The sequence below is a fragment of the Lagopus muta genome, chromosome 2, assembly GCF_023343835.1.
Source record: "Lagopus muta isolate bLagMut1 chromosome 2, bLagMut1 primary, whole genome shotgun sequence".
Taxonomy (NCBI): domain Eukaryota; kingdom Metazoa; phylum Chordata; class Aves; order Galliformes; family Phasianidae; genus Lagopus; species Lagopus muta.
The window spans coordinates 70,334,324-70,389,541 of NC_064434.1; the positions used below are offsets into that span (position 1 = coordinate 70,334,324).

The 55,218-nt window shown below is 47.2% G+C and overlaps 1 protein-coding gene and 1 long non-coding RNA gene across 4 annotated transcripts; both read left to right on the forward strand.

The window, feature by feature from the left end:
• Positions 1-347: 347 nt before the first annotated feature.
• On the forward strand, positions 348-28,775 carry ABCB10 (ATP binding cassette subfamily B member 10). 2 transcript variants are annotated; one of them, XM_048936369.1, is made up of 13 exons: positions 348-455; positions 11,743-11,943; positions 12,283-12,485; positions 14,255-14,389; positions 16,032-16,178; positions 16,897-17,032; positions 19,589-19,684; positions 23,936-24,145; positions 24,442-24,521; positions 25,301-25,481; positions 25,706-25,749; positions 26,248-26,282; positions 26,640-28,771. In XM_048936369.1, exons 2-13 carry the CDS (start codon positions 11,781-11,783, stop codon positions 26,929-26,931), a joined length of 1,722 nt encoding a protein of 573 aa, XP_048792326.1. In that variant the 5' UTR covers positions 348-455; positions 11,743-11,780; the 3' UTR covers positions 26,932-28,771. The 2 variants fall into 2 exon arrangements, with proteins under 2 accessions (XP_048792326.1, XP_048792325.1); XM_048936368.1 differs by lacking the exon at positions 348-455 and adding an exon at positions 982-1,333 and having other exon boundaries at positions 26,640-28,775.
• Positions 28,776-31,162: 2,387 nt separating this feature from the next.
• On the forward strand, positions 31,163-40,310 carry LOC125689488 (uncharacterized). Of its 2 annotated transcripts, XR_007375304.1 has the most exons (5): positions 31,163-31,490; positions 32,771-34,680; positions 34,865-36,764; positions 38,549-39,964; positions 40,149-40,310. It is a non-coding gene; the product is annotated as an uncharacterized LOC125689488 (long non-coding RNA). The 2 variants fall into 2 exon arrangements; XR_007375305.1 differs by lacking the exons at positions 38,549-39,964; positions 40,149-40,310 and adding an exon at positions 36,949-38,046.
• Positions 40,311-55,218: the final 14,908 nt, after the last annotated feature.

Here is a 55,218-nt window from a genome sequence, read left to right on the forward strand (position 1 = left end):
GGAAGAATTAGAAAGGCCTGGTTCCACTCCAAACTGGTGATTAGGGGAGTTAGGTCAATATTTCCCGCTCATGGAAGGCAGCGGGGCTCTGTACAGCAGCAGAATCACAGAATTGCTCAGGTTGTTAAAGATGTTCATGAAACATGGAAGATCATCACTACACAGGCCCCAGGCCGCCCCGGGGGCAGGCAGCACAGCACAGGACTGGGGAGCAGGGCAGAATTGCGGCCCGCCTCGGAGAGGTCGGCCGCTGCCCCGCCCCGTCCCGCCCGCCTCTCCTCTCCTCGGGATCGATTAGTCGTGCCTTTCTGTGCGAGGAGACCGCGAGCGCCAGAAACGTCACCCGGGCGCCTGTTGAGAAAAAGCGGCGTGAAAAAGCGCCTCGCGCTCCGCGCCGCGCAGGCTCCGGGCCGGGCCCGGACGGGAGCTCTCCCGGGGTCCATCTCCCCTGAGCGGTGCGTGCTGATCGGCGGTACCACGCGGTGCGGCGGCTATAAGCAAAAACAGTAATAAAATAATGATATTGAAGGCTTCGTTGTATGGATCCCGTAGCTTCTAGTACGGGCATGGGACGCCTGTCCATAGGGATGTTCTAGCGAAGAGGGGCAGCCCTCCTGCCCCGGGCCGCCGTGCCCGAGGAGGGTCCTGGGCAAGCGGAGCAGAACCACTTTCCTTATCCTCTGGCCGCTCTCTCAGGCGGGACTCCGCCGCAGGGCAAGGCAAGGCAAGGCAGGCTCGGCCGCCATTTCACCCGGCCCCAGCTCCCTCCCAGAGCCGGGCGGCGGCAGAAGCTGCTGGCGAAAGGAGGACGCGCCCGCAGCCTTATCGGTGCGCCGCACGCCGTCCGCTGCCCGGGCGGCCGCGGGGCCCCGGGTGTCGGTTCATGGGCGGCGGCAGCGGCAGCTCTGAGGCGCCTCCTCCTGCCGCACAGCCGCGCGGCGCGGACCGGCCGCAGCCGCAGCTCCGCTGCCGCTTGGGCTTCGCCGCGCCGGCCGCATGGCGGGCTACGCGCCGCGCCTGCCCTGGCTGCTGCCGCTGCTGCACCGTGCGGTGCCGCCCCCCTGGGCGCGGGCCGCCTGCGGGCCCGCCGGGCTCCGCTCCTCGCCGCGTTCTTCGGCCGGCAGGTGCGGTGCGCTGCCCCGACTGCCGCCGCCGCACTGCCGCCTCCTCCTCCCGTCCGGGGCGGCGGGCAGCGCCCCGCGCGCCTTGAGCGTCGCCGCCGGCCCCGAGCCGACACCGCCGCCGGCGCCACGGGGAGCCGCCGCCGGGCCGCCGCGCTTCGAGGCCAGGAGGCTGCTGGCCCTGGCGCGTCCCGAGCGCTGGAGACTGACAGGTACCGGCCGCGGCCCTCCCGCCCCGCGCCACGGGGCTTCGGCGGAGCGGGGAGGGGGCGGCGGGGCGCGTTGCTGAGCGCAGTCCGGAGCGGGGGCAGCTCCGTGTCCGCGAGCAGCCCGAGATCGGGTGCAGCGACCCGCCCGGAGCGCCGTGGGGAGGCCTTGCTGGGAGCGCCGGGTGCGTGTGAAAAGCTACGGACGGACTGCCACCCCGCCCTGAGCTTCTGCCTTGTTCTGGAGGGAGGGAAGGCAGAAGTTGGGGAAGTTAGGGAACTCGGCTGGTGCTGGTTCCCGCCTTTGTGCGTGTGCTGGGCTGGCTACTAAAGCAGCTTGCAGTAAACTCGGGTCTGAGACTGCACGGAATTAGGCAGAAAATGGGAGTCATGAGGGTCGTGTTTGTGTTTGTTTGTTTATTCAATCTCGTACATCAGAGTTGTGCCAACCGAGATTTGTTGCCAAAAACTTTAAAGGAAAAAAAAAGCTTCTTAAACGATTTATTTATGTTTAGTTTCCTTAGGATGAAGTAAAGCACCGTGGTCTCTAATACACGCCACTGACAGAGGGCTAGCTGATACAAAGTAGTCTTGATATCGCTTCTCCTGAGGGTAATAGGATTAGTTGCTGCCTAGAAAGGAACATGTCAAATCGTTGTTTGTTTGCTTGCTTTTTCTAAAACCACCTGAACTGGCAGGCAGCAGGTGTGCTCCTGTCAGCCTCGGGCCTGTAGGACTTGGCACAAACTTCATTTGTGGGTAGATCCTGTCCCTGACTGCAACCCTCCTTGGGGTGAGGGAGGGGAGGTGGGGTGGGCAGGCTTGGGTGAGGAGGAGGTGGTGTTGAGAAATACAGAATACTTCTGTGCAAGTTCTTATTCACAGTTGGATGATCCCAGGACTTTATGCATTATCATCACGTGACCGAAATAGTTTGGATCCAAATTAAGTTCTGTTATAAAAGTATTTCTGTGCCATGAACTCCTGCTTTATGCAGCTGTTTGGTGCTTGCAGAGTAAAAGCAGGGGAAGATGAATGGGAAAGGCAGAGGAGAGGGGATAAAGTTGTTGTAACGTTGAATAGAGCTTCAGTCTTACTTGGATTGCTTTCTGCATGGTGTCGTGGGTTAAATTTGAAAGCCCCTTGGCTTCCAAGTTTCTATTGAAATTCCTGAAATTGCAGTTGTTTTAAAGAAGGATTTGGTGATCTGGAGGCTGCTATCTAACTGAGATCTTAATTTACATTTAAGTATGGTAGTTTGCAATTATATTATAAAATAGTCCTAAGTACCCTTCACCTTCTGATGTTTTTAAGTAAATTGACTACGCAGTCACTAAAAATCAGCTATGTGCAATTTTCTCTTTAAAGATAACAAACTGGTATGTTTGTTTGTGTTTGGTTTTTGTTCTTAATTTTTTTTTTTTAATTAACTTGATTGCAAATCATGAGAATGGAGAAAAAGCATGCAAATGTAATGATTACTTCTTAACATTGGTCTTAGTTCTGGGAGACAAGTGAATTTATGCAAAATTTTTCATCCTCACTGACGCTCTGCTTAAGGCAAAACTTATATTAAGTTGTAATTAAATGAGAGGATGGAAAAGCTAACAAGGAAGAGACCTTCGGTTATTATAGAGTGCAGGAATAAAAAATACAGGTAGACATGCCCTTGTAGGTGATTGTAAGGAAATCACCCTGACCTTGTATCTGAATATGTTTAAATGCTTTCTGTTGTTTCTTTTGCATCTGAAAATCTAGCCCTTACAAACTCAGCATCTGTATGACCTCCGTTCTGGAGGAAAGAGGAAGGTTCAAAGTATCACTGTATGACACAATGAACTTAGAGGGAACCATTTGATTTCATCTTCAAGCACATGTAACCAGTAAACACAGTGGGTTCTCTGAAGAGGCTTACTGGTGAGGTTTTGTTCTGCAAGCTAGCTTAGCTTTCCCAGATCTTTGGGGTTTTATATGGGTTTTATAGCTGGCAACATAGGTGTATGGCAGTACCCTATGGAGTGATGTACCTTTTTTGTTATGCCGTGTAGCGGGGGGTTGTGATGTTTTGAGAATTGTAATTGTGTACTGAAATTCACAATCACTGATGATGGAGTAGTTGATGTCAGGGGAGGCTGAAGAAGCTGAGGATAGATAATGGTTTGTGGGTTTGAATGGCTTGTGCAAGTCATCATTCATAGAACAGAATATCCTGAGCTGGAAGAAGCCCACAAGGAACATAGAGCCCAGATCCTGGCTGCTCACAGCACCACCCCAAATCAAACCCTATGTCTGAGAGCGATGTCCAAAAACAGCTTGTGTAGTGTGCTCTTTCATCTTCAGTTACTCCTAGAGCCAGGTACAGCTTCAACAGGACATGTGTGTTTCATAGTACTTAGTGCTAAAAAGATGAGTAAATGTTACAATGGGAATTCACTCTGGTAGTAACCACGTTCTTGTGCAGTGGAACTGTGAGGATTTAAATTCTGTAATACCTCTGAGATTTTAACAAGGTGGGAGAGAATCAGTTTAGGAATTCTTTGACTGATGTTGTACAGCCAAGTCAGGTAAACTGGAGTCTTCAATTAAATTTAATTCCCAAGGAATAGGATATAGCCACCATTGAAGTTATTAGATCCCACTATGTGTGGGAGGCCGCAAAAATGCCTTTTCAAAATGATCCTTTTTATTTCTTCCCGCTTCCTTGTTTCTCTCTGTGAGAATCCGTCCATTGCGCTTCATCCAAACCACACTCCAAGTAAACAATGGTTCTATTCAATTGCAGGGTAAGCAAAAGCAGCTTTGAAACGTTTAATCCGACAGCAAAGTGTGTCCTTTTCCTGTACAACTCTTACTGCAGGCTGAGTAGAGTAGAGAAAGAAATATTGGTTTGTACTCAGGTCTTCTCTAAGGATATGCAAGAAATGTTATTCCATCAGTTTTAGTTTAGAACTTGGGGCAACCTTTGCAACAGCATTTTTCCTGTGTTTAGGATTGCCATGAAATTACAAGAATGCTGCCTTGTTCGTCATGCCGTTTTTCTGTACTTTGAAGTCGTGCCAGGTGATGCACTTTCTTGAATCAGAAATCTTTGGGTTGCTGAAGATTTTTCTTTTATAATTTTTAACAAGGAATAATTCTATATAAAAAACAATTCTTATAGAAAGCCAATTTAAGGAAGAAAATCAGGATCAAAGTGTTGTACCCAAGACTAACTGAAGTTTTTGGGTGTGCTCATTGTAAAGCAGTTCAGAAACCATCTTAATAATTTACTAGTTCCTTTGGTTGGAGTAGTGAAGAACTTTTTTCTTTGTCCTTTTTTTTTTTTTTTTTAATGCATAGGGTACACACAGAAATGTAGAATGCATCAGTTTTAAGCGTTACTACTGGAAGATCATGCTTTTGGTTCTTTATACTTGTACAAGCTGACATTTTTTATGTCAGGTACTTGAATGGGAGTGAGTATTTTTGATAACATCAGTTATTCTAGGAGATGAAACCAGGCAAATAATGTTTATTTAGCTTGTAGTAATGCTTACCTGGCTTAATTTTGAAACCTGCTCTTCCAGGCTTTGCTGTTTGAATTGTAACACCAGTAGGCAATCCACATGCTTTTAAATAAATAGTTTTCCCTCTCCATTTAAAAATTAACTAAAAAGCAGATGTGGCTGAAAAAGATCAGTTTTCATACACTCACTAAAACCTTGACACTGAGTCAAATTAATTCTAAAATGTGCATAATGGGAGGGAAGCTGATGGAAGCCAAGGACTGCAGGCACCAGGATGCCCTTCTCTTCAGAACTTGGATTGAGCCCCACTCTCACAAATCGTGTTGTTTCTGTGCTGTCACTCAGTAGCTGGGGTGTTTCTGAGCAACATTTATGTGGACTTGAGAAGTGAACCTGTGTCCACTCTTTTCTGTTACTGCAACTCAGCTGTCACCTTAACTTGATCTTTCTGAAGACAATGCTGGTGGTTTTAAAACTGTATCTACTGTGTGTATGACATGTACATGGTTAACTTGGTGGTTGTTTTTCCATGTGCATTGAGCCTGCTGTTGAAAGAAATCAAACAGGTAAAATACCCCCCTCTCACAGAATCACAGGGATAGAAGGGACCTGAAGAGATCATCGAGTCTAACCCTCCTGCTAAAGCAGGCTGAACAGACCCAGTTCACTCAGCCTTTCCTCGTAGGGGAGATGCTCCAGGCCCTTTATCATCTTTGTGGCCCTGTGCTGGGCTCCTTCTAGGAGATCCCTGTCTTTTTGGAACCGGGGAGCCCAGAACTGGACACAGTGCTCTGGATGTGGCCTTAGGAGGGCAGAGCAGAGGGGGAGGATCACCTCCCTTGACCTACTGTCCGTGCTCTTCATAATGCACCCCAAAATCCCATTTGCCTTCTGGGCCACCAGGACACACTGCTGGCTCATGGCCAATCTGTTGTCCAACCTGTTGTCTCCGACCAACTTTTCTTCTAATTTTGTTGTTAAGCAGCCTTGTAGCTTTATCACTAAGTAAATAAGTGGTTGGGGGCTGGTTGGTTGCACTTCATATTTTAAACTGGTGGTGAACTGTCAGAGAAGTTATTTTGTTAAGATGTTGCAGTAACAGCAACTGTTGACCACTGTGATCACCAGGTGGCCTAGAATTTGATTTCCCTGGAGAATGTTTTCACTGCCACATCTGTTTAAGTAAATAATGACTATCGAAGGAAAATTGCTATAGTGGTCTGACATAAAGACTGAGTCGGTGATTAGGAGCAAGTTGAATGCTTGCATTTTATGTATTGGGGGAAAAAAAAAAAGAAAGGTACTGTACTTCTGCAGCAAACCTGGAGTTATTTGATTATTTTTCAACATTTGATGTTTGGTGTTGGCTGATTTTTATGTCTGAGGGAAATCAATATCATGAGAAAATATAGTGGAAACTTGAAATACTTCGTCATTGGAAGGAAGTCTGGTGTTCAAAAATTGATGAAACACTCTGAGTCCGTGATTGGTGGTTTATGCTATTTATTTACCATGCAGTGGTAAACGCACAGAATTTAGTAATGCTTTCTGCCTTTTTGGTATAAGGTCTGTATCTCTGCTTATCCATAACTATAGACTGGTCGACTGTCCTGAATAATCCAGGGAAAAAATTTTGAGGATTCAGGCCTGGGTATATGAGACATCTTTTCATAGTGAGTCTGGATAGAAGAACAAACTTTTCCTATCCCCACCCCACCCCCAGGCAAACTGCAATTTATGTTTGGTTGGTGAGTTCCAAAGGTTTTCCCACAATGGCAGAAAAATGTGAAAGAGAATGTTTTCTAAGAGTTCTTAAACAGGCTGGCTTGTGACAGGCTCTTTGAGCTCAGAAGAGGACCATCGTGCAGTCCTATTTGTGTTGATAATAACCAACTGTGAAACAGAGATTCTGTAATTCTTGAGAGAAAGCAAATGTACCTCCTTGCAGTCAGATTGAGCCCAGCTTCCATTGTTGCTGCCAGGCAGATGTTTTGCACAGCCCTGCACAGGCGTTCAATCAGTCTGTGTGCCTTGCTGCCTCTACCTCCTTTCCTCCCATGCAAAGCAGCGGTCTCCCTTGCTCCTCCTTTGTACAGACTTCCTCAAACCACTCTGTGTGGAAGGTCGCTTCCCTCTGTAAATATCTCCTCTGGAAAACCTTCTGCAGCCCACCCTGCAGTGGCTTCTTCTTGTCCTGGTTGCTGCATAGTGAAGGACTCCTGGTAGGTCAGTCTTTGGCCATAGGAGCCTCAGTGAGGAGCTACTGAGGATAACTTCTGTGAATCCTGAACACCTCATGGCTCAAAAAGCAGCCATTCTTCAAGATTGTAAACTTCCCTAAGTTACATCATGGAAATGTTCTGAGCACGAGGGATGCCACCAGCTGATGCCCTGGGGTTCAGTCTGGTGCTGCTGTCTCACCGTGCCTCCAGATCTTGGGCTCCCATCTTGTTCTTGAGATGCTACCTCAAAGGTTTCACCTCTCTCTTGTTTAATTCTGTCCCACTGCAATTTTCTCTGATGACTTCTCCAAACTGTTGTATGACCCTGGTCAGTCAAATGAGTATGCCAGCTTTGTCTTGAGCTGTCTTTGAGATATTTAAAGTTGTGCGATGCTATTGTTGTTGTACCAAAGGAAAAAAACAAAACAGCTTTTTGTCATTTGGAAACCTGAATTGCTCTTTTGTGCCTTGAAAATAAAAATACAAAAGAAACAAAAAACCACACAGATGCAATAACAGCATGAAACTATCTATAGAATCTTCCTATTAAAAAAAAGAAAAAAAAGAAAAAAAAAAGCAAACTCTAAAAGCCATGTTAATCACAAAGGGTAGTAATGTGTAAGATTCAGTATACTGACTGTCCCTGCAAGTTAACACACCTCCACAAGAAGAGCTAGCAGCTTTCCAGAATGCCCCAGGGATGCAGCTTGCGGCAGTGCTGTCAGGAACACGCTTGTTTTTGTGAGAATAGTATTACACTCCTAAAAATAATCTAAGGAGATGTCCTCTAAAAGTTGTTCTTGCACATGTAATGATGCATTGCATGATAATACATGATACGTGATGATAGACACAGCCCTGATGTCATGTATGAATTTAACGTAAAAAGAAAAATGCTCCAGTCATACATAAACCTAGAACTAGGCACAAAATCTTTCAGTGCACACCAGAAGAAAATTCCATCTTGAAATAGTTCTTTGCAGAACAGCCTCTTGGTGGTGTTGATAACAGCCATTCAGCATTCCTGTATAATTCACAACAAACTCCTTGTGGGCCAGGACTTGCCAAACAGAAATGGACTTCACTTAAGCAACAAACATGGAATTTATCAGCATGCCTTTGTCCTATAAAATAATAATTGTGTGGCCTTATCCCCATGCATGTGCATTGCAGTAGACTGTCACTCCAAATGACCCTGTGGAAGTTTCTTAAAAAGTAAGCGTGTATTTTACTTAAGCTGCTCAGATAATTGATAAAGGACAAGTGTTCTCAGCTAGTTATAGAAGGCTGCTTCTCACAAACCCAGAGCTCTGATCTGCCAGCCCCAGTGTTCAGATGAAAGCAGGAAGATGTGAGAAAGATCCTGGGAGGTAACACCTATAGCCTTTCTGAATGGGAAGTGCTAGGTACTGCGTTCAGTTGCCGTATGCTGCCAATCATCATCGTTACCTCATTTTTCTGTCCTTCGTCTCTGATCAATTTGAATGGTCTTAATTCATCTGAGGTCAAATCTTCATGTATTTGCGCTAAAATTTCTTGTAAGCCTTGAGGGGGAAGGGCTAGTTTTTTATACACTTCTGCATAGTGCATGGGGAGAGCAAAATTAGAAATTTCCATAGTGCTCATGGTGGTGTTCTTGCCCATGCAAGAACTGTTATTGTAACCCTTTAGAGTCACCTCATTCCTGTTCTCAAGAGAAGCCTCTGATAACTCTGCCTGGTTATTTCTTGTCAGCATGTCCTGTAGCACTTGCTAGCCAATCCTCTATGCCAAGAGTGAGTCTGCTATGAAATGTAGTTGCAGACCCACAGTTAGAAAGCAAGCCCACCCTAGCTTTACTAGAGAGCATGCTGATCTCTATAGCTATTGAAGCAGTGGTCTGGGCTTCTGTGTAGGCAGACAAGCAGAACATTTGCTGAGGATTTCTAGCAGGGCTCTCTGCTGCTGCTGGAGTGGGGTTGCCTCGTCTTTGCTTATGTGGTCTGTCTGGTGTAGCCCTGGTTTTGTAATATCCATTGATTTGCTTTGTGTTTTCATCTCATAGCCTGCAAGACTGGTTTACTCTAATATATGATATACTCTAATATATACTCTAATATACTCTCTATATATCTTCCAAAATGCACTCTTTTACTTGACGTAATCTGGGTAACAGAGCAGGCTGTGTCAAATGAATACTATTTAATAAAGTTTACCCTGACCTTTTTTTTCGTCAGTGACAACACTCAGTGGCACCAAAGTGTTTTCCTATCTGCTTGCTGAGCACCTTGTGCTGCTCCTTTTAGCCACTTATCACAGTGACAGCTCTTCTTTGTGCGTGGAGATAGGAGTGGTTGCTGAGTCCTCTTTCTTTAATTAATCAACAGCAGCTCAGCAGCTTGACATCTGTGCTATTTTGTAGTTGTTCTGCTGTTAGAATCAAAGTGAGAGTTTCAGTTGTGGAGCCTCCTTTTGCTTGTGATTTGTGATTAAATTACTGTAGGCGTGTATACTGCTTAACGGGGAAAATTAGCAGTCTGATGGATATGAGCCTTTTCAGAACTGCATTGTTTGTGTGTATTATTATCAACCCACTGACTAATATCTAAGTAGCTTAGTAGCCTGAAGTTTGCATTACATACTGGCATTGATTTTTAGTCCAGCTAAGGCTGTTGGAGGTAATTACAGTGAAATCTATACTAGTTTAAATGAGGAAGAGAGACTGGTAAATCCAGGACAGGAATGCTGTACCACTGGACAGAGAGACGGGACTTTTAGCTGTACACTTCCCTTACTTTGCTGAATGTTTGCATTATATAGTTGTCCAGTTCCATCCATAACTGAGAAGGAGACAGGACTAATGGATGCCAAGCTGCAACACTGTGCTGTGCCCACAAAAGCAATGCTTTTGACTATCTCCTGCTGTCTCACAGACCAGCTTTTCCTGATAGGAGATGACCTAGATTTTCCCTGCTGCTTCACGGCCTGAATACACCTCTGCAGCCAGCCTGTTAATGAGGTCACTTGCTTGTATGAAGTTGTAGCTACTAAATAATATGCTTATTAAATTTGGTTGTGCCATGGGTTACCTAGGTTTGCAGTAGGAAATCTTGTGCTTTCTACTCTGTAAATTTTCTGTAGCTTCAAATGAAAGCGCTGAGTCCTTTAATGTTCTTGGTAGCCTGAGTGTAAAACAGCTGAATGACCACATGCAGCTTGTGAATAAGGACTCCGTATAGTGGGTTGGACACGGTGGCCAAGCTCATCTGGGCAATGTGCAGAACCCTACCAGGATGTCAGTTAGCGTGTGGAGAAGCATTTGCTTCAGGTGGTGCTGGGTATGCATTTCTTCACACCTGGAATTCTTCACTATAAATGCACAGCTGTATTTTTGCTTCAAGTAAAACTGAAGCAAAGCTTTCCATATATGTGTGTGGAGATGATAAAGGACATTGCATCATCTGTGGCAGATGTTGGGTGTACTGCTCTACAGCACTGCACAGCTGCTCTCACATCATAATAAAAGTGATACAAGAAGCTCAGGATAATCGAAGGAAAACTCAGATGACTCCAGGATTTGCAATAAAGATCCTTTTTGCCTTGGAAGACATTATCTGCGAGTAGTTTTATGGTAACTGTATGAATGGTTGCTTTCAGTGTGGAGCTGTCTGCTTGAAAATTATGCTGTATAAATGGCATTGTTTGTTGTGGTTCAGTGGTTTTCATATCAGGTTTGTTCAGTTTTTGAACAAGAGGATATTTTTCGAGCTCTCAGCCCTTCAGGCTTGGCTTGCCTTCTCAGGATCAAGTTGCATCCTTGGCTCAGGAAATTTCTTTGCAGGGGAAAGTTCATAAGGCCTGGTCTTGGTCCAGTGCTGTGTGAAACAGCTTCCAACAGAGCTACCAAAGTGATCTTGCAACAGGAATCCAAGCATTGATGATAATCATTGCTCCTCAGCAAGCAGACTTCTATTTGTACTTATGCTGTTTTACTTTCAGACCAGCAATAGTGAAGAGTTAAACAAAACTAACATATATAATTTTTGCCCATCAAGAGTAAATCATATATATATTATCTTTTTCTTGCAGGTAGAATTGCTTGTTTTAGATGGTTCTCAAATCAGATCTTTAATACAGTCCATTACTATTTCAGAAACCGACAGTTTGAAGTGTTAGTATGGTAACAAGCATGAATAATGAAAAACAAACCAAACTAGAGTGAGGGATTGTCAAGCTCCATCCCCCCTGCTACAGGCAGGGCTACCAATCTCCATATCTAATACTAGACCAGGCTGCCCAGGGCCCCATCCAACCTGGGCATCCTTGAACACCTCCAGGGACGGGGCATCCACAACCTCTCTGGGCAGCCTGTTCCAGCACCTCACCACTCTCTCTGTAAAGAACTTCCCCCCGACATCCAACTTAAATCTTCCCTCCTTCAATTTAAAACCATTTCCCCTTGTCCTGATATTATCTACCCTTTCAAAGAGTTGACTCCTCTCCTGTAATTTCAATGGATACCTTGCCTAAATTAATTTATACAGGGACTTAAAATATCTCATTCAGCACATGACATAAAAGAATGTTATTTAGTGCTCATGCTCACAAGCTTAATGGAAATTTTAAGTGAAATATTATTTCATATATACTATTAATGATCTTGCAAATTCAGACTTTGTTTCCTTGCCTTCTCCTTGTTAATTTGCAGCTGCCGTTGGCTTTCTGACAGTTTCCAGCGTTATTACCATGTCAGCCCCTTTCTTTCTGGGGAAAGTGATTGATGTCATTTACACAAATCCCAGCAACGACTTCATTGACAGCCTATCCAGCCTGTGTGCCTTGCTGAGTGGAATCTTTCTATGCGGTGCTGCTGCTAATGCTACTCGTGTCTACCTCATGCAGACTGCAGGTAAAAACAAAAAAGTGGACCTGAGAGTCACCTTTTTTTTTTTCACGGTCAGGATATCTGGTAATCTGAAATAAAGTCTTGGCATTGACTAAGAAAACCTCTAGGAATCAGTAGCTTTCCTTTCCAGATCAAGGGTAAATTAATAATGCAAAGATAAGCATGCTGAATAATTGTTCATTTTTATTTACTGTTGTGTGATATTTCAGAGCTTATGTTCCTGTGACATAGTAAAACTCTGTAATGTGACTCGTTATGTGCTGTTGAGTGCCGTGATGTTTTGCACTGTAGATGTGAGTAAAGTATTGTAAGCCATGCTTGACTGCCTTCTGTTTCTGACAGGGCAAAGAATTGTGAAACGTTTGAGGACAACCATGTTCTCCTCTATTCTGAAGCAAGAAACTGCTTTCTTTGACAAGACCAGAACGGGAGAGCTGATAAACCGCTTATCTTCAGATACAGCACTCTTGGGCCGTTCCTTGACTGAAAACCTTTCTGATGGGCTCCGAGCAGGAGCTCAGGCATCTGTGGGGGTTGGAATGATGGTATGGCAGTCTGTTTCTTGCTTGTTGCTTCCTGTAGCTTCATATTTTTTTCATTTCAGAGAATGTAGTTCAGACCAGAAAGTATGTGTCCTTTTGGATTCAAGTGTATTTTACTGGTTATTAACAGCTACAGAATCCTTTATGCTCTGGTTGCAAATAGATGATGTGTCTGTGGACACTTGATGTTTATTTATTATTTATGTTTATTTTTTATTTATTTATTTATTATATTTATTACAAGCCATAATAAGGAGAATTAAGATTTGAGAGAAACTGCTCTTGTTTCCCTGGTTTATCAAATGAAATATAGTAGGCAAATAATTTAACTCTATTCTTACTGAATGTAATAAAACTGGTGATAGTGTCCCATTGATTGTTGGTAGAATAAGATGTGGTGGGCCTGATGTAAAAGTCATTAAAGTTCTTTGACTCAGGACAAAGCCTAGGTGAGCAAAGACAGCAAACACTGAACTTTGAGTTGCTGCTCAAGATTTTTACAGGTGTTAGTATTTTTGTTCATAAAGACTACAGAAACACAGAATAGAGTCCTAGAACCATCTAGCTTGGAAAAGACCTTCAAGAGCACTAAGTCCAACTATCAACCTTGTAATTATTAAACTGTGCCACTTAGTGCTGTTTTGGGTAGGAATATGTGAGTGAAGGCTTTGGTGCAGTGCATCAGTTAATATTTCCCATTGGTGAGTTAATTTACAAAAAGTCTGACTTCCCTTGGTGGTTTTCATGAATTTTGTTACACTTATTCAAGAGAAGATTCACTGGTGGCAATTACCTTAAATGAAAGATAAAAGTATGGTAAATTCAAGGATTGAGGGGAAAAAAAAATCTTCCAAGACTGATTTTATTAGAAACTGGTAACAGTTCCCACTATGAAGCTTTCAAGTTTTAATACTTAGTCACTGATAACAATTACAGCTTTCTGTCTGTCTTAGCCAAGAGCCTAAGGTTTATTCTGCAGCAGATTAATTGGAATAACCTTATGTAAGACATCTTGCCCAAAAATGCTGCCATTATGCAGTTTTAAAAGGTGGACTATCAAAAGACTCTATAGAGACTATTGCAGAATAATTATAAAATGTGTCAATTAAATCCGTTTTTAATTTTTTTTGAGATTTTTCTGTTTTAACTACAGAAATCAAAATGAAGTGAAAACATGTGAGATCTAATTTTAAGAAGTAGTATAATAATAATTACCTATGAGTATTAATGATGATGCTATTATGAGTGATACATTTTTCAACACTATGTTGTTGTAGGCTGTGACCGTTCTTGAGTGCCAAAGAGTGCAGGTGATTCCATCTGCTCCTCAGATACCCAGAAATACCGTATGATATTTCTCTACTCAAAGTTTCTGTATCACACTATTTATTCAACAGCTGTGACAGCACTTTAGATATTGTGATAGCATATGTCCTTCAGCATCCCCAGGTAGGCCTGTTGACTGCCAGCTTAAAACACATGGCTAAGTTCACGCAGCAAACCAGTGAGAAAGCTGGAAATGAAATGCAGACTTCTCGACTTATAGTCCTTTGTTGTAACCATGGAACACATTCCCCAAATGCTGTCTAGAAGAAATAAAACATGAGAAATGAAAGCATGGCAGCCCTAAATTGCAATCTTACTAATTTCAGAAAACTCTGGCAAGGGAAGTTACAATTCAGTATTGCAGTTTTTTTGCAATATTTGCAGTTGTTATTTGCAGTTATTTTTCATCTGAACATAAACCCCTGACACATCCCTTTTTCTTCTAGTTTTTTGTGTCTCCTGGCCTTGCTGCTTTTGTTCTGAGCGTTGTGCCACCCTTGGCTATCGTGGCTGTGATTTATGGAAGATACTTGCGAAAACTTACTAAAATGACCCAAGATTCTCTTGCAGAAGCAACACAGGTAATCTTGCAGCAGACCCTTCTAATTAACTTCAAAGTTACTCTGATGTATTTAGATTACTATTTCTGAAGTTACAGATCTTCTGAAGATAACAGTACTGTTCATTGCCCTAAGCCACACTATGCCTTCAGTGTCGCACCTGGACGCTACAAAAGATAAGCTTTGGTAACACTTATCCATACAATTCAAAAACAACAGTGCTTTGGAAAAGATTGTCAATACAACGTGTCCTGGATGTACCAGGCCTTGAGAATTAGGAAATGTGCATTGTGGAAAGGATGATGGTAGGCTACAGCTATGAAAGGGTATTAAAGAAAAAAAAATCTATGAAAAAAGCAATCTGTGTAATTTAGTACCTGGGCTTGAAAAACACTTTTCTCAGACCGTGATTATGAATTTTAAGCCATTAGAAGATTAGAAGCACCTAGATATGTCTTCTTTTTTTCTTTTTTTTTTTTTTTTAAGAAAACTTACCAAGTTGACCTCTGAAAGGAATCATTGACTTGTTTTCATCTTAATGTTTGAGGCTAGACTTTTTTCTACATAAGTTTCTGGGCATCTCAGTATGTACTTAGATCTTTGAGAGGAAAATAGAAGTAATTTTTGTTTCCAAGGAGGATGTTGTAAAAAAGACTTAGTTGTGTTTGCTGAGTGCAATGAAATATTGAAAAGTGCTGGGAGATAAATAGTGATAAGACAATCATTTCCTCTCAGACTAAGGGAAATGTCATTAAAATGCATAGAAATATAATTAGGAAAGGTTAGCTAAGATAGGCATTGCTATCAGCTGTCATAAACTTGGAATATCCTATGTAGGAATTCTGTAAATTGTCCATGCCCAGGAAGGATTAGACATCTTCTATGTAACTCTCTCATCCTGTATCCAAAGGAAGCTCGTAGTGTGAAAACGAGGTGTGGGAGTTCACTCAGACAAGTAATTTTAGTGTTTCACTCATATTTCCAGATCGAATGCAGTATGGAAAAGACGATTATTGTGTTTTTATCTCCTACTTCTTCACCCAAAAGGGGTCTTGTTTTTTTGTAAGGATATCACAATGTCTGCTAACAGCTTAGTCTGACTGATTAGAGTTTAGATCATTTTACAATTGTTATTTTGCTGTTCAGAAGTTAAAATAAAATACTGAGCTAGAATGGGACACTGGCAGTTGGTCTAAATTAATTCCTGGTGCTGCTTTGTTTAAAGGAGTGGAATTGTTTCACAAAATAACTGCAATATTTCTGTCACATGATACTATAGAGAGCAATATTCTTTATTTTTCCCTTCCCTATGGTGCTATTGCAAGTTACTGTGAATAGTAATTTTCAGATGTTCATTGTTCACATTAAGTCAAGATTTTTTGAAACCCTATTTTTATCCTGTTAATTCTCTGTTTGCACTGAAGTCAAGGTAGTCCTGAAGTTCTGTTTTAAAACTGCCTGGGCATGCAAAATAAAATTAGCATAATAAAATTTAAAAAAAAAAAAAGTCAGGAGGAAGGCATGAAAAATTTTCAGTGGTATTCAAAGGAATGTACTTGGAGATGAGCATGGTAATATTGGTTTGACTTTCAAATGGTCCGTAATAGGAGCATTCAAAATGGTGTGACTGTGTGCATTTGTTTTCTTCTTTGCTTTAATCTAGTTAGCTGAAGAGCGTATCGGAAACATAAGAACAGTTCGAGCTTTTGGGCAAGAAATGGCTGAAATGGAGAAATACACAAATAAAGTTGATTATGTGCTACAGTTGGCTAAAAAAGAGGCGCTAGCTCGGGCAGGCTTCTTTGGAGCAGTAAGTATGCTTTGATGAAAGGAAACCAACGTGCTATTCCAAGTGTCAATTATTTTAAAATTCATGAGGATACTTGCAGATTTGCAAATAAATGAATTGAGGGTAAATTGAACCAACATTAAACTGTGGGAAGATTGGACTTTAATCAGTCTAAATTTCTGTGAAACTGCACCTCAAGATGAATTGGTATGATAAAGTCTGTTTAAGCCTCTCTTTCTGTCTCACACCTTCCTTTGTACTATCCATCTAAGCCCATCCCTCCTGTTCAGGGAACTAAACTAGTGGAAATCTTCCCCACATTTGGTGTTTTACATGCTTGGCTTCCTGATGCGACGAGCAGCCATGCAAAGGAAGTATGCACTGGAGTGGGATTGTGTTTGTCCATAACAATTTGCACTGAATTTGTTTACCAGCTAAAACTGCAACCTAACCACAGCCTATCAACCCTTCTTGAATTATGCCTATGTTTGTCATTCCATTTTAGGGAATGAGGATTAAAAAAGGGGGGGGGGAAATTACTTGCTCTTCGTACGCTTATTGGATGGCACAGTGAAGGGTCACTGGATGTCTGTACGGCTATTGGCTTAGCTTGGTTTTGCTCAGATTTAACTCAGTCCTCTAAAGTGGTGGATAACTCTTTCAGTGGAAGGAAAATTCTGAAACAATATTTCCTGTCTGTGACAAGTCTGATTTTCCTTCATTTCTTTTTTTTTCTTAGACTGGCCTTTCTGGAAACTTAATTGTCCTCTCAGTCTTATACAAAGGAGGATTACTGATGGGCAGTGCTTATATGACAGTTGGTGAACTCTCTTCATTCCTAATGTATGCCTTCTGGGTTGGAATAAGCATAGGAGGTATGGAATAAGGAATTAGATTTTATTCACTTGGAAGCATTACAGTCAGTATAGAAGTGTGAAGGAAGAAGTTCTTAGAAGATCCAGCTTTCTTAAAAAAGTCTCCAAATGGTCTTCATAAGAAATCATACTTTTTTTTCTTCTTTTTCTGAAGAGTTAATTAAAAAAATAATGTATTACTTACTAAAAGCTTTATATACTTGAATACTGAGATTATTATTTTTTTCAATGTGGATGTGTGACAGATAAGTATTGCTCCAATATTCTTTAGATCTAAATTAAAATATTTGGCATGTTATGCAAAGAAATAATATTATGGGCTTGGGTTGTTTTGTTGTTGTTTTTTTATTTTTTTAAAACACATGTTTCTGTCTTTAAATGTAGTCAAGTTAGAAAGTCATGTAGAATTTAGTGGTAAATCAGTATAAAGAGTGTCTTGAGCTGGAAGATTAAATAAAATGCCAGCCGAACACAACACTCTGGTGCTAACCTTTTGTTTTCCCTTACTGACTTCTTGAAGCTCAGACTCAGTAATCTACTGGCCCAGAAACAAACTGTTCATCTTTTTGAGAGAGCAGTCTTCACTGCTGCGTACAGGCAAAAATGAAGATAAGGTACTTAGAAGCTTGATTACTGGTTGGAAGGTTCTTTAAAAATGAGTCTGTTGCTTCTGATAGATTGGCAAGGCAATGCAGCTCATCTGTACTCTTTAAAACAAAGTCTGATACTGTGGAAAGTACAAAGATGTGCCTGAGGACAAAATTCACAAACCTGCTTCCTCAGCTATCAGAGTCCCAGTGGAACTCATTCCAACCACCAACAATCTGTCTTCTCTGAATCATTTATACTTGGTCAGTAGAGCCCCTGAGCTTCGGAAACATGGGAAAAAATAATATTAAATAAATGAAAAATAATATTAGAAAGACTGAAAACACATTGTTGAGTCCTATTTCCAATAAAATTATCTTTTAAAATTCTGCTTAAGATTATAGAGGACTATAGTTGTGCACAGAGCTCATTCTCATGGGGACTCAAAAGTAAAGGTGTATTGCCACAAGGTGCCTGCCTTCCTTGACACCTACAACCATAGAGATCTGCTGAACACTTTGCACAGTGTATGTTGTCATCAGTGTATACAGGAGTTCAGGCAGTGAGCTGTGAAGCTCATTGTGTAATCTGGAACACTGCCTCTATTTGTTTGCTGCAAGTGTTCTGTTTACAGAAGTTTGCTGCCAGTGTCTTCCACCAAAAATTGAAGAGAGGTTGAGAAAATTAAAAACATGTTCTCATTAGTACTTGCTGTCCATATTGTACAGTCTTGTTTATGAATGGTTATGGATTTGCAAATGTGTGTGTCTCAGTTTCAAGGGGCTGTGTGGGAGTGACACCTTCAGCTTCATGCAGGGCAGTAAACTGCAGAGGGTTTGTTTTTTTCTGCCAAGCAGACAGCTTCTTGCTGTGGTTTGTGCCTTTTACTGCCAGCTTTCAAACAGTCTTCTGCAACAACATGATGAAAAGCCCTATTTACACTTTGTGCTGGGCTTGTTGCTCTGCAAGAATAAGCCAGTATGCTTATTTTAGGATACCTTGGGGTTTTTTTTCTGCCCTCCTGAGATCATTCTTAACATTATATGCATTTTGAGGCCAACGTGCTTCATTCTGTATGAATTTATTCTGTTGGTCTTCAGGGATTCTGAAATTGGTTAACTCTATTTTGAAATACATACAAAAAAATCAACAAGTAAAACATTTTATAGTTACATAAAGTAAGTATAAAATATATACTATCATACTCAGATAGACACTTATCTTTACTAAGATATATACTTATCATACTCAGTTTTGTTTCCAGGTTTGTTTGTCTGCTGCTTTCAACTGGAAAACCTTCCAGTCAAGCTGGTTCCAGTATGGTTCACATAGCTGTGAAGAGCTGTGACCCACTAGTACATGCGCACCTTGTCCCTAGGTTTTTCTTTGCCCAGTAACTTTTGAAGCATGCAGACTTGGGAGTCACATTGCTTCACGTTTTCAGTTCTCTACATAGGCACAGTCAGCTCAGCCTTTAGTTTTGTGCCCTCCCTCTCCTGTGGCTGACTCAGCAAGCAGAGAATCACAGAATCGTTTGGCATGGAAGGAACCTTTAGGGTCATCCAGTAAAACTGTCTGACAGTGAAGGGCATTCAGAGTGTTCTGTTCTGCTGAAAAATTGTGAAAATGCAGCTGCTTGTATGCAAAGCTGTTTCTCTGAAGTTTAATGCTAAAAGGTGAATGGAAAAGATGTGCTTTGATTTTGAGGATACACAAGCTTAGTGTGTAAAAACACTTGTGTTATTTTCAGATTTTTTTTTTTGTAGATACAAAAATGGCAAAAAAAGAGTCATTGGTAGCTCTCTGCTGAGACTAAATAGGACTCAAACCAGCAGGTCTGATAGTGCGTTGGAGTTAAAGATCCCCTGCATGCATCTGATGCTTTGATGCTGGTGCAGTGCAAAGTTGATGCCTACTAATGTCTTCCATTTGATATAGATGCATAACGCTGTTCTTCTTTTTGCTTAGGTCTAAGTTCCTTTTATTCTGAATTAATGAAAGGATTAGGTGCTGGTGGACGTCTGTGGGAACTGATTGAGAGGAAGCCCCAACTTCCATTTAATGGTGGGTCCTTGTTTCGTTATTGTTCATAGATTGATTTTCTCTACACTTCAGAAGTAGGTTGGTACTGCTTACATGTATCTTTTTCAGAAAGCATCTTTTTCAGAAAGAACTTAGATATAGTGCTAACTTTTCAGCCTTCTCCCAACTCTGAAACAGAAATTTCCTTGAACCAGAAATTTTAGATGCTCAAATTTTTTTGTTTTGCTTTTTCCTTTTTTTTTTTCCTTCTTAATTAATTCAGGATATCCCTTTAAATATTGTAACTTTGGAAGTGATTTGACTGAAGACATGCTCATTTCTAGCTCCTTGCTTTGATGTCAGCACCACTTTCTCTTGCATTGTGTTTACAGTTAAGAGTAGAAGGAAGAAAAAGTAGAGGGAGGAGCTCTGTATGAGATGGCTGTATTTCGTGTTTACACTGAAAGACTTACCATGTACCTCTCCGATGTTTATGAAATCAAGCAGTCTGAAAAAAGAAGCTTTCAAAACCAGGTGTTTCACCTTAAGAATATCTCAAGTTTCTGCAGACAATTCACATTGGTCTAGTGAAATATGGTTCTTTGATGAGGCATTTGAAATCTAAGTTGCCAGCACGAACAATTTGAGGCATTTCAGCAGCATGTGTCAAATTACATGTTTTTAGCTCTTCTGATATAAGAGTGGGGCTGAGATATGACAGGAATGAAAGGAAGGAAAAGGTGGAGCAGAGGTGGAGAATCTTTAGGAGTACATAGGATGTGTAGGTACAGCAGGTGTGGCTTTTGGAATGATTTCCACCCTTCTCCTCCCAGTAGCACTGCCCATTTCCAAGGGGCAGGAACCATTCTGGTATACAGCTTACCTAATTCACCATGGGTAAGGGAGTTATGGGCCTCTGTGTGTGAGCAGTCTCCTAAGCTGGCATGTGTGGTGTTGGCCCTGGTTACAGGCATGTAATATTTTTGATGTTGCTGCAGTGTTTTAAGCTACTGGATGGGGGGGAGGGGAGGGGAAAGGGTTTGAAGGGAAGGTAATGTGTTTGATGAATCAAGTTTGACATTGATGGAGGTGTGAGGAAAACCAGGCAGTTTTTGTGGCAATTCAGTCATTCACATATGATTTTTCTCGTGGGCTGCTTTAAGCCTAAAGATAGATCTGCTGTGACTGAAAGCACATCTATTTTATCAGTAGTTTTACAGAAAAAGTTGCTTGCCTTTGAGAAGCGTTAGCTTTTATAAAGGGTACCTTGGTCACGTAGTTGTCAGATCCCTGAAAGAAGATACGCAAACACAATCTATAAATCTGCCTTTTGACCTTGTAACTAAAAATTTTGTCAGCAACTCAATTTGCAGTTGTAGTGTTTGGAAGCCAGACAGTGCCCTCCAGTGTTGAATATATTTTGGATAAAATCAGCATTTGCCTTTCTTAAAGTAGTTCAGTGAGTTGCTTATAGAACATACTTGGTGTGAATTGCTATTTCTTTTTTTCATCAACTGTATCCCATTAATCAGAAGTCATATATAAGTTTTGACCAGCTCTGCATGCTGTTAGTAAATGCAGTGGGGCAGAATTCAAGAGAGCTTACCCTCCTTCTTACCCTCCAATCTTTATATGGTTCTCTAGTTAATGAACTTTGTAAGGCTTACTTTAAGAAGACTAGAAAAGAGCATTCAACAGACATAATAGATTTTTTTTTTTTGAGTGAGCTATGGCATAGAGAATGGAGTTTTAGTTTTGAATCGGTTGATTCTGAGGGTTATTTTTTAAATACTCCGCTTAAATTTATTTAGTTATTTATTTATATGCTCCTGTCTCCTCCTGTTGGAGTTACCAGGGTTTTTAATCTGGCTGATACTAAGGCACAGTCTGGCTTTTTGTCTCATTTCTCTTTACAGCTGCAAATATGTCTGTAGGACACTTTTCAATGTGTATAGACTCTATGTAGACAGGGAAAAGTAATATTGTCTCCAATGGATGGAGATAAAGACTTAGAATCGAAGCCATCTGTCCAAAAGGTAACTACCAGCTGGCTAATGAAGGGCAAGCTACATGCTTTTGTCTTTATCAGTGAAGTTAGCATAAACTTTACACCCTGAGGAACAATCTAGTGCTCACTGCAGTGTGCTGTGTCCTTTCTAGATCTGGTGTGACTGCTGATTTAATCATCATTTGGATGTGATTTATTTTATTTTATTTTTATTTGGATAATTTCAGCGGATGACTACTTTATGGTTGGCATCAGAACAGCATAAGCAGTAGTATTGGCTTTCCCACTGAAAATACTGAGTTGTTTAGTTATACCAATAGTGACATACAGAAAATGATACTTACTGTGTAGGCCAAAAATAAATTGGACGAAGTCTCAGACATCCACATTGCATAAGCTTACAGAAAGTTTCTTTTAAGTGTTCTTTCACTGTAAACTAACTAATGAAGAAAGCAGACCTTTGTCTCCGTGAACAATTATTTATGGTGACAACACATATGTCAAGAACTAATGGTGATGGGTTTTTTTTTTCCACCACCTTTTGTGATCCAAACACAAAATGAGCACAACCCTGCATATAGCTTTTAGATATTTTTACAAGCAGTATGTAGAGGAAGAACTTGTGGTAGCAGACTTGTGTACTGAAGTAGACTTCAGTATTTCAGGTAATGTTATAGACTATGCAATGATTGGAACTGACAATAAAGATAAGCAATTACTTGTTAATTTGATGTATTAAGAATTGTGCTGCTAGCATACAGTTTCTTTTCCCAAAGAGGCATTTACAGGCTGTAGTGCTTTACCTAACAAGTTAGGTTTGTATGTCCATAGATTAAAGTCAAGGAAGGAGCCTGAAATACCATGCTCTTACCTCTACAATTTCTGTGCTACTCCCATTAAAGTGTAAAGCCTGGAGAAGAGGAGGAAAGCTGGGAAAAAGAGAAGAAAATCAGTAATTTGTTCTATGAACAGCAGAGCTAGTGAATATTGATTGGTGTCTTTGTTCCTTCTCCCAGTTACCTGTTTATCAGGGACTCGTGTTGCCATGTGCTGTAGCTGGTTTGGGGTTACATCTAAAAAGAATGAATGGTCTGGAGTCACATGGCTTTAGCTGAACGCTGCTTGATTCTGTGGTGCTGTCCATTTTCACAAAACTGGTCAGAAGCTCATGAGACTATCTGTTGAGAACACTGCACCACTGTCAAATTAGTGTACTTTGTGTGGGCATACCTTCATAGAATCATGGAATGACTTGGGTTGGAAGGGACCTGAAGGATCATCAAACTCCAGCCCCCCTGCTGCATGCAGGCCACCAACCTCCCCATTTAATACCAGACAAGGCTGCCCAGGGCCCCATCCAACCTGGCCTTGAACACCTCCAGAGATGAAGCACTCTCTGGGCAGCCTGTTCCAGCACCTCACCACTCTCTTGTTGGGATATAGCAGGGCCTGAAGTAATGATATGTCTTTGTCTTATCTACTCATAAGCTTTTTCTAGTACTGATATTAAGGTAATTATTTATAACAAATGCTGTGCTCCAGAAAGAAGTTCCTTTAATTTTGACAGTCATTCATTCATAGTGGCTAGCTGTGGTATTTCACAGTTTGAAACCTTGCTTTCTGTGGTCTGTTGCCTATGTATTATGCCTTTGATTGATCTTTGAATGCATCCTTCTCCTGAATTTGTTATATTTTCCACTTTTAAAAGTCTTTAAAATGGCCATTTCTTCACAAATCCATTAGCTTTTTCTTAAGAGCTAATGATTTAAATGGCAGTTCTAAGTGATCTACTCTCCTCCGAAGGGAAGGCTGTTTTGGGTGACTTTTGTGGCATGGTGAAAGGGCAGTAGTGATTTGCAGCGTTTTATCTTTTTGCATCGGATCTATGGCAAGAGGACTTTGGCCTTCAGTACTGTGTCATTTTATTTAATTGCTCCAAACTGATAAAATGTAAATTGCTTGTAATATGTTTAAAAATTCAGATAATCACTTTAGATATAAATACCAGAAGTTGTTACATATTATCCCTGTTGCTGTAGTAACCTAAAGCTTCACTGTTGGCGAGCAAGCTGAAATTGCAGTGAGGAGCGAGGCAAGCAGTGTACCACACTGACTTAATCATGGCTGAAACATAACCTCTGTCGTCTAATGTTGTGGCTTCCAGCTATCCCTAGACTTCATGTGCAGAGATATAACTTCTATTGACTGTCTATTAAGTAGGTTCTGGGAGGTTTGAGCTGGTTTTAACATCTGTTCATATGTTTCTGTTTTATTTCCTCATATAGAGGGAATCACATTAGGCAAAGACACATTCAGAGGTGCTTTAGAATTCAAGGACGTTGAGTTTGCTTATCCAACACGTCCAGAAACATCCATTTTCAAAGATTTCAGCCTCTCCATTCCAGCTGGCTCTGTGATGGCTCTGGTTGGCTCGAGTGGCGCAGGGAAATCAACTATTGTATCCCTTCTACTAAGACTGTATGATCCTATCGCAGGTATGTTTTGCGTGTTGTTCTGATTTGACAAGTGATGCTTTGTGTCTCTGATACACCTTATAAACATCTGAGGTTCCTGCACTGAGGTCCTGATGGGACCATCTCATCGGTGCAAGTGTGCTTCCCTTTGGGCTATGTGATCAGCGTGTGGTGGTGCCTGCATCGCTTTGCATCTCTGATCTGCTCTGACAGCATCCCGGGATGTGTGCATCCAGGGGTCCTTGTTCTCAGCTGTTTATTTTGCCTCTTCAGTGCAAGTCAGAACACCCCTGACTTTACTGTTTCTTTACTTTAAGGTACTATCACTGTTGACGGCTTTGACATTCGTCAGTTAAATCCACTGTGGTTCAGGACAAAGATTGGAACAGTGAGTCAGGTAAGGAAGAAAAAAATTCCTAAGTGAATGTAATAGTTTTCTCTAAGCGACTTGCTGGGCCTCACTTCTCTTCTTTGCAGAACTGCGTAATCTTACTTCTCAGTGAAGTTCCTCCATCTCACCTTAACTGCTGATGTGAATGTTTTACTCTTAGCATGAGCATTCAGAGCTAGTCCCGTTATTCTGTAGTCTGTTCGTACAGAATTACAGTGATACAGTGTGTTTGCTTAAAAGAAAAGTTTCCATATGCAGCCTGGGAAACACCGTTGCAAATCATACAGATACCAGTACCTCCTTGTTTATTGTGGTCTGTTGAAGAAAGTAACACAAAATGTAACAACGTGACGTATTAATGGCAGTTGCCCAATCACATTTTGCACAGCCATATGCAAAATGACTTGTGTTCAGTGTTGTTTCCTGGCAAGCACAATTCCATTAGGAAATCATGAAAATGCAGCTCTGTTGGTGCTTAGTCATGGAGTGCCCCTTTCCTAGCAACTCCCTCACTTGGGAAGTATGGGGAGATGTTCAGTGACATCTTAACAAACAGATTGTTTTTAAGACACATATGTCCCTTGCCTGTTAGAATATTAGGAAAATTTGGATTGTTCTGTGTTTTTTCTTTTTATCTATTTCAACTAACTTTAGCATGAATATTCTTTTATAGGGATATGCAATGGATTAGTGCTGGGTCTTAGAATTCATGTTTTTTGAAATCCAGGTGATACGTGCTTGTAATTACAGATGTAACATGTTAGTTATGTTTTTGAATTTGTCAGGAACCAATTCTGTTCTCCTGCTCTATTGCTGAAAACATTGCCTATGGTGCAGAAGATCCATCTACCGTGACTGCAGAGGAGATTCAGAAAGTTGCTGAAATAGCAAATGCTGCTCATTTTATCAGAGATTTTCCAAAAGGCTTTGACACTGTAGTTGGAGAAAAAGGCATTCTACTTTCAGGTACATTTGTTATTTGATTTTAAAATCAGGATGCTTTGGAGTGAAGCCAAAATTGTGTTGTTGTTGTTACTCAGCCTTTTTCTCCAAGTCATAGCCCAACATCAGTATTAACATCACTTCCATTCCCCTCCTAATGCACGTGCCTAATTCAGCTCAGCCCAAGCCTCTAGTTAAAAGGACTTCATGTCTGTTCTCCTCTTTCAACTTACTGACTTTTTCCCCAGGTGGACAGAAGCAGCGAATTGCAATTGCTCGAGCTCTGCTCAAGGTAAGACTGCACCTGTTAATTAAGAAGTTACACAGTGTTTGTGAACTCTCATTTATTACATCTGTGGTTGAAGTACTGATAGATCTGGTAGATTTTTCTTATTTTTTGTTTCTGGACAGTAAATTAGCAGGCAGACTCCAAGCAGCGGTTAGCTGACACACCATGAAAGATCCCTGCGACAGTAGTAAATAGGAGATGGAACTTCTGACTGCAGTGCTGCCAAGTATACATTAAAATTCTTCTCCCACGGCACTGCCACTAGGTTGTGTCTTTGAAATAGTCCCAGTTAGTAGTGTTCTCTTTCTTTAGCTTGCAGAATTGGAGATGAAAGTGCTGTTTCCATTTTGCTATCTTGGCCTGTGGACTTGCTAAATGTAGTTTTAGAGTGGCACCCTGATCTCTTGAAGAAATAATTGCTGTGCTGTACTAACATTGTAATTTTTATATATTCAGACCTTGTCCCATTGTAATTGTAACCGATTTTACTTTCTTCTTTAGAATCCCAAAATTCTTCTCTTAGATGAAGCAACAAGGTAAGAAAAAGTAAACAGAAACTTGTGATCTATCTGTAGAACGGAGATTTGGGCAGTGTTCTTTCTTTAGCTGCACGCCCTTGAACAATCTACCCAGCCTCTTATTTTTCTCTGCCCACAAGAAACTAAAATTCCAGAATGCATAAATTGGCAGGGAGATCTGTGCTGAAAGCTTTGCTTATGCAAAGTGGAAGGATAGCTGGAACGCTGTATTAATTTTTCTCCAAACTAGCTCTGTAATGTGCAACGTGGCTTTGAAGCAGGTGTTTCAAAAGCTAACCTGCTGTTAAAATAACATATTCCCCTTTCTCTCTACCCCCTTTCCCTCCGCCCCTTCTGCTCCTCATTTCTTTATAGTGCTTTGGATGCTGAAAATGAGTACCTAGTGCAGGAAGCCCTGGACCGGCTGATGGAAGGGAGGACAGTTCTAATCATTGCCCATCGTCTGTCTACCATTCAGAATGCTGATTTTGTGGCCGTCCTCGGTCAGGGCAAAATTCTCGAATGTGGAAAACATGAGGAACTCCTTGCAAATCCAAATGGACTTTTCAGGAAACTAATGCAGAAACAAGCTTTTCTCCAGAACAGCGATACTTTTGCACTAGACATACAATCCAGAGAAAATAATCTATTAAAAGAAAACGTATGAGGGAATGTACGAACGATGGAAGCTTACAAACTATGAAGAATGTAACTTATGTTCCAGTAATGTAAAGTAAATGTTATATTTTTCCAAAATGTACAAAGTATCCTTTTGAAACTTAAATGTGTTCAAACTTTGTATCGAAAGCTTTTTGATAATTATTGTCACTTTTTAAAATGTGTGTCGCATTCAGACAGTGTCAGAGGACAGATGTTTGTGCTTTGTGTCACATTAACCAAGGCCGTTTAGAACCATGCTTGCTGTAGTGCACTGTATGACAATGTGCTATGTTCTCAAGTAAATTCAGTATTTTAAGGGGAATCAAGTGACAGTCCGATCATTTTCACTTCATTGTCTCTTCCCTTTTCAAGAAACTTTTACTTTCGTGTTTGTTGCTCATCTTAAAAGGCTGGAATTCCAAAAATGCACGTTTCACTTACCATTTGCTCTGAGATAAAAGAACTTGATTAGGCTCACCATCTACAGTTAACAGAGAACTACAAATGAAAACTTGTCTGTAGTGTACGGGAACAGATGTTGGAGGAAAGCTACTGAAAATACAAACAACTGACTGACTTTACAAATAAGGACAAACAAAGTATAATTTTTGCAGTGTGTTTTTTCAGCGCAGGAAAAATCTAAGGTTTGCATGCATTTTCTTCCCTTTTCTACTTTCCATGCTTTAGTTTTGCTTCTATTACAAGATGACATCCAAAAGAAGATGTTTTTACAAATGTGAGTTGTCCCTTTAAGGCACATACGCATACATATTAAAGTCTGGTTTATGAAATTTTAATGTCTTAAAATTACATGTCTTAAAATTTCATAGAAATCTCAGATTTTGCCAAATCACCTCGTGTCACTTGCTCAAGGACAATTACTAAAATATGTTGTGGTAGCATGACATTAATTTGCACAACTGCAGGAAGTACGTTTGGCAGTGAAGAGTAGGCTTCACGTTTCTAATTTAAGAACCTCTTTAGTAGAATCTCTCTATGCTTTCTGAAGATACAAAGCACCACAAGAAACGTTTACAAAGCCAAACGCTTCATAGTGTCTCATCAGAGCTCCCTGTGCTAGGAAATCTGATTGCTGCTGGAAAGCCTTATTGGAAATAGGTGAGGTATCTAACACTGGGTAAGCTTAACATCCTTCTCTAATGTGCCTCTAAAAGCACATTATGGAACACGGTGAAAACACTGAAAAGATCCCTGCGCTACAGAATGAAAATAAGATATCTTCTGCTATAGTCTTAGGAGAAGAAGGGATTTTATTAAAGATACAACAAAAACACCACTGACCCCATGTTTAATTTCAGTGTCGGCAATTACCCCCTTGATAGTGTATCTAGAGAAGCTTGAACTTTAATCTTTATTCCTAATCTCTCTTTATGTGAGTGCAATCAGCCCTTTGGTTTGTGAGTTTAAACCATGTGATCACAAGAGTTAATTGCAGCTGAATTGAATCACTGTTCTATGTCTGTTGATCGTGAATTGTTCTGGAAGGCATTGCAGTCTACCAAAAAGTGAGAAGAGCTCTAGTTCACAGCAAGTTGAAGCTATGTTTCAAGAGCTACAGTGAATAGCAGACTGTACTCAAAATGTTCTTTGCACCAAACAAGCCAAGACAGCTTTGCTGGACAACTTCAGCTTTGTAGTTTACACATTTACATTGCATGTGACCCAGCCTCACTATGCATGTGGAATGCTCTGTGTAAGCAGAAGATGTAGTCTACCTTGACTTCAGCTAGGCTTTTCACAGAATCACAGAATTGTAGGGGTAGGAAGGGACCTCTAGAGATCATCGAGACCAACCCCCCTGCCAAAGCAGGTTCCCTAAACCAGGTCACACAGGTCGGCATCCAGGTGAGACTTGAACATCACCAGAGAAGGAGACTCCACCACCTCCCTGGGCAGCCTGTTGCAGTGCTCCGTCACCTCACTGTAAAGAAGTTCTTGCGCACTTCGTGCGGAACTTCCTATGCTGCAGCTTATGTCCGTTTCCCCTTGTCCTGTCTCCACTCACCACTGAAAAGAGACTGGCCTCACCACTATGGCCCCCACACCTCAGATATTTATAAACCTGGATCAGATCCCCTCTCAGTCTTCTTTTCTCAAGGCTAAACAGACCCGGTTCACTCAGCCTTTCTTTATAGGGGAGATGCTCCAGGCCCTTCACCATCTTTGTGGCCCTCCGCTGGACTCTTTCCAAGAGATCCCTGTCTTTTCTGGGGAGACCAGAACTGGACACAATACTCCAGATGAGGCCTTACCAGGGCAGAGTAGAAGGGGAGGATCACCTCCCTCGACCTACTGGCCACACTCTTTTTAATGCACCCCAGAATGCCATTGGCCTTTTTGGCCATGATGACATCCTGATAACAAAGCTGAGAGTGTGGGATAGATGAGTGGATGGTGAGGTGGGTTGAGAAGTGGCTGACTGGCTGAGCTCAGAGGGTGGTGATCTTTGATGCAGTCTGGTTGGAGATCTGTGTCTAGCAGTGTCCCCCAGGGGTCAGTGCTGGGTCTGATCTTGTTCAGTATCTTCATTGACAACCTTGATAAGAGGGTAGTGATAGTGTCCACCCTCAGTAAGCACGCTGATGGTACAAAGCTGGGAGGAGTGGCTGACACACCTGAAGGCTGTGCTGCCATTCAGCAAGACCTGGACAGGCTGGAGAGCTGGGCAGTAAGAAACCAGGTGAGGTTAACGAAAGCAAGTATAGAGTCTTACACCTGGGAAGGAATAACTACATGTATCAGTACAGGCTGTGGGATGAGCTGCTGGAGAGGAGCTCTGCAGAGAAGGACCTGGGTGTCCGGGTGGACAACAGGTTGGTCATGAGCCGGCAGGGTGCTCTGGTGGCCAAGGCCAATGGGATCCTGGGATGCATTAAAAGGAATGTGGCCAGCAGATCAAGGGAGGTGATCCTCCCCCTGTACTCTGTCCTGGTCAGGCCTCACCTGGAGTACTGCTTACAAGAAAAATGCGTAGTACTGCTTAAAAGAAAAGTGCGTATGGAGCCTGGCAAACACTGTTGCAAATCATATAGCTACGAGTACCTCCATGTTTATTGTGGTCTGTTGAAGAAAGTAACACAAAAATGTAACAGTGTGAATCCCAGGATCCCATTGGCCCTCTTGGCCGCCAGAGCACCCTGTCGGCTCATGACCAACCTGTCGTCCACCACGACACCCAGGTCCCTCTCTGCAGAGCTCCTCTCCAGCAGCTCATCCCCCAACCTGTACCGGTGCATGCAATTATTCCTCCCCAGATGCAAGACTCTACACTTGCTTTCATTAAACCTCATCCGTTTTTTTTCTGCCCAGCTCTCCAGCCTGTCCAGGTCTCGCTGAATGGCAGTACAGCCTTCAGGTGCGTCAGTCAATCCTCCCAACTTTGTATCATCAGCAAACTTGCTGAGGGTGGCCACTATCCCCTCATCAAGGTCATTGATGAAGATGTTGGACAAGACCGGACCCAGCACCAACCACTGAAGAACACCACTGGTTACAGTGGCCCATGACAATTCCTCTTTACTCAGTGCAGCCCAGGCGAACCAGAAGGTAGGACACTCGCACTGTACACCATGTTCAGTGCAGCTGGTACCCTCAGGTCCAGGCTGCCTTTCTCTGCAGTCGTCCATTTGCCTGGCTTGCATGCCAAGCAAGAGATTCCCTGAAGGGGAAACTTTTCATCCCAGCTGCCAAGAGTTGTTTCTGCTACTGATACATCTTATTTTGGAATCCCCATTTGGTATCCTCCTTTAGCCGTGTTTCACACCACTGTTACAATGAGAAAAAATGTAGCCAAGGACAGAAGGAAATGGGTTCAGCAAACATTCAGCGCAGTGTGTAGCACTGAGGTGAGCATTTCCAACCACGGTGTGTAAATAAATGACAAAATACAAGCAAATCTTAAACACAAGGACGACTTGAGTTTACAAATAAATGGTATCCTTCACACATCAGGCATCAGCTTTTTCACCCTTATCTCTCTGTAACAAGGTTTCTGAGCTCAGAAGGGATTTTCCATGTAGGGGCAGATATGTGAGGTGTCAATGTGAGAACTTATTAAAAATATACACATTTTTTAAATTGCGTTTGTGAACATCTAATACTCTGGAAGAAACACCTAATGTTTATGTGACTGTTAAAAGAAACACTGAAACTGAAGAAATGAATTCCCCACTCCCAGCCAGGCTGCCAGGTGAGGTGAGAACACAGCTGAGGCGGTTCTGCCCTGAGAGAACGGACGGCAACGCCTGCGAGCTGCCTGTGACCTTCAGGTGACCCCGGCCGTGACCTTCAGGTGACCCCGGCTCGGTCACCTTCAGCTGAAAAGGGCGGGAAGGATGAGGTGAGGAAAAGAAGCGGCGGGAAGAGAAAACGGCGGGAAGAGAGAGAGGCGTTCTGAGCTCCTATTGGCTGCCGGGCGGCAGGGAAGCCTATATAAGGCGCATGGGCGGGAAGGTGAGCGACAGGTATTTACCTCAGAGCACGAGAAGGAGCGGAGCGCTGCGAGGGAAGGACAGCAGGCGGAATCCAAGCAACGCCGAGACAGAGGTGCGGAGCGGCGGGGTCGAGCAGACGGGCGGCCGGGAGAGATTGAGGCGGGCGTCGGGCAGGATGGGCTGGGAACGACGGATGACTGAAGAGTCGAAGAGGGGCAACGAGGGGGAAGAGCAGAGCCAGGGGTTGCGGGGATTGTGGGGTTCCGGTCGGAGCGCGGCTCCGATGGCGCCGGGGGTTGGGGGGGAGTCCGGCCGGAGAGCGGCACCGGGGGTGGAGGGGGTCCGGCCGGAGATCGGCACCGGGGGAGGAGGGGGGTCCGGCCGGAGCGCGGCTCCGACGGCGCCGGGGGTTGGGGGCGGGGGGGGTCCGGCCGGAGCGCGGCGTCGGGGTTGGAGGGGGTCCGGCTGGAGCGCGGCTCCGGCGGCGCGGGGGTTGAGGGGGAGTCCGGCCGGAGAGCGGCGCCGGGGTTGGAGGGGGTCCGGCTGGAGCGCGGCTCCGACGGCGCGGGGGTTGAGGGGGAGTCCGGCCGGAGAGCGGCGCCGGGGGTTGGAGGGGGTCCGGCCGGAGCGCGGCTCCGACGGCGCCGGGGGTTGGAGGGGGTCCGGCCGGAGCGCGGCTCCGACGGCGCCGGGGGTTGGGGGGGGGTCCGGCCGGAGCGCGGCTCCGACGGCGCCGGGGGTTGGGGGGGGTCCGGCCGGAGCGCGGCTCCGACGGCGCCGGGGGTTGGGGGCGGGGGGGGTCCGGCCGGAGCGCGGCACCGGGGTTGGAGGGTGTCCGGCCGGAGCGCGGCTCCGACGGCGCCGGGGTGGAGGGGGGAGTCTGGCTGGCGCACTGCCTTGGTGGGAGATGCTACGAGACGGCAGCAAGCAGACTTAATAAAGAATTTTTTCTCGATTGGGTCATGTCCTTCAGGAAGTTTGTGTCTTTTTATCACGATGCGTTGATTGGAATGGGGCGGTAACATGAGTGATACACTAAGAATAAAAAGGAGGAAGCCCTAGAGTACTGTTGCACTGTTCAGTAAAGCGTATGTGATGTGAAAACTATGATAGGACGGAAAGGTAGGTTGCTCTGAGATCCTAGGCTAACAAGTGATTCTGTATCCTACCTTGACAATTTTCATCGCCTCTAAGTGCTTGCCTCTGGCAATCACCAACTTGAGGATCCATGCCTCAGCAGGATGAGGGCCCCTCTCCTCATTTTCCTACAACTGACCTCGTGGTGGTGTCATATGCTTAATTTAACCAGCAGGTCCACCACCTGCTCAAAGTAGTTTTGGCTGGATTGGGCTGGGGAGGAGGGAATGCAATTCAAATGGAGCCCTGCCTCAGGTTTCAGGATCTGCTGCCGAAGATGGAAGAAGCGGTGTGGAGAACCGGGAGGCAGGAGTGAAGATGAAGAGGAAGCAGAAGCCTGCAGATGCGGGGGGGAAGGAGAGAGGCACCCTGGGCAAAGCATCTCCCTGCTAGCAGGGGTGTAGTCAAATTGGAGTTGAGCGTTGCCGGCGCCTTGGGTGACCCGGCCGGCTTTGTGCTGGGCGACCTCCCTGTAAGCAGGGCTCTGGTCTTTGCTGTAGTTGTGGTTGGCCTTTTGCCTCCTTGCTCCTTTGGCTGCCTGGGGAGCGTGGCCCCCTGTACGGAGGGCGAGAGCCACCTCTCCGCACCCGAGTGGGAAATGGAGCTCGCTGGACCCCAGGGCCACCCTGTAAGCAGGGTAGTGCCTTTCCCTGCCCCTCCTCCTCCGGCCCCGCAGTGCTGTTGCCTGCTGGTGGCCTGTCCATGTGCCCGCCCTGTACTCGGGGTGTGCGTCACGGCGTTTGGCCTTTGTCCTTTGAGTAGCCCCTTGGCACGTTGAGGTCTGTGGCCTCCGTGCAGCCCGGGGATGGGTCCCAGGCTCTTGTCTGTTGCTCGTAGGTGTGGGTTTATTCCCAGGGATTGGCTGTGCTGCGTTGTCCTTCCCTTCTGGAAAGTTGCATCCGTGTGTGTGTTGCCCTTTCCTTTCCTTGTTTGTGTTTGTGGAGTGACTGAGCACCTGTGCTTTCCCTTTAGGCCTCCTCAAAATTGCTGCAGCTTAGCTGTGACTTCCCAGGGAGGAATGGAGGACTTTGGTGCATGCCGCATGAGGGGTGTTCCCTCACCTCAGTCCTGCGAGCGCAGCGGATGTCCTGTGTGTCCTGTTTCCTTTTTGCTTAGTAGAGATCTGAGCCACATGGTAGTTGTGTGGCCAAGGCCACCCTGTATCCAGGGCTTGGGCCTGTCCTTGTGTGGCCGCCTGTTCTGCTGGCGGCGTGACAACCCTGTACTCGGGGTGCATGTCACAAGCCCTCTGTTCCCCGAGCAGCCCGTCCCCTGTACCCCCCCTGTAATCAGGGCTGGGGAGGCTGCAGCGTTGCAGCGGCTGCTTTAGCCATCCAGCTGGTGGGAGTGACCCCTCCCTGTCCCGTCAGAGGGTGCAGGTTGAGGTGCTGACTGTGTGTGGGGTGACCTCCCCGCTCGGTGGGTTGAGGTTGCTCTCTGAGCTCCCAAAGATGTGCTGATGTTGTGCTGCCGGGCGGGCCAGCCTGTAGCTCAGGCGTTGGCGGGAGCCACGTGCTCCGCGGGGCTTCTTGGAGATAGATGGTGAGGCGTGGGGCGCCGTCCTGTAGGCAGGGCCGTGCGTGCCCCCTGTGCTTGGTGAGCTGCGTTGTGAGAGACAGACCCCCTGTACTCAGGCGGGAATGTGGCCCCGGCCTTTCAGAGGCACGGGGCTGCGAGATGTGGGGCTGGGCTTGCACCCTCCCTGGATTTGGGCTGGCATCCGACCGCGGCCTTTGGCCGTGTCGCCCCGCTGCCTGGCGGCTCAGAGTTGCTCCTGCTGCTGGGGGGGAAACCGAGCTCTGTGGCTCCAGGGGTGTTGTCGGCCCGCCTGTAATCAGGGTCTGGGCGTGCGAGCCTCTGTGCTCTGCTGGCAGCCTGTGTGGGGTGACCGCCCTGTTAGCGGGCTGCGGGTCAAAGCACCCCCGACTGGGAGAGAAGGAGCCTCCCGCGGCCTTAGGGATGGGGGCTGCCCTGTAACTCAGGGAGCGGCTGTGCCCCGCAGTCCCAGGCCCTTTGCCATGGAGACAGTGGCGGGGGGTCCCCTGTAAGCAGGGAAGCAGACTCCTTTGCCGCTGCTTTTAGTGTGCCCAGCTCCATTTGCCCAGTCTGCCCGCCTCTGCGATCCCCTGCAACGCTGGCTGGAGCCTGCGCCGTGCGCCTCTGAGGTGAGAAAAGCTGCTCTGAGTAGATTGTGCTGCAATGGACGGGGAGGAGGGGGGGCATGCAGGATCTTCCTCGGTGGCTGCATGGCTGTGTGCCGCATTCCTTTGGGACGCTGGGCTTCCCGCTTCCTTCAGGTGGAGGCTTAGCTGCTGCTGCGGTCTAATGGTGTTGTGCCTCATGTTTCAGGATCTGCTGCCGAAGATGGAAGAAGCGGTGTGGAGAACCGGGAGGCAGGAGCGAAGAGGAAGAGGAAGCAGAAGCCTGCAGATGCGGGGGGGGAGAGAGGCACCCTGGGCAAAGCATCTCCCTGCTAGCAGGGGTGTAGTCAAATTGGAGTTGAGCGTTGCCGGCGCCTTGGGTGACCCGGCCGGCTTTGTGCTGGGCGACCTCCCTGTAAGCAGGGCTCTGGTCTTTGCTGTAGTTGTGGTTGGCCTTTTGCCTCCTTGCTCCTTTGGCTGCCTGGGGAGCGTGGCCCCCTGTACGGAGGGCGAGAGCCACCTCTCCGCACCCGAGTGGGAAATGGAGCTCGCTGGACCCCAGGGCCACCCTGTAAGCAGGGTAGTGCCTTTCCCTGCCCCTCCTCCTCCGGCCCCGCAGTGCTGTTGCCTGCTGGTGGCCTGTCAATGTGCCAGCCCTGTACTCGGGGTGTGCGTCACGGCGTTTGGCCTTTGTCCTTTGAGTAGCCCCTTGGCACGTTGAGGTCTGTGGCCTCCGTGCAGCCCGGGGATGGGTCCCAGGCTCTTGTCTGTTGCTCGTAGGTGTGGGTTTATTCCCAGGGATTGGCTGTGCTGCGTTGTCCTTCCCTTCTGGAAAGTTGCATCCGTGTGTGTGTTGCCCTTTCCTTTCCTTGTTTGTGTTTGTGGAGTGGCTGAGCACCTGTGCTTTCCCTTTAGGCCTCCTCAAAATTGCTGCAGCTTAGCTGTGACTTCCCAGGGAGGAATGGAGGACTTTGGTGCATGCCGCATGAGGGGTGTTCCCTCACCTCAGTCCTGCGAGCGCAGCGGATGTCCTGTGTGTCCTGTTTCCTTTTTGCTTAGTAGAGATCTGAGCCACATGGTAGTTGTGTGGCCAAGGCCACCCTGTATCCAGGGCTTGGGCCTGTCCTTGTGTGGCCGCCTGTTCTGCTGGCGGCGTGACAACCCTGTACTCGGGGTGCATGTCACAAGCCCTCTGTTCCCCGAGCAGCCCGTCCCCTGTACCCCCCCTGTAATCAGGGCTGGGGAGGCTGCAGCGTTGCAGCGGCTGCTTTAGCCATCCAGCTGGTGGGAGTGACCCCTCCCTGTCCCGTCAGAGGGTGCAGGTTGAGGTGCTGACTGTGTGTGGGGTGACCTCCCCGCTCGGTGGGTTGAGGTTGCTCTCTGAGCTCCCAAAGATGTGCTGATGTTGTGCTGCCGGGCGGGCCAGCCTGTAGCTCAGGCGTTGGCGGGAGCCACGTGCTCCGCGGGGCTTCTTGGAGATAGATGGTGAGGCGTGGGGCGCCGTCCTGTAGGCAGGGCCGTGCGTGCCCCCTGTGCTTGGTGAGCTGCGTTGTGAGAGACAGACCCCCTGTACTCAGGCGGGAATGTGGCCCCGGCCTTTCAGAGGCACGGGGCTGCGAGATGTGGGGCTGGGCTTGCACCCTCCCTGGATTTGGGCTGGCATCCGACCGCAGCCTTTGGCCGTGTCGCCCCGCTGCCTGGCGGCTCAGAGTTGCTCCTGCTGCTGGGGGGGAAACCGAGCTCTGTGGCTCCAGGGGTGTTGTCGGCCCGCCTGTAATCAGGGTCTGGGCGTGCGAGCCTCTGTGCTCTGCTGGCAGCCTGTGTGGGGTGACCGCCCTGTTAGCGGGCTGCGGGTCAAAGCACCCCCGACTGGGAGAGAAGGAGCCTCCCGCGGCCTTAGGGATGGGGGCTGCCCTGTAACTCAGGGAGCGGCTGTGCCCCGCAGTCCCAGGCCCTTTGCCATGGAGACAGTGGCGGGGGGTCCCCTGTAAGCAGGGAAGCAGACTCCTTTGCCGCTGCTTTTAGTGTGCCCAGCTCCATTTGCCCAGTCTGCCCGCCTCTGCGATCCCCTGCAACGCTGGCTGGAGCCTGCGCCGTGCGCCTCTGAGGTGAGAAAAGCTGCTCTGAGTAGATTGTGCTGCAATGGACGGGGAGGAGGGGGGGCATGCAGGATCTTCCTCGGTGGCTGCATGGCTGTGTGCCGCATTCCTTTGGGACGCTGGGCTTCCCGCTTCCTTCAGGTGGAGGCTTAGCTGCTGCTGCGGTCTAATGGTGTTGTGCCTTGTGTTTCAGGATCTGCTGCCGAAGATGGAAGAAGCGGTGTGGAGAACCGGGAGGCAGGAGCGAAGAGGAAGATGAAGAGGAAGAGGAAGCAGAAGCCTGCAGATGCGGGGGGGAAGGAGAGAGGCACCCTGGGCAAAGCATCTCCCTGCTAGCAGGGGTGTAGTCAAATTGGAGTTGAGCGTTGCCGGCGCCTTGGGTGACCCGGCCGGCTTTGTGCTGGGCGACCTCCCTGTAAGCAGGGCTCTGGTCTTTGCTGTAGTTGTGGTTGGCCTTTTGCCTCCTTGCTCCTTTGGCTGCCTGGGGAGCGTGGCCCCCTGTACAGAGGGCGAGAGCCACCTCTCCGCACCCGAGTGGGAAATGGAGCTCGCTGGACCCCAGGGCCACCCTGTAAGCAGGGTAGTGCCTTTCCCTGCCCCTCCTCCTCCGGCCCCGCAGTGCTGTTGCCTGCTGGTGGCCTGTCAATGTGCCAGCCCTGTACTTGTATTTCTGTCAAATGGCGTGGAGCCCTCTGTCCCCCGAGCGGCCTACTGCCCCTATGCTCCCTGTAATCAGGGCTGGGGAGGCTGCAGCGTTGCAGCGGCTGCTTTAGCCATCCAGCTGGTGGGAGTGACCCCTCCCTGTCCCGTCAGAGGGTGCAGGTTGAGGTGCTGACTGTGTGTGGGGTGACCTCCCCGCTCGGTGGGTTGAGGTTGCTCTCTGAGCTCCCAAAGATGTGCTGATGTTGTGCTGCCGGGCGGGCCAGCCTGTAGCTCAGGCGTTGGCGGGAGCCACGTGCTCCGCGGGGCTTCTTGGAGATAGATGGTGAGGCGTGGGGCGCCGTCCTGTAGGCAGGGCCGTGCGTGCCCCCTGTGCTTGGTGAGCTGCGTTGTGAGAGACAGACCCCCTGTACTCAGGCGGGAATGTGGCCCCGGCCTTTCAGAGGCACGGGGCTGCGAGATGTGGGGCTGGGCTTGCACCCTCCCTGGATTTGGGGCTGGCATCCGACCGCGGCCTTTGGCCGTGTCGCCCCGCTGCCTGGCGGCTCAGAGTTGCTCCTGCTGCTGGGGGGGAAACCGAGCTCTGTGGCTCCAGGGGTGTTGTCGGCCCGCCTGTAATCAGGGTCTGGGCGTGCGAGCCTCTGTGCTCTGCTGGCAGCCTGTGTGGGGTGACCGCCCTGTTAGCGGGCTGCGGGTCAAAGCACCCCCGACTGGGAGAGAAGGAGCCTCCCGCGGCCTTAGGGATGGGGGCTGCCCTGTAACTCAGGGAGCGGCTGTGCCCCGCAGTCCCAGGCCCTTTGCCATGGAGACAGTGGCGGGGGGTCCCCTGTAAGCAGGGAAGCAGACTCCTTTGCCGCTGCTTTTAGTGTGCCCAGCTCCATTTGCCCAGTCTGCCCGCCTCTGCGATCCCCTGCAACGCTGGCTGGAGCCTGCGCCGTGCGCCTCTGAGGTGAGAAAAGCTGCTCTGAGTAGATTGTGCTGCAATGGACGGGGAGGAGGGGGGGCATGCAGGATCTTCCTCGGTGGCTGCATGGCTGTGTGCCGCATTCCTTTGGGACGCTGGGCTTCCCGCTTCCTTCAGGTGGAGGCTTAGCTGCTGCTGCGGTCTAATGGTGTTGTGCCTTGTGTTTCAGGATCTGCTGCCGAAGATGGAAGAAGCGGTGTGGAGAACCGGGAGGCAGGAGCGAAGAGGAAGATGAAGAGGAAGAGGAAGCAGAAGCCTGCAGATGCGGGGGGGAAGGAGAGAGGCACCCTGGGCAAAGCATCTCCCTGCTAGCAGGGGTGTAGTCAAATTGGAGTTGAGCGTTGCCGGCGCCTTGGGTGACCCGGCCGGCTTTGTGCTGGGCGACCTCCCTGTAAGCAGGGCTCTGGTCTTTGCTGTAGTTGTGGTTGGCCTTTTGCCTCCTTGCTCCTTTGGCTGCCTGGGGAGCGTGGCCCCCTGTACGGAGGGCGAGAGCCACCTCTCCGCACCCGAGTGGGAAATGGAGCTCGCTGGACCCCAGGGCCACCCTGTAAGCAGGGTAGTGCCTTTCCCTGCCCCTCCTCCTCCGGCCCCGCAGTGCTGTTGCCTGCTGGTGGCCTGTCAATGTGCCAGCCCTGTACTTGTATTTCTGTCAAATGGCGTGGAGCCCTCTGTCCCCCGAGCGGCCTACTGCCCCTATGCTCCCTGTAATCAGGGCTGGGGAGGCTGCAGCGTTGCAGCGGCTGCTTTAGCCATCCAGCTGGTGGGAGTGACCCCTCCCTGTCCCGTCAGAGGGTGCAGGTTGAGGTGCTGACTGTGTGTGGGGTGACCTCCCCGCTCGGTGGGTTGAGGTTGCTCTCTGAGCTCCCAAAGATGTGCTGATGTTGTGCTGCCGGGCGGGCCAGCCTGTAGCTCAGGCGTTGGCGGGAGCCACGTGCTCCGCGGGGCTTCTTGGAGATAGATGGTGAGGCGTGGGGCGCCGTCCTGTAGGCAGGGCCGTGCGTGCCCCCTGTGCTTGGTGAGCTGCGTTGTGAGAGACAGACCCCCTGTACTCAGGCGGGAATGTGGCCCCGGCCTTTCAGAGGCACGGGGCTGCGAGATGTGGGGCTGGGCTTGCACCCTCCCTGGATTTGGGGCTGGCATCCAACCGCGGCCTTTGGCCGTGTCGCCCCGCTGCCTGGCGGCTCAGAGTTGCTCCTGCTGCTGGGGGGGAAACCGAGCTCTGTGGCTCCAGGGGTGTTGTCGGCCCGCCTGTAATCAGGGTCTGGGCGTGCGAGCCTCTGTGCTCTGCTGGCAGCCTGTGTGGGGTGACCGCCCTGTTAGCGGGCTGCGGGTCAAAGCACCCCCGACTGGGAGAGAAGGAGCCTCCCGCGGCCTTAGGGATGGGGGCTGCCCTGTAACTCAGGGAGCGGCTGTGCCCCGCAGTCCCAGGCCCTTTGCCATGGAGACAGTGGCGGGGGGTCCCCTGTAAGCAGGGAAGCAGACTCCTTTGCCGCTGCTTTTAGTGTGCCCAGCTCCATTTGCCCAGTCTGCCCGCCTCTGCGATCCCCTGCAACGCTGGCTGGAGCCTGCGCCGTGCGCCTCTGAGGTGAGAAAAGCTGCTCTGAGTAGATTGTGCTGCAATGGACGGGGAGGAGGGGGGGCATGCAGGATCTTCCTCGGTGGCTGCATGGCTGTGTGCCGCATTCCTTTGGGACGCTGGGCTTCCCGCTTCCTTCAGGTGGAGGCTTAGCTGCTGCTGCGGTCTAATGGTGTTGTGCCTCATGTTTCAGGATCTGCTGCCGAAGATGGAAGAAGCGGTGTGGAGAACCGGGAGGCAGGAGTAGGCAAGAAGCGGAAGCTTTTTACTGTCTTATTTCATGTGCTTCTTTTGTGTTTAGTACCTTTTGCTCATGTATGTACGTATGTATTACTTGATTTCTTCTTATTGCCTCCATTTTCTCTTATGAATAAATTTTTTGTGCTTGTTCAAGTCGTTTCTTGTTCTCGTCTTTGAATCTTTTAAGCAATCACCGGAGTTGTCGTGGTCTTTATTTGAGGTACCGACCCTATCCAACACGATCTCTAAGTGGAGAGTTGAGTTCACCTCTCACATTCGTGGTTTAAGGGTGAACTGAGTTCTGTCGCCTTCTTCAGTTCAATCTCTGCCTCATTAGGATGTTGGGGCAGGGGGTTCATTTGGTGCTGTCTGATTCCACTCCATCCTGGAAGCACTGCTGTGCTATTGACTATAGAAGGGCGGATCTTGGCTCCCCTCTTCCAGGCACTCGCATGCTCACATTCTTTTTCCGGCTTTGACCTGGCGAATCCCCTGCAGGCCTATATTGAATTGTTGCGTTCAATTAAGCAGCATGACGCCATTTGTTTCTTACTGGTTTAATTGTGTTTACCGTTGGTTTCTTTCATCCACCCCTATGGAAAATCCTTCAAGCTGAACTGGGTGTTTTGGTGTCCTTTATTTGAGGTGTAGTGCTGACTGATGTAGCAGAGCTCTGCCCTTAATCTTACCTATGTCCAGTGTCAAGCCAGCTCAGCGCTTTTGCATATAGATGCACGTCATAAGGATACAGTGGTGGCAAATAGGGAAGGGCCATGCATGTGGTTACATCCTGTCACAGAATCATAGAATGGCTTGGGTTGGGAGGGACCTCAAGGATCATCAAGTTCCAACCCCTTGCTACTGGCAGGGCCACCAACCTCCAGATCTGGTACTAGACCAGGCTGCCCAGGGCCCCATCCAACTTGGCCTTGAACAACTTCAGGGATGGGGCATCCACAACCTCTGGGCAGCTGTGTCAGCACCTCACTACTCTCTCTGTGAAGAACTTCCCCCCAACAGCTAGTCTAAACCTTCCCTCTTGAGCCTAAAACCATTCCCCCTTGTCCTATCACTTTTCTGTAAGGTCTGCACAATTCCAGAAAATAGAATCAGAATTGCTCATCTTGAAGGAAAAGACCTTCAAGATCGTGAAGTCCAACTGCATTCTAACCATACTACCCTAACAACGCACTGCTGAATGTGATTATAATGTTTCTATGTGTCTCAAGAAATTGAATAGCTGGATAGAGATTAAATGCCACAAATTAGTGTTCTCCTCTAGACAGGATGATTTCAGTGTGGCTGCTGAGCCAGCAGCTGTCTACTCATAGGGCCTAATGGTGTGTGCTGTTACTTGTTGGGCTGTGTACTGATGGTTCCCTTGTGTGTCTGAGAGCAGTGTAAGGGAATAAATCAAGGGTCACTCTTGTGGAAACGGAGCACAGCTCTGAATGATGACGAAGGGCAGGACAAGGGAGCATAAGCTTGTTGGAAATTGCTCCACTGATTGTTTTGCTGCTTAAATAGACTAAGGTTCCTCTTAAGACTTGTGCAGTGTTTCTAAGTAACAACAGACATTGGAGTGAGTGCAATCTTCTGTTGAACAAGGTGTGCTCATAGTTTTTCCTGAAATCCTTTAAGGCAGCTGCCTTGCAGCGGCCACCAAGCAAATCTTCAGAAAGCGTTTTTTTATTTTGCTTTTCAGATTCACCGGAGATATTCATCAATCTATTTCTCTCGTAATACAAAGTCATCTGTCAGCATGTAATGGTGACTGCTCTGTTGATCTGAACTTCAGCTTTGTAGTTTACATGCCTACAATGCATGCGACACAGCCTCACCACACGTGTGGAATGCTGTGTACCTGTCACGGGGTTATCCCTAGATATAAGTCTGTGACAGGGGGGCACAGGCACCAGGAAAAAAGACAAAAAAAGAAGGGGTACTAATGGTCTGCCACGACCTAGCCGGCCCCGGGCTCCAGGGAGAAGGGAAAGGGCAGAGAGCGAGCAGATAGTTTTAACAAAAAGAAAATACAGTGGCAACGATCTGAGGAGGAATTCCAATTTACTGAATTTAACTAAATCAAACAAAATGAGAGACAAGAGTATCCAAAATGTGACTCAAACCACAATAGCGCAAGGGAAGCACCTGCTTTTCTCCGTGGCAAGCAGAGATGGCTGAGCCAGGGCCAGAGGGAGAGAGGCAGATGCTCAAGTCCTGTCCAGTGCTCCACACCACGTCCTCTTCCCACCAGGTCCTCTGGGGATGCCGTCCCCTCCCATCAGGATACTCAAAGTGCTCATAAAAGGCAGTAAACAGTACCAGAACATTAACTCGTTAACTCCCATTGGTCCACGTGAGGTTCTGATGTGGAACACTGACAACAAAAATCACAAAACCACAACAATAACCTATCCTCTGTATTTGCCTGTCCTCATGGGAGGAATACAGGAGTGTTGTCAGGGTCTGCGGGGATGCGGTGAGGAAAGCTAAAGTCTACCTGGAGTTGAATCTGGCAAAGGAGATGAAGTGTAATAATAAGGATTTTTTTAAGTACATCAACAGTAAAAGGAAGATTGGGGATAATGTGGGTCCCCTGCAGAACGAGGGGAATGTCCTGGTAATGGGAAAGGTGGAGAAGCTGAATGCTTTCTTTGCTTTGGTCTCCACTTCAAAGACTCCCACTTGGGACTTCAGGACCCTGGAGCAAAGAGAAAGAGTCTGAGAAATGGAAAGCTTCCCTCTGGTTGAGGAGGGAATGGTCTGGAAGCATCTGGGTGGGATCAAATCCACGGGCCCTCATGGGATGCATGCACGTGTGCTGAGGGAGCTGGTAGATGTGAAGGCTGGATCACTTTGTGACCTCTATCATCTTTGACAGGTTTTGGAGGAGAGGTGCTTGAAGACTGGAGGATAGCCAGTGTCACACTGGTCTTCAAAAAGGGCAAGAAGGAGGATCTGGGAAACTGCAGGCCAATCAGTCTCACCTCTGTCTCTGGAAAGGTGATGGAGCACCTTGTCCTGGTGGACAACAGGTTGGCCGTGAGCCGGCAGGGTGCCCTGGTGGCCAAGAAGGCCAGCGGGATCCTGGGATGCATTAAAAGGAATGTGGCCAGCAGGTCAAGGGAGGTGATCCTATGAGGGAGAGTCCCGTATGCTCTGCCCTGGTCAGGCCTCACCTGCAGTAATGTGTGCTGTTCTGGGCTCCCAGGTGCAGAAAGGACCAGAATCTCCTGGGAAGAGTACAGTGGAGGGGCATAAAGATGGTAAAGGGCCTGGAGCACCTCTCTTATAAGGAAAGGTTGAATGATCTGGGACTCAGAGGGGATCTTATCAATGTTTTTTGATCGCCGAGGTTTGCTGCTTCGGAGCTGCCCCAGGCAGAGCTGAGGCGGCTGATCGCGGGGCGCACAGCGGATTCGCTCGGTTTTCCCTCATCCAGGGACTCCCGAGGCATCGGAGCAGCCCCGCACCTCTCGCGAGAGCCGCTCACGTGGAGGGGGCGTTGCCAGGGTAGCGGCTCTCCGTCCCCGCCTGCCTCCCCCGCCTCTAATGAGAGCGGTGAAGAGCTCTCCTCCACACAAACGAGGAGGAGGAGTTTTGTCATTGTGAAGATGGTGGTAAGCGTGGTTGCACCCGTCAATGACCTGGTAAAAGAGCGAGGGCAGATCCAGCACTGTCAGTAACAGGGCGGAGCTGTTTAGTCACACCTTGGTAAGGCTGCTCTGATGGTGCTAGTGGGTCTGCTGGATTGCCATGGCTGCGTCCCGGCGGAAGGCTACTGCCAGGAAACATGTGGAGACCCAGACAGAGGTCCTCTGCACGTGTAAGAGGAAGGCTGCAGCCAAGAAGAGTGTGGAGACCCAGACTGAGGTCCCAGAACAGCACGCTAGCATTCAGGTTGCTGGCTGCAATGAGTGCCAGAGTCTGGCCCTTGAAGTGCCAGGCGATGGAGGCAGCGCCTGTGTGAGGCGTGACCACGTAAATGACCTTCTCAGTCTGATGGCCTGCCTGAGGGAAGAGGTGGAGAGGTTGAGGACCATCAAGGACTGTGAAAAGGAAATTGACTGGTGGTGCCAGGCCCTATCGGCCCCGAGGTCCCGGCATGCACCTGAGGCTCCCAATGGAGCATGTTGCCCCTGGTCGCCTTGCAAACAGGTGACAGAGAGGAATCGGCAGACAGACTGTGCTCCTGTTACAGTGAGCCCTCAGTCCTCTCCTACGCCTCGCAATACTAATGAAGAACTAGGGAGTGTGGGACTGGGTCAAAACCACTGTAACTCTCTCCCAAAAGGGCGAGGTGATATCCACTGCACAGTGGTGGAGCCTCTGCCCTGTTGTTGCCGAGCAGAGCAAAGCAGTTTGAGAGAGAAGGATGGGTGGAAACAGATACTGACTCGGCGATGTGGGCGTCCCCCCACCCCCCCGACCATGCTCCAGTGTTTGGGCCAGTAAGAGCTCTAGAAGCCTCACCTGGAAGCAAAGTGAGGACTTTGCCAAAGTGTCAACAGCCTTTCTGGTCTTGCTGCATGAGCAGCAGCACCGTAGCAGGACTGACATGTGTAAAGGTAATTGTCTGCAACACACCTTGATGTTACATCGCAGGTACCATTCCAAACTATATTCATGTTACGCATTGATGAGCTGGGCAGAACTAACGGAGCTAGAATGGAACTGTTTGTTCTGTGAGTAATGTGCCTACAGCAGCATGGACATGAGCCAGCAGTGTACGCTTGCAGCACGGAAGTTCAACTGTGTTCTGGGCTTCATTTAAAAAGAGATAGCCAGCAAGGAGGGGCAGGTGACTGTCCCCCGCTACTCAGCTCTTGTGAGACCCCATCTAGAGTACTGAGTTCAGGCCTGGGGCCCTCAGCACAGGAAGGACGTGGAGCTCTTGGAGCAGGTCTAGAGGAGGGCCACCAGGATGATCAGAGGGCTGGAGCACCTCTCCTGGGAGGAAAGTTTGAGGGAACTGGGATTGTTTAGCTTGGAAAAGAGAAGGCTGCAGGGACACCTCATTGCAGCCTTCCAATATTTGAAGAGAGCATATGAACAGGAGGAGGAACGGCTGTTTACGAGGGTAGATAGTGATAGGACAAGGAGGAATGGTTTTAAACTGAGACAGGGAAGCTTTAGGTTAGATATTAGGAAGAAGTTTTTCACCCAGAGGGTGGTGACACATTGGAACAGGTTGCCCAAGGAGACTGCAGATGCCCCATCCCTGGAAGTATTCAAAGCCAGGCTGGATGTAGCTCTGGGCAGCCTGGTCTAGTGGCTGGTGACCCTGCACATAGCATTGCGGTTGAAACTAGATGGTCATTATGGTCATTTTCAATACAAGCCATTCTATGATTCTATGATTCCCTCAGGGCTTACTACAGTTTCCTTTGTAGAGCACCCAGCTGCTGTTTTCTTCCAAGCTAAAGTCTCCACTCTGCTGTTGTCTATTAGGATGCCTTTCTCTTTAATGAGAATTGCCCTTTGTATTTTTCTGCAGGGACATTTCCCTACCCCGTTCCTAGCAGGTCACCGATGTGTCCTGGGAAGTGGAAAGCACATGAGCATGCTGGAAGGGAGCAGAGTCTATGGAGTGAAAAGGATGTAAGCATGCCTGGAAGAAAAGAAGGGACTCCAATCATCCCAAAAAGGGAAAGGGAGGAAACTGGAATGCTGTGGAAAGGACTGAAGGGGATGTGTGTGTGAAGCAAGGGGACCAGGGCAACTCAGTGCTTGCAGTGACCGTAAAAAGAAGATATGAAGATACAACCAGAGGGAATGGAGGAGCTCTGAGTGAAAGCTACACAGGAGATATGGAGCAGCAAACTTGGGCATCCTGTACTCCTGCAGGTGTGCAAGGGGTTGCTTCCTTTGCCCATGTTGCCCTGGTAAACGCATATATTTTTTGTACACATGAGACCCTCCCTCTGCCCCAAGGGCCTTACAAAGGGAACACTGGTACTGGTAGCCCTGGCAACTGACACCACGTGTCACCAAACCCTTTGTGATGTCACAAAGCCTTAGCAGAACTGGGGCCCCACAAGCACAGCCCCCACAAGCACAGTGTCTGCAGGTGCAGGTGCAGGTGCTAGAGCTGGTGCTGGTGCTGGTATTGGTACTGGCAGTGTTAGCACTGGTGGCGGTGGTGCTGGTGGTAGTGCCCAGTCCCAACGGATCATGGAGAAGATCCAGAAGTTTTTCTGGAGACTGAGAATGACACGGAGAAGGTCTGTGCCTCTTAGTTTCTGTTCTCGAGGGCATATAGGGTGCTTAAAAGCCTGGCAAAATCAGCACATTTCCTGATGATGGCAGCTCAACCCACAGGCAGATTTGGCCTCCCTGCACATAGCCCATCCTGTGCATATATACCTTCCAGAATAACGGGACACCCATTCTAGACATTTCTTCCCCTCCAGTCACCCCCTCCATCTCCTGCCTCCATTGGCCAGTATCAACTGGAAGCAGGAAGAAAGGCTGCCTGGGCTACTGTGGGCTGTCAGCACCCCTGGGAGTAAAGCGCGCTGTGTCTTTCACAGCAGTCTTGCTTTGAGGGAGACCTTGCCGATATACCATAGCATACAGGAAAACAACATTTAAGTATGTACTAGCAAGTGTGTGCTGCTCTCTCCCAGTTTGCTGTCAGTCTGGAACAGGTGGCCAAGAAAGGGCCGTGAGGAGTGCGACAGGCAGTGTGCGCAACTGAACGTGCCTTCTGTCTTTTCTAGGCGCAGTGCTCGCGTGCACCCCAGGGACTGCACAGAGCAGGAAAGCCAGGGAGAAGGCCCTTTGGAATATGAAGTCAAGCAGGTGACAGTCTTCTTCCGGTTTTATAAAATGCTTGCCATGGCATCCTCTTTTGAGCCGATTTTCTTAAACATTGACAATTTGTATTCTTTAACTTTGAACAGGCAGAGAGCAGCGCAGATGGAGTTGCAGCGGCAAAATCTGCCCCACTCAATCCCTCCAACATAGATGGAGTGGCAGCAGCAACTTCTGCCCCATTTATTCTCTCCAACAAAGATGGAGTAGAAGTGGAAATTTCTGCCCTGCTCAGTCTCACTGAGACTTCTGAAAGTCACTCAAGCTCAGCAGATGATAAAAAGCAGGGATTTAAGACACAACTTGAGCTCTCCTGCGTGGAAAACCTCTCTGGGAACATCCCTGAGTTGCAAAAAAGCAACGAGACCTTAAGTCAGCAGCAGAAGAAATCCAATAGGAGAGCTCACAGGCAAAAGAGATCACTGGAGCAATGGGAAGAAACGCTCAAGAAAGAGGCATTGCTTTTAGGAGCAACAGAAAGAGCACTTTTCCAGACCCAGAGGCAGGCAAAGGAATGTTGTGCTTCATGCCTTGCAAAAGGTGAACCAAGAAAAGAAACTGCAGAGTGGGAAGTTCTGCAGGAACAAGTGGCCCGGCTCCAGCATGAAAACCTTTCACTGCGTCAGCAGCTGGAAGATGTGCGGAACACCAACCAGGTAAGAGCAGTGTGATGTCTGCAAACGTGAAACAAAGTACAAGAAAAAGGTCAGGTGCACACTGAAGTAGAGCAGCTCCCAAAGGCATCTGGCGCTTCTAGAATTTACCAGCTATGAGCTACCTGCCTGGAAGGCCATTCCTCGAGTTGCCTCTGTTTTGTTCCCTTTCTGCTACCATTTGGCAAGTGGCAAATCCCAGCTCTGCACCCCAGTGAGCGTTGGGCAATTCTCCTCTACCACTTTTCTTCCCTTTGTGGTTCACTCAAGGATAGGATCTAAGTATAGGAACTGGTAAGCAGAAGTAAAAATGCAGGCTTTAGTTTTTTACCTTTTGTTTCACACATTTCTCTAGAGAATAGTTGGACGGCTGCAACAAGAGCTTGCTGAGGCTGTTGGAAAGCAGCAGATTGCAGAAACATCCCTGAAAACTTCTGCTGACTTAAATGACTCACTGAAGAAAGAAAACTTGAAATTGCAAGAGGATCTGGATGAGGCTAATGCCAAGGTATGCAACATCTGTGAACACGCCTTGATAGGGGCGAAGCTGTTCACTTCCTCCAACGAGTGAAAGAGAAGCAATAAGATGAGAACAAACATAAGACACTGTTGTTTTTCCACTGCGTACAGGTGCGTGACCTTTATGCACAGCTGGAGTTGGAGCACTCAAAGTTGCTGCTGCAAAAAAGGGCACATGAGGAGCTGCGAGTAAAGGAGGCTGTTCTCAAGCAGCGCCTGGAGGCTGCGGAAGCAGATTATAAAATATCAGCGCAGTTTGAAAAGAGGCGAGAAGAAAAAATGCAGAAGAAACTTGCCAACAGTTTCAGAAAGCAGTCGGCTTCAGAAACATCTCTGAAGCATTCTGAAGATTACTGCCGTTACCTGGAGAACGACATCTTGATGCTGAAAGAAGGCTTGGACAAGGCTAATGTCAGGGTATGCAATGCCTGTGAGCACAGGTTAAGCTGTTCTTTTCTCCTAAATAGTGCAAGGGAAGAAATAATCTGAAAACAAGTGCAGGACGCGTTTATCTGAAAGCAGTAAAAGACACATCATTGTTAGCAATGGCTTTCCTGATCAGAGCATGATCTGATCTGAAACATCAACAAAGCCATCTGCTTTCAGCCACAAGTAAGAGGCAATCCCTTGCTGCAAAGGGGCAGTGGAAGCTCTTACTCGGTCCTTAGAGTACATTACTCTCCTTGCCTCCTCCCCTGTCACTTCACAGAACACAAGCAGCTTCTCGGGGAGCTCATTTTCAGGCTGAGGGGCAAAGCAGTGGCTTGGGAGCAGCATCCAGGGAAGGAAGAGTGCAGCAGCTTGTCCTCCTTCGAGACTCGCTGCTGTTCTGATGCCTTTCCTGATGTAGTGGCAGTACTGTGACACCACAAGGCGTGCCCTCACAAAGCGTCTCTGAGTTCAGCAGCTCTGTTTGCAAGTTCTCAACAGCAAAATGAGATCTTTGTTCCCTGTTAGTAGCGTTGGTGACAAACAAAAGTACTCTCTTGCATTTTCCCTCCACGCTGAGAGGACATTAGCAGAGGTGAGTGCAAATGAAAAGGAAAGGAGCCAGCCTGGTTTGCGGTGAAAGCACCGGCAGAGAACAGGACTGCTCTTCTTGTCCACTTCCCACTGGTGCCGCCATAATTCAGGATGAAAATATCAGCACCTGCTGCTTTCCTCCCCTATAAACAATTTCAGCTCAGGAGATGGGTGTTGTGCAAACCACTTGCACTGACTGCTGCTGGGATGCATCCCGTTCTCTACCTCTCCAACTAGCTGTCTCCAGGGAGGTCTGTGGCGGGAGCATTACTTCACAGGCATGGGAGTTGCATAATTCCGTTGGAGTCAAGTGCCTTTCCTTTGGAGCCGTTCTGGAAAGAAGGGTCAAGACTGCATCAGTCTTCTCAGCAAAGATTAGAAAGTCGTGCTTGCTTTAGAAAAAACGCACCTCTTTTCCTTGGCAAAAGTTACAGCCTTAGTGCATTACGCTAGGGGCTCCATCAACACACACATGTGAATGAGTTCCCCAGGATGTGGGGATTTTAGAGCACTCTGATTAAGGGAGATTGTTTTTTTCCACTGCATGCAGGTGTTTGAACTTTCCGTACAGCTGGAGATGGAACGGCAGAACTCGCTGCAGCTAGAAATGACAAATCGGGCGCTGCAGGACCTGGTTCACCATTATCGCCCACAGGCCACTGCAGCGGGCTGTAGCCCATTCTCACAGAGTGGAAGGTGGCACGAAGAAAGTGCTCCAAAAGAAATGGGGCCGAAGCAAGAGCCCAGCCTCTTTTCTCCGGTAAACTGATGTGCCATTCCTATCTGTATCCACACCGCGTTGAGTTGTCGCTGCGCTCATTGCTTTTGGGAGTTTTCTGTTACACGTTTAGTTCTTACACTTAGTTCTGTTAGTGCAGAGCCTCTGGCTTCCTTGTAAGGAAGCTGGAGAGCTGAAGAGAGATGCGTGAAAGTGTCTCTGTGTGTGTCGTGTGATCTTGGTGCATAAGAAATAGGCAGCCTTTTCCTCATCCCCTTACTTATAGAGTTGGAGGTGGCTCAGTACTAGCTTTCATGTAAAAACAGCAGAAGAGCAGGTATGTTTCTTTCTGAGGTAAAAATAACAGAAAGACATTTAGTCAGTTCTGACTTCTTCCCTGAGTGTTGATGGTAGGGATGAAGCACGGCTCCTTCACTGAGCAGGGCTATCTTGTTTCCATTGGGTATGGGAACTGGCTGCAAGGACACATGGATGTGGCACTGTCTGCCTCTTCCTGTTCCTTCAAGTTGCACTGTCTTCTTCCAATGCAGGCAGCTTCTCAAAGCAAGCTAGAGGAGATCAATGCCAGAGAAGCAATGTTTAGAAAGGAACAGAGGCAGAGAATTGCAGCTCTAACATCAGAAATGGAGAGAGCCCAAAGCATGCATCAGGAGAGCTTGCGGCAAATAGCACACTGGCAAGCAGAGCTAGACTTGTCAGAAAAACTGTTCCGGGTGGGTGAGGACATTAGAAGAAGCCTTGCAAATAAATAAGACAAGTAAGTGAAAACATTTTCTTCCTTTTCTTGGTGGTGGTGGTGGTGGTTGTTGTCAGTTGTTTGGTTGGTTAATTTTCCAATAATACATTATTATTCGCAATAACACGTTATTCCTCCTCTTGTCATGGCTGTTCTACCCAACATCCGTGGCAAAATCAGCACATGTCCTGATGATGGAAGCCCACAGGTGAATTTGGCCTCCCTGCACATAGCCCATCCTGCCCATATATACCTCCCAGAATAACTGGACACCTGTTCTAGATGTCATTTCTTCCCCTCTGGTCATCCCCATTATCCCCTGCCTCCATTGGCCAGTAGTAGCTGGAAGCAGGAAGAAAGGCTGCCTGGAGCTACTGTGGGCTGTCAGCATCTCTGGGAATAAAGTTCGCTGTGTCTTTCATAGCAGCCTTGATTCGGGGAAGAACTTGCTAGTAAACCAAGCATGCCGGAAAACAACGCTTAAGTACCTATTAGCAAGTCTGTGCTGCTGTCTCCCAGTTTGCTATCAGTCTGGAACACGTGGCCAAGAAAGGGCCCATAGGAGTGCAACAGGAAGTGCACGCAACTGAATGTGCCTTCTGTCCCTCTAGCTGCAGTGCTCGCGTGCACTGCATGGATTGCACAGATCAGGAAAATCAAGGACAAGTCCCTTTGGAATCTAAAGTCATGCAGGTGATGGTCCTCTGGATTGACAAAATGTTTGCCATTACACCCTCTTCTGAGATGATTTGCTGAAGTGTTGACAATTTGTAATTATTTATTTTGAACAGGCAGAGGACAGCACAGACGAAGTATCAGCAGCAACATCTGCCTCTTTCAGTCTCCCCAACACAGATGAAGTAGCAGGGGCAACTCTGCTATACTCGGTCTCTCCAAAAGCTGATGGAGCAGCAGTGGCAACTTCAGCCCTGATCAATCACTTCAACATGGGTGGAGTAGCAGGGGCAACTTCTGCCCTGCTTGATCTCTCTCCACAGATGAACTAGAAGTGGAAGTTTATGCCTCATTCGATGACACCTACATGGATGGAGCAGCAGTGGCATCTTCTGCACAAACCAATCTCTCCAATAGAGATGGAGGAGTAGCAGCAACTTCTGCCCTGCTTGATCTCTCTCACACAGATGAACTAGAAGTGGAAGTTTATGCCTCATTCGATGACACCTACATGGATGGAGAAGCAGCGGCATCTTCTGCACAAACCAATCTCTCCAACAGAGATGGAGGAGTAGCAGCAACTTCTGCCCTGCTTGATCTCTCCAACACAGATGGAGAAGCAGTGGCAACTTCTGCACTGATCAGTCTCTCCAACACAGATGGAACAGCAACAACAATTACTGTCCTACTCCATCTTTCCAACACGGAGTAATAGGGGCAACTTTTGCCACACGCGATCTCTCCAACACAGATGGAGTAGCAGGGACAACTTCTGCCCTGCTCAGTCACTCCAACACAGATGGAGTAGCAGCAGCAGCAACTTCTACCCTGCTCAATCTCTCCAACACGGATGGAGAAGCAGTGGCAACTTCTGCACCGATCAACCTCTCAAACAGAGATGGAGTAGCAGGAGCAAATCCTGCCCTGCTCAATCTCTCCTACGCACATGGACTAGAGGCAGTACTGTGTGCCCCATTCAATGACTCTTACATAGGTGGAGTAGCAGCAGCAGTTTCTGCCCTGTTTCAGTCTCTGCAACACAGATGGAGAAGCAGTGGCAATTTCTGCCCCATTGGTCTGACCAAAACCTTTGAAAGTCACTCAAGCTCAGCAAATGATGCGCAGGGATTTGAGACAACTTGAGCAACGGTCTTCCTGGGTAGAAAACCCCTTCTGTGCCACACTTCTCTTTGTAGAACTGCGTAATCTTTGCTTCTCAATAAAGTTCCTCCATCTCACCACAACTGCTGTTGTGAATGTTTTCTTCTAAGGCTAAGCACTCTGAGCTAGTCCCATTATTCTGTAGTCTGTTTTTACAGAATTACAGTGATACAGAGTATTTGCTTAAAAGAAAAATGTGCATATGGAGCTTGGGAAGCACTGTTGCACATTATATAGCTACCAATACCTTGATGTTTACTGTGATTTGTTGAAGAAAGTAACACAAAAACGATGTTATGTACTAATGGCAGTCGCACAATCACATTTTATACAACCACAAGCAAAAACTCTCTTCTCTCTCTCTCTCTCTCTCTCTGTTTTGCAGCAGAGAAGCACATGGTTCCCTCTGCAGCCTACAGCATAAGGCCTCAGCTTTGGACACACTCTCTCATTTTGATTTTGTTGGATTTAGTAAATTAACATTCCTCTTCAGATCATTGCCATTGCTCTGGGTTTTTTTTTAGACCCATCCACTACCTCCCTACCCTTCCCAACCCCCCCCCACTGCTTTCCTTTCTCTCTCAAGGTGCCAGCCTGGGAGTGCCCTGCCTCATTAGTCAGGAGGCTGAGCTGGATTGGCCAAAGTGGTTAACACGTTTTTTTTTTTCCTCCTTTGTCTGCTGGAGACAAGCTCTGCAGAGAAGGACCTGGGGATCCTGGTGGACAACACATTGGCTGTGAGCCAGCAAGGTGCCCTGGTAGCCAAGAAGGCCTGTAACCTCATTACTGCTGGCCTGAACTATTAATAAAGGATAGTAATAAGAGGGGCAGATCAGACTTGGGAGTCTTCTAGAAATATCCCTAACCTGGGCCCCATGGAGGCATCACACTTCCCTGTGGGTAGGGTCAGGCTGACATATAGAGCCCTCCATTCCTCTCAGAAGAGAGTTGCCTATGCCAGCCACCCTTTTGTCTTTCCTGAGAATGGCCCTTTGTATTTTTCTGCAGGGACATTTCCCTTCCCCGATGTAAATGTATGCATTTATTCTGTCAGCAGCTGGAAGATGCGCAGAAGACCAACCAGGTAAGAGCAGTGTGATGTCTTTAAACGCGAAACAGACGAAGCAGAAGAAAAGGTCAGGTGGACACTGAAGTAGAGCAGCTCCCAAAGGCATCTGGCACTTCTAGAATTTAACAGCTATGAGCTACCTGTCTGGAAGGCCATCCCTCGAGTTGCCTCTGTTTTGTTCCCTTTCTGCTGCCATTTGGCAAGTGGCAAATCCCAGCTCTGCACCCCAGTGAGCGTTGGGCAATTCTCCTCTACCACTTTTCTTCCCTTTGTGGTTCACTCAAGGATAGGATCTAAGTATAGGAACTGGTAAGCAGAAGTAAAAATGCAGGCTTTAGTTTTTTACCTTTTGCTTCACACTCCTGCACCATTGTTTCTCTAGGGAACACTCAGACAGCTGCAACAAGAGCTTGCTGAGGCTGTTGGAAAGCAGCACGTCACAGAAGCATCTCAGAAAATTTCTGCTGACTTAAGTGACTCACTGAAAAAAAAAATACATGCAAGAGGATTTGGACAAGGCTAATTCCAAAGCATGCAAATCTGTGAACACATCAATATGTTCATTTCCTCGAACTAGTGCAAGAGAATAAATAAGCTGAAAACAAATACAGGACAGCATTGTTTTTCCACTGCGTACTGTGTGTGACCTTTCTGCACAGCTGGAGGTGGAACACCCAAAGTCACTGCTGCAAAAAAGGGCAAATCAGGAGCTGGGAGTGAAGGAGGGTGCTCTCAAGCAGTGCTTAGAGGCTGTGGCAGATTATAAAATATTAGCACAGAATCAAAAGGAGTGTGAAGAAAAAACGCAAGAGAAACTTGCCAATAGTTTCAGAAAGCAGTTGATTTCAGAAGCATCTTTGAAGCTTTCTGAAGATTACTGCCATTACCTGGAGAACGACATCTTGATACTGAAAGAAAGTATACTGAAAACAAACTTAATGCCAAGGTATGCAATGCCTGCGAGCATGTTGGCATAGGTTAAGCTGTTCTTTTCCCCTAAATAGTGCAAGAGAATAAATAATCTGTAAACAAGTGCAGGACAGATTTTCCTGAAGATATGAAAAGTTACATCATCATTAATCAGACTACATCCAGACTACAGATGATTTGAGCACGCCTGCTGTTTTCCCTAAAAACAATTTCAGTTCAGGAGATGGGTATCATCTCCTGATGAAACCACTTGTACTGACTGCTGCTGGGACACAACCTCTTCTCTACCTTTTCTACTAGTTGTCTCCAGGGAGGTCTGTGGCAGAAGCTGGTATTGTTTAGGCTGGAGCAGAGTCTGGAGTGACCTTATTCTTCTCTACAACAGAGGTTGTAGTGATGTGGAGGCAGGCCTTTTTTTCCCAGGTAAATAGCAATGGAACAAGCCGTAACAGCTTTAAGATGCACCATGGGAGATTTAGGTTGTATATCAGGAAAAATTTCTTCTGAGAAAGAGTGATGAGGCATTGGAACATACTGCCCAGAGATGTGGTGGAGACACTGTCCCTGAAGGTGCTCAGGAAGTGTGTGGATGTAGCACCCTGGCGCATGGTTTAGCGGGCACGTGGGGGTTGAAGGTTGGACTAGATGGTCTTAGTGATCTTTTCCAATTCTAATGATTCCATGATTCTAAGAGGGCAC

What these genes read in the sequence shown, in the direction of transcription:
- ABCB10 (XM_048936368.1), top strand. Translation starts at nt 997, where the DNA reads ATGGCGGGCTACGCGCCGCGCCTGCCCTGGCTGCTGCCGCTGCTGCAC. An exon ending in CTACCTCATGCAGACTGCAG is followed by an intron (nt 11,944 to 12,282) that starts GTAAAAACAAAA and finishes TGTTTCTGACAG; the next exon opens with GGCAAAGAATTGTGAAACGT. An exon ending in CTGTGGGGGTTGGAATGATG is followed by an intron (nt 12,486 to 14,254) that starts GTATGGCAGTCT and finishes TTTTTCTTCTAG; the next exon opens with TTTTTTGTGTCTCCTGGCCT.